The sequence below is a fragment of the Benincasa hispida genome, chromosome 1, assembly GCF_009727055.1.
Source record: "Benincasa hispida cultivar B227 chromosome 1, ASM972705v1, whole genome shotgun sequence".
Taxonomy (NCBI): Eukaryota; Viridiplantae; Streptophyta; class Magnoliopsida; order Cucurbitales; family Cucurbitaceae; genus Benincasa; species Benincasa hispida.
The window spans coordinates 71,154,508-71,226,596 of record NC_052349.1 but is presented as its reverse complement, the minus strand read 5'-3'; the positions used below and the strand labels follow the sequence as shown (position 1 = coordinate 71,226,596).

General features: G+C 35.0%; 3 protein-coding genes and 1 long non-coding RNA gene across 10 annotated transcripts in view; 2 read left to right on the top strand and 2 right to left on the bottom strand.

Annotated features, from left to right (window-relative positions):
• The first annotated feature begins 25,996 nt into the window (after positions 1 to 25,996).
• Positions 25,997 to 29,851, top strand: LOC120085484 (probable plastid-lipid-associated protein 10, chloroplastic). 6 transcript variants are annotated; one of them, XR_005483968.1, is made up of 10 exons: positions 25,997 to 26,178; positions 26,452 to 26,600; positions 26,691 to 26,804; positions 26,933 to 27,067; positions 27,961 to 28,056; positions 28,365 to 28,445; positions 28,589 to 28,698; positions 29,138 to 29,224; positions 29,313 to 29,368; positions 29,489 to 29,573. XR_005483968.1 is itself a non-coding variant. In XM_039041470.1 (9 exons), the coding sequence occupies exons 2-9, from the start codon at positions 26,454 to 26,456 to the stop codon at positions 29,607 to 29,609; spliced, it is 837 nt and encodes a 278-aa protein (XP_038897398.1). In that variant the 5' UTR covers positions 26,000 to 26,178; positions 26,452 to 26,453; the 3' UTR covers positions 29,610 to 29,851. The 6 variants fall into 6 exon arrangements, 2 of the variants coding, with proteins under 2 accessions (XP_038897398.1, XP_038897407.1); XR_005483971.1 differs by lacking the exon at positions 29,489 to 29,573 and having other exon boundaries at positions 28,593 to 28,698; positions 29,313 to 29,343; XM_039041470.1 differs by lacking the exon at positions 28,589 to 28,698 and having other exon boundaries at positions 26,000 to 26,178; positions 29,489 to 29,851.
• A 4,492-nt stretch (positions 29,852 to 34,343) lies between these two features.
• Positions 34,344 to 44,511, top strand: LOC120074612 (pumilio homolog 5). The gene is made up of 10 exons (XM_039027783.1): positions 34,344 to 34,561; positions 36,336 to 37,008; positions 37,481 to 38,916; positions 39,019 to 39,160; positions 39,414 to 39,521; positions 41,486 to 41,698; positions 41,840 to 41,950; positions 42,301 to 42,495; positions 43,640 to 43,811; positions 44,100 to 44,511. The coding sequence occupies exons 2-10, from the start codon at positions 36,361 to 36,363 to the stop codon at positions 44,120 to 44,122; spliced, it is 3,048 nt and encodes a 1,015-aa protein (XP_038883711.1). The 5' UTR covers positions 34,344 to 34,561; positions 36,336 to 36,360; the 3' UTR covers positions 44,123 to 44,511.
• On the bottom strand, positions 44,199 to 45,254 carry LOC120074619. Its single transcript, XR_005481027.1, has 2 exons — positions 45,080 to 45,254; positions 44,199 to 45,007 (listed from the first exon to the last, which is right to left on the bottom strand). It is a non-coding gene; the product is annotated as an uncharacterized LOC120074619 (long non-coding RNA).
• A 15,400-nt stretch (positions 45,255 to 60,654) lies between these two features.
• The window catches only part of LOC120072738, a 66,744-nt gene continuing 55,309 nt past the window's right edge, over positions 60,655 to 72,089 (bottom strand). The window contains exons 12-14 of one of the 2 annotated variants that reach the window (XR_005480593.1): positions 66,762 to 66,818; positions 61,032 to 61,149; positions 60,655 to 60,926 (exon numbers count right to left, since the gene is read on the bottom strand). Coding sequence is in view for 1 of the 2 variants with exons in the window: in XM_039025214.1 (XP_038881142.1) it covers positions 61,093 to 61,149; positions 66,762 to 66,818 (114 nt within the window). In the remaining variant the exon portion in view is untranslated. Of the gene's footprint in view, positions 61,150 to 66,761; positions 66,819 to 72,089 lie in introns of both variants that reach the window. The other variant, XM_039025214.1, reaches the window with a different exon arrangement.

Below are 72,089 nucleotides of genomic sequence, written 5' to 3'. Positions count from 1 at the left end.
GTCAAAAAAAAAATCGTTGTCAGCGCAAGGAAAAATCCCAACCTGATAAGAGTTAAGTCATGAAAGGAACCTGCTCGTAGTTGGATGTTCGCATGACACTCGTGGGAGCAAGCCAAAACAAAGGTAAGTTTCCAAGATCGACACAATATGAAAAAAAAAAATAAAGATAAAAGAGACAACTCCGTTACCAGCAAAAGTAAAACTTATGATCAAGAGTTGAAGTTGAGCTTGGTACACAACCGAAGTTGGATGCTCGCATGACACCCGTGGGAGCAAGCCAAAATAAAGGGTGTAACCATATCAACATTCTCTATAGAATGACGCAAACTAGGCCACCGCATAAAGATGCACTTCATTGTTTTTGCAAGAAGAGGTAAAACATTCTTCTCAAAACTAGAAGGGAACTTATGGCAAAGGTTTTTCTTAGACAAGAATAAAGTAGAGCATGTGAAGAAATGTTAAAGGATAGAAGGAACTTGTAGGTTGAGAAATTATGTAGAGGTGGAGCATTCGGAGTAGCCGATCGACGCAAAGTTAGTATAGGAGTTGAGCTGAATTGCCTTAGTCGAGGATATGCTTGAGGACAAGCATATATCTAAATTTGGGGGTGTGATAACTTGTAGAAATACAAGTTATTTATACTATTTTTATTTAGATTATGTGGCAAAAAGAAGGAAAAGTTGCATCGACAGTATAGACATTGGCTTAGAAATACGAAAATTGTAAAGTGTCATAAGCACACCTGTTAACCCCATTGCGATGGCAAAATGGAATGTCCAAGTCTTTGTTTTGCAGGAAACGGGTCACCGGATGCGAAAATCGCTCGAGGACAAAAATGAACAACGCATCCACATTGCATGCGGCAATCGACAGAAGATCAAAACAATTACACCATATGCAGCGATCGATCGAAGATGTAAAGAGCAACGCATTCACAAGGATTTCTAATAGTGTACAACTTTTCTATTGTACGATTCTAAAAAATCAATCGTGGAGCAGAGCGGACGTTTCCTCCAAGCCATGGCAGGAATTATCAGATTTTCAAAGTGGGACCATTAATACAGAAGGAGCCAAGGTCTATAAATAGCTTCCTCAAATTCAATGAAAAAAAGGCTGGTCTGAAGAGACAATTTAGAGAAAATCCGGGAGAACGATAAGACAAGACTGAGAGGTAAGTCTCTGAGCAAGCAATTATTTCCATTCCCGAAGAAGAACCTCTGTGCAAGAGGTCACTTCTACATCGAAAGCAAGCTTGAGAGGGAAGCTTTCCACTCCATTTCTTCCACACGTCGGCAAGCACATCGTCTCCGATCGGGATCTGTGTCAAGACATCGACACTCTTTCTGTATTTGTTCTTATTTTCCATTCATCTACTGTGTTCATCTCTAATCTTTCATTCACTATCCGTAACGAACACTTATCCTTAGATTTAATATCATTATCATAATCATTATCATTTCTCTGTTCTTCTCCATACATTCATCGTCCATTTTCTTCATCACGTGTAACTAATCCCCTAGATAAAGGGGAAGGATTAAGCGAGTGAGTTAATCCTTGTTAAGGAAATCGACTGAGTTTAGCTAAAGCATGCTCGACGGCATTTTCACCTATGAGAGCAGAAGTGAAGATGTTATTCTGCCTATCGAAAGAAGGTTGGAAGAATGCGTTTACTTCATCACGTTCATCCCTGTTTCACCATAGACATATAGGAACGCGGCCGATCACTGAAAGGTGTAAGCCAAGGGAAAGCGGAACCTTAGTTGCGTCCTTAACAAGATTGACGAACTTGCGATGTCCTTTCCCTCAATCCATTCTCTTTCTGATTCATTTCATAAGACTTGCCACCGCATTCACCAGACACTTTTGCACATCTTCACAGCCAGTCCTCAACCTGTATTATTAATAGTTTATTCATTTATTTTACAACACTTTATTTTATCACCACAATTTACGTTACTGCAAGTTATTTACCATCGCATTTTATTCTTTACCGCAATTTACTTTTTTGCATACCCAATTCATTATTTTTTAGGTTTAACCGGTCACATATACCACAATAGTATCGCATTAATTCTCACAATCCCCGGTTCGACCTCAGATCACTCTGAAAATTTTGCATTGGAATTATACTTGGTTCCAGCGTAAGAAAACTTGTGACACACACTACACGAACGCATACTACAAAGCATTTAAGCATCATCGCATACATTAAGAACGTAGTATCGCAATATCATAAGTCATAGCGCATCATCATCATCATTTCAATTTTTATCTTTAGAAGTTTTTGGCGCCATTGTCAGGGACAAGAACTTGATTCATCACATCATAAATCATCAGCGCATAACCATAAATTTTATTATTACAGGAATTCATGAGGAAATGAGTTTGCGGCGTTTAGCATTGAGAATCTTGGATAACCCATTGTTATGCGTTAATTATGCGTTTAAACGCGGAAGCCAGGCTACCGCATAGACGACCGCATGAGGAGAAACTCTCCATCGCAAAGACGAACGCATATGATCAATGCATGGGTGTTGCAGTGATCAGCCGCATGCGTCCATCGCATAGGAATTGCGATCATCAAGCAATTGCGGCTGCACAAAAACGCATGATAGAGGGATCAATGCAAGATTGGTGGAATGAACGCATCAACGCATATCTCAGGAAAATCAAAAGATGATTTTGACATTTCACCTACCACGCCGTTAGCAGCAGAGATTCAGTAAAGGACTAACGCGTCGTGAATGTCAAAATTAAAGCAGTCCATTAATGTTGTCAGCGATCAAGCTCTATAAATAGAAGCCAATGAGCAGAACTTCAAGGCATCCAGGGTTTTTCGCCTGAGGCTTGCCTTAGGACGGATCCCTGTGATTCCAGACTAACGCGTGAGAAAGAAGCTTGAGAGTTCTTCATCTCCTTCATCCATTCTGAGTGACGATCGGAGCCTTCGCCGGAGTTAGATCTCAAGAGAGTCAGCTCCACCACCCACCCATGGCACCACCGGCAGCCTTGACACACATCCGCTGGAAGCAAGACATTGCTTCCAACTGGTCTTTTCATTTTCTCTTCTTTTCCTATATTGTATTGTATTACATTTTGGATTAAGGAATTAATACATTATGTGTTCAATGCATTTCTATGTTTCCTTCGATTCCACCTCCATCTTTCTTTACTTAGTATCCTTAACTTTCATTGCATCACTTAGTGAGATTGCTAGAGTATCGCATACTTAGTCATGTGGATTAGAGATATGAAACATGTAGCAAACTACCGAGAGGTGTGCATTGCATGAGTGTGTGAGAAAACCTTATTTGCTTATTGTGAAGCTGTAGCAACGTCTGTCTATAGGCAGATGCAATGCTTGTCTATCAGTAAAGTCAGCAACAACTAACTACCCGGAAGGGTAAGTGGTTCGTCACATCAAGCAATGTAAGTTATTATTCACTAAAGATAGGAATAATCTTGTGTCAGCCAAGCTTATGTGGTTACCTTGTCTTATGTATACGTCCATCACACCTTTTGAGCTACTCAAGAGAGAGTCTAAAGAAAGAACCTAAGACTTGAGAGAGTTAGGTTAGATTCGATGCTCGATAGATCTAGATTAGGTTTGCATAAGCAAGAATGGAGACTTAGGCTATTACACAACGTATGCACCCTACGGAGAGGACAATGGCAGCGTCCAGGAAGTAGGATACGGTGGCAATATGTGGTCATTTCGACCCTTTTGCATACAAATCACATGCATCCTAGATTTAGGCTCTAGTGTGTGTAGCATGATCGCATAGCTGTCTCTTATACACATCTAGATGTGTATAAGAGACAGACCTATGCACCCTACGGAGAGGACAATGGCAGCGTCCAGGAAGTAGGATACGGTGGCAATATGTGGTCATTTCGACCCTTTTGCATACAAATCACATGCATCCTAGATTTAGGCTCTAGTGTGTGTAGCATGATCGCATAGCTGTCTCTTATACACATCTAGATGTGTATAAGAGACAGCTCATTGCATTGTCTGTTAGTTAGAAGTAGAAGTAGTGTTAGCATAAAATCCATCATTCTTTTATTCAACCGTCGCATACACATTACCGCATACGTCTAGCTACAAGTCCTTGAGTTCAACCTCGGATCACCCGAGAAACTTGTGTTTGCGTTATACTTAGCGTGAGCACAAGAAAACTTGTGACAGGAACGCATGGTAATTGCATACATTCGTTAATGTATAGTTTCATTCCAACTCATGACCACCGACGCATGATAATCAACGCATACTTTAAGACATGCATCGCATATTGCATTCACTTAATTTTAGTCTCCAAGTCCTTGACAACTTAGTAATTAATTTTTCGTCATCAAGTTCATCATCATCCGATAGCAGATAGCACGTGGGTCAACCCCGTGCAGTGCATGCCGAAAAAATGTGGGATGACGGTAGTCCCCAAGACAAATAACAAGCTGATACCACAAAGAACCATCACCGGATGGCGTATTTGCATGGACTACCGCAAGCTGAATGCGGCAACGAAGAAAGATCATTTCCCTGTACTTTTCATTTTCCAAATGTTGGATCGTCTAGCTGGAAATGACTTCTACTACTTTTTGGATGGGTATGCCGATTATAATCAGATCATGATTGCTCCCGAAGATCAAGACAAGACTACATTCACCTGCCCGTATGGAACTTTCGCTTTTCACCGCATGTCGTTTGGCCTCTGCAATGCGCCGAGCACTTTCCAAAGGTGCATGATGACGATCTTTTCAAAATATCTTGAAGACTCTATAGAAATATTTATGGACGACTTCTCTGTATATGGGTATACATACGAAGTCTATCTTGCCAACTTCGAGAAGATGTTGAAAAGATGTGAGAAGATGAACCTCATACTTAACTGGGAGAAATGCCATTTTATGGTGAAAGAGGGTATTTTGCTGGGGTATAAGGTATCTAGGGACAAGTTGGAGGTGGACAAGGCAAAAATTGAAGCAATTGAAAAACTCCTACCTCCAACAAGTGTAAAGGCTGTAAGAAGTTTCTTGGGGCATGTAGGATTTTACAGACAATTTGTCAAGGAATTTTCAAAAATAGCACGACCACTGACTGCATTGATGGAGGCCAATAGAAAATTTGACTTCGATGACAATTGCCTCAACACATTCAAGATTTTGAAGAATGCATTGACAGCCGCGCCCATGTTGATCGCACCAAATTGGACGCTTCCCTTTGAATTAATGTGCGATGCGAACGGGTATGCAATGGGAGCAATGCTGGCACAGAAGAGAAAAACTATATTACATCCCATCGCATATGCGAGTAAAACTTTGAATCCTGCTCAAACTAACTACACCACCACGGAAAAAGAGCTGCTTGTGGTAATTTTTACGTTGGAAAAATTTAGAGCATATTTGCTGGGAACAAAATATTTGATGACAAAGAAGGATGCGAAGCCGAGGTTGATTAGATGGGTTATCCTCCAAGAATTTGATATAGAAATAATTGATCACAAGGGGACGGAGAATAAAGTTGCGGATCACTTATCCAGATTGGAAAACACAGAGGTTGACCGCAATCAGCCAGAGGTGAATGCGGTGCTCCCAGACGAGCAGTTATTTCATATTGAAGAATTGCCATGGTACGCAGACGTGGTAAATTATCTGGTTTGCAAGCAATTTCCAGAGGATTATACTGACCCTGTCTCTTATACACATCTAGATGTGTATAAGAGACAGACCACATACCATCCGCAGACGAATGGTCACCCGAAGTGTCCAACTGAGAGATCAAGCTGATACTGGAAAAGGTGGTAAGGCCTTCGTGAAAGGATTGGGCAACAAAGTTGGACGATGCGTTGTGAGCCTGTCTCTTATACACATCTAGATGTGTATAAGAGACAGACCTTCTGCAGACGAATGGTCAGGTCGAAGTGTCCAACTGAGAGATCAAGCTGATACTGGAAAAGGTGGTAAAGCCTTCCCGAAAGGATTGGGCAACAAAGTTGGACGATGCATTGTGGGCATACCAGACTGCCTATAAGACACCCATAGGCATGTCTCCGTATGCTGTCTCTTATACACATCTAGATGTGTATAAGAGACAGATCCGCAGATGAATAGTCAGGCCGAAGTGTCCAACTGAGAGATCAAGCTGATACTGGAAAAGGTGGTAAGGCCTTCACAAAAGGATTGGGCAACAAAGTTGGACGATGCGTTGTATGCATACTGGACTGCCTATAAGACACCCATAGGTATGTCCCCGTAGGCGTTGGTATTTGGTAAAACATGTCATTTATGACTAGAGCTGGAGCACAAAGCGCTATGGGTGGTGAAGAAGCTAAACTTTGACTTAAGGACAGCAGGAGAAGCGAGAAAACTTCAATTGCTCAAGCTGGAGGAATGGAGAATTAACGCATATGAGAATGCAAAGATCTACAAGGAGCGTGCACAGCGCTGGCACGACAAACAAATATGCGGCAAGGACCTCCAAGATGGGCAAAAGGTCTTACTATTTAACTCACGACTACGGGTCTTACCTGAGAAATTAAAGTTACGTTGGTCTGGACCATTCACAGTCAAAAAGGTATTCCCGCATGGCGCGGCCAAGTTATCTAATGATGACGGAACCAACATATTCAAAGTTAATAGGCAACAAGTGAAAGTGTATCGCGAAGAAGGCTGGCATCGCAAAGTCGACTCCATGGACCAAAGAATCTATGAATGAGAAAGAAGTGGATCGTCCCTGTGCTATCAGGTGATTTAAATTCATCAGGGATTCAAGTTTTGTGAAGTATCCATTGAAATCCTGAAATCTTAAACTTATCTCTACTCCTTAGTATTATCATTTCAATATCTTTTTGCTTAAAAAAAAAGTTGCGATCATGCTGAACGGTTGCGGTAAGCGATGTTGTTAACTCTATTTTTTTTAATATTATTTGACCCTCTCAATATTTTTCTTGCAACGATCGAGGTGAACGATTGCGGAGGCACTACACGAAGAGGCAACTACTTAATTTCGTCACCGCAATCCAAAGAAAGTAAATCGCTGCAAAGCAGGATGCGTCAACAATAATGCGGGCGACAGGGCAAATTTAAGGGTTGTATTTTTCCTTGACTTTATTCCAAATTCTACACTGTCGTATCGCATTTTAATTTTGAAAATTTTATCACCGCATCCTCTTTGGTTACCGCAATCATTTAACATTGATCAATTTAGTAAGTCGTCGCATGCTTTCTCTTTGCCAATTATGATTTCAATGATGAAACACATGCTTCTATTTTTTTCATATACACTAGAGTCAACTTAATTTTTGGATAGTCACCTCATGAAATATTTCTAGAAGTTAGTGGTCTGCTAGCTTTCTTTCAAACTGACACTTTACGAAGCTTCCTAAGAACATCACATGACTTCTTTCAATCTTTTGGCAATGAGGACATTGCTGCATTTTAAATTTAGGGGTGCGGTATTCATTTTCGAGCTATTTTTAGCTTATACAAAAAAATTCATAACGTTGCGATTAGATCCTACTCGTAGTTGGATGTCCGCATGACACACGTGGGGGCAAGCCAAAATAAAGGTAGGAATCGTGATCAACGCATAAAAAAAATGATCGCAGCTCCGCTGCTAAGTAGGTATGAGTTTAATCTGAGAAAGAGCGCCTTGCTCGTAGTTAGATGTCCGCATGACACGCGTAGGGGCAACCCAAAACGAAGGCAAAGCACTTGGATCAGCGCAAGGTCAGAGAAAAATAATGGCTAAAATACGCAAGGACAAAAAAAATCATTTAACACCCAAGTGAAAAGGTTTTTTTTCTCAAAAAAATCATGCAATTTCCTGGAATCTAGTAAAGTCTTTTTCAAGGTTAAACTTGCGGTCACTAAATTTTAGAAATATTTTAAGAAGAGATCTAAATAAGAATTAAGGAAATTTTGGTGCATAAGATTTGAATGAGGTATCCTTGAGAAATCTAGGAAAAGAGATTGCGTTCGACTTTCTAAAGGAAATCCTTAGTTTATGCTTGAGGACAAGCATTTTTTAAATTTGGGGGTGTGATAACGGGCAGAAATGCACGTTATTACAGTGCTAAGTTATTAAACAATGAAGGTTTGCATTGATAAAATATATATAATTGCGTTCAAAAAGCATTAAGTTCATAATATTGCAGTCGCAGGCGTCCATCGCATGAAAACAATTAACTTATGTATTTTTGTGCAGAATATGCGTTGACGCGAGGCGGAAAATGTGATCACAAGAAATCAACGGTCGAACGCAGCATTACAGCAAGGCTTTATGGTGATTTGCCCTCGCAAATATCTACTTAAGAATGATTGTCGCATACAGTCGGCACAACTTGGTGGGCACATTTGGGTGAAAAGCATGATAAATCATGATGGGACAGAAAGCTGATGATGGTCGATTCCGAATTAAGTTGACAAGCCGCTAATAAACTACTATAGCAAGTACACTAAACTTTTCGGTGTCAAATATTCGGTGCATCAGACAGAGAATTAATGTCATCCCATCAGTGCAATCATAAGAGAGAAGCAGCCTTTCACCCCGAAGCTCTATAAATACCGAAGGCAACCTTCAATGAAGAAGTTCGAACAGTTAGATAATTTTCCCTTAGATAGAAGTAGCTTTGTTCATAGTTTTTCTTTTACTTCGAAGGCGGAGCGAGAGAAGGGAAGAGACGCCGAAAGATCACTCTGGTCAGCTTGAGAGAGAACATAGAGGTGTGGAAAAGTAGAGAGAGGGTCGGCTCTCGTGACAGCGAGACTATCTTTTGAACAGAGTAGAGAAGAATGGTGTAGAAAGCCTTGGGAAGCAAGAGATTGCTACTAGGCTCTTCATTCTCATTTCGCATTGTTATTTTGTATTTCAACTCTTTATCTATAAAATGGAACTTGCTATTCTACATCTGTTCACTCTCTTAAAAGCACGCATGAATAGCTAACTTTATCGAATAGGTTGAGAAGAACTAAGCTAACATGACCTAGGATCTTCATCACATGTGATTATCTTGTCTTATGTTGTGCCCAACACCCCTTTAGAGCTACTAGAGAGAGTCTAAAGAAAGAACCTAAGACTTGAGAGAACTAGGTTAGAATCTAGACACAAGAGAGCAAGATTAAATCTGCATAAGCAAGAGATAGAGACTTAAAGATAAGTTCTGTTTGCCAACATGCATCGCATGCACCCTAGAGATAGGTTATGATATTATGTGATCACCTTATTTGTGTGTGTGTCATGTTGTCATCGCATAAATAAGAATAGAGGCTTATGTGTAGGTCCTATAGACTCATCGCATATATCGAATGCGTTCTAGTACTAGAAGCCGTAGCATTTTCGTTGAGAGATGATTTGCTATTGTATGTGTGTTACATGATCGCATAACATGAACGCATCCTAGGAAGTGTTAGTCGAACCCCTTCTCAACCCGTTCCCCGCATATTCATTGCATCTTCCGTATTATCAACTCTTTTCTTAACTCCGTCGCATATTTTTATTACCGCATACAACAACCCAAAAACAATTGGTTACTGCAAAGTCTTCTTAAAAATTATCACCGCATATTGTTTTCCTTAGTCTCTGAGTTCGACCCTGGACTTACCAGGAAACTCAGTAGGATTTATACTTGGATTCTGCTGAGAAAACTTGTTGCACAACGCATTCTCATCACAACAATTCATTTCATAAAATCACCACATAAAATAATGCATCAGTTATCCGAACATTCCCCACAGGGGCTCCATGATCTCACGCACCGAGACCATAGGCTCATGCTTCTTGGCCAAAATGTCGTTTAAACTGACCAAGATTTAAGCTCAGGCCTTATTATTCGCCCATGTCCATTTCTCATATGCCTTCCAAAGATTTCGAATGGCATTTTGAGTCGGAATAGGAGTACACTCCTCCGTAAGGACGAACCTAAGGACATTGATGATCAGTATAGTATTTATCGTATTTTTCCAACTAGCATAGTTCTCGCTAGTCAGTTTATCGGCGCTTAATAGAGCTAATGTGGTTGTAGCCATTTTATCGTTGCTGGAAAAAAAACATAAACAAACTTAATATGTTTATGCATTACCACTTTTAACACCAATTTTAGTATTAGCAAAATAGTTCCTATGTACCCTAAGTGAAAAGACATCTATTTTGCAGTGATGTCCAGCGAGGCAGGACAAAAGTCATCGGTGGGGTGATCAAGTGCCCTTTCACTAGGATGAGACATTCTCAACCATTAGATAGAAACAACTCTTGTAACTAACTCTAACAGTCACCATTTTTCGGTCCAGAATTATTAACCTTTAACAATTTCACGTAAGTGTAACCCCTCATTTTAGGCCCTAAAGTTTCGCCCTAATATGCCCACCATAGGGAAAAAGCAGAATAGGACAAGAGACTAAAGCAACCTTATCTTATACAGGAGATCAGATAAAGAGTCGTGCAAAACTGCCATCCTTTAGGGGAACTCTCCCAAGGTGCCTCTAGGCGATGCACAAAATGTTATCCAACCTAATGAGAGAGACCGTGCGATATGTTGTCACACGTCCCACTCCCACTTACTATGAACATTCTCTCCATTCACTTTGGTATTGACCTATCCAAACACCATCCTTTATGGGGACACTTCCAGGGTGCCTCAAGGTCGAGGATAGATCTCACGGTGTGAACATTAAGGAGAAACATGAAGAGGTTTAAGTGAAGTATCATATACCCCAAGTATCTCCCACTGAATGTTCTACCTAGGGGTTCATTAACTTAGACAATCCGGCTACTGATTTATCTAAGTGTGTGTTTAATTTTCTCAAAAACAAGCATTGTCTTTGATAATTAAACAAGTTCGAATCAAATTCCATTAAACACTTTAACGGACCATCATCAAATTTGCATGCATGCATCAAATCTATCTAATTCACCTTTCCAGGTAGGTTCCCAGGTAGGGGTGTTCCATTTCCATTAGCTTAAGTACCCAAGCCTAGACAGAACCCGTCTTAGACAAAAGGTCCCTTATAGATAGATTTGGTACATATTTAATCTTTTATTAGTCAATTTAATCCTATTAAACTGATTAAAAGATTAAACCTTATGTTTCTAATCTCATAAGAACCGTGATCTTAGGTCTATCTCCATCAAATTTTAAAACTCTTGTAAAACATGTTCCAAGCCTAAGTTTGCATGCATGTATTTCTTATTGACTTTAGTCCTAATTTCCATTATAAATCTTATAAAAGAAATAACCAAAACCATTCATATAACTAAGCAAAACTAGGTATTTATAACTCTTATAAATTTAACCTATGTGTCATGCTTCATGCAATGTCCATTCATTACTATATATAACTTTTATATACTTAGTAATGAACTAAGCATACATGCTTCCATACACTCTTATACTATAACACTTATAATATAAAGATGATGCATGAATATGCTTAATGCATGCATAAATATAACTCTTATATTATATGATGCATGAGCATGCTCTCAAGTAATTCAATCATGCAAACTACTATTTCATAACTCTTATAATATAAAGATGATGCATGCCTAATGCATAACCTATGGTGAGATTTAAACTATATGGCATACTATATGACATATAATAAAACATACATCTCATGTACATTCACCAAAATTAATGGACCAGGATGATTAGCCTAAAAAACTAGAAATTAAATCTAATTATTACATTAAACCGGTGAGCAAATTGATTCAACAAGCGAATCGGGTCTTGAACTGCCCAGGCGAAGTCTTCTTTCTAATTGTTTAGTAAAAGTGTATGAGTAACCACAATCGTGTAGCAACGATCGAGTACCTTTGACTATGCGTTGAAGCATGAAGGCCACTTGATCGTGCAATGCACCAAGTTTAAACGCAAGTCTAAACGATCGTGTAGACGACTATTATGCTATGAGGCATGATCGCTTAGACAATCGAAGACCAAGCGCTAAGTAACATTTATTGAGTGATCGTGTAGTCAGTGATTATGCGATGAAGCATGCTGACCTACACGATCATTTAGTGCGCGCGTGTCTACCTTGCAATGAGTATCCCATACTCAACGATCGTTTACCCCATCGTTTACACGATCTGACCAACTCTTGGTCTTCTTTTTCCTCGAAGTAATGCGTATCTCCATGCCTTGAAGCTTCATCACGAGCGACTCAAACAGACTCAAACACTTTGATTATAGACTCGATAGCAAGTTAATATGTCCAAAAACACGGGCCCTTAGAATTAACTTTGAAAATGTAAAAATCTATTTGTTCTAAATTTTTTGATGTTGCATATTTTACAATCATAATTTTATGCTTTAAAATTTTCCCTTGTTATTTATTTATTTATTTATTTTGTAGATTAAGTTGCATATTTTACAATCATGGATAAGTCATGGATGAAAATGAATAGAATGTCAGCTGAGTATGGTTTAGGGGTCGAGATGTTTATTAAAAATGGTCTACAACATTCAAATATACCGAATGTCATGAGTTGTCCATATTTGAAGTGTGTTAATGCAAAGACTCTAGATGTGAACAAAATAAGAGAACACTTATTTTTTAATAGTATAAATCAAAGTTATCAGACATGGATTTTTCACGGTGAATCATTACTAATTAAGAGAAACAATGAAAATGTGTCTACTAGTGAAAGAGACGAAGTTGATGAGGATGATGTTGATGTTGATGTTGATGACACAATTGGAATGTTTGAGGCTGCATATAATAAATATTTTAGTGGAAAATCCAATAATTTTGAAGAATTATTAGATGATGCAAAGAAACTATTGTTACCAATTTGTAAAACTTTTTCCAAAATATCTACATTGGTAATGTTATATAATTTAAAAGCTAAATTTGGATGGAGTGATAAAAGTTTCACTGAGTTGTTGGAATTAATTCGTGACATATTACCTAGTCCTAATGAAATTCCAAATTCTACCTATGAAGCAAAAAAGATGTTGGATACTCTTGGAATGAAGTACGAGAAGATTCATGCATACAGAAATGATTGTTGCTTGTTTAGAAAAGAACTCTCTAATGCAAATTTATGCCTCATTTGTGGTACGTCAAGATGGAAGCTTCAAAAAAAATTTAAACGAAAGGGCTAAGAATATCCCAGCAAAAGTCATGTGGTATTTCCCCCCAATTCCAAAATTTGAAAGAATGTTTTGAAGTAAAGAAACAGCAAGTTTATTGACGTGACATGCTAAAAAAAAAAGAAACAGATGGTTTATTAAAACATCCCAAAGATGCCCTATCGTGGAAAAAAATAGACAATTTGTGGCCAGAGTTTGGGTTAGAACCTAGAAATCTTCGTCTTGCTCTTTCGATAGATGTGGTAAATTCACATGAAGATCATAGTAGTAGATATAGTTGTTGGTCAGTGATGTTAGTGACGTACAATCTACCTCCATGGTTGTGCATGAAGCGAAAAATTTTTATGTTGACTGCACTAATATCTGGTTCTAAACAACCGGGAAATGACATAGATGTTTATTTAGCTTCGTTAGTAGATGACTTGAAAAAACTTTGGAAATATGGGGTAGAATGTTACGATGCATATGAAGAACAACGTTTCATGCTTAAAGCCATTTTATTATGGACCATTAATGATTTTCCTGCGTATGGTAACTTGTGTGGTTGTACGGTTAAAGGATATCATGCATGTCCAATTTGTGGAGAGAATACTTCATCCACTTATTTACCAAAAGGGAAGAGGATGGCATATCTCAGGCATCGCAAGTTTCTACCCCACCATCATCCATATAGGAAACAAAAGAAGGCTTTTAATGGCGCACAAGAATTAGAATGTCTAGAACCATTGAGTAGGGAAGAAATTTTTGTAGAAACAAGTAAGTATCAATAATCATTTGGTAAAAAAATATCAAAGAAAACAACAATGGAGATAGCACTTCAACTTATTGGAAGAAAAAATCTATTCTTTTCGAGTTAGAATACTGGAAGTATCTTGACGTGCGACATTGTTTAGACGTGATGCACATTGAAAAGAATGTATGTGCAAATCTTATTGGCACATTGCTTGATATTCCTGGTAAAACAAAGGATGGAATAAAGACTCGATTAGATTTGGTCGAACTGTACATTAGATCAGAGTTAGCCCCTAGAGTAGGAGAGAAAAATGTCTTTTTACCTCCCGCATGTTATACATTAACACGAGCTGAGAAATTGAGCTTTATTAAGGTACTATCAGAAATTAAAGTACCTGAAGGCTATTCATCGAACATTCAAAGTTTAGTGTCGCTCACAGATTTGAAACTTTATGGACTTAAATCGTATGATCATCACGTTGTTATGCAACAATTATTACCGATAACCATCCGTGATATTTTACCCAAACATGTAAGACTTGCAATTACTCGTCTATGCTTCTTCTTTAATGTTATATGTTACAAGGTGATCGATTCATCTCAGTTAAAGAGTATGCAAGAGGATATCATTGTCACTCTATGCCTCTTAGAGAAGTATTTTCCTCCATCATTCTTCACAATAATGGTACACCTTGTAGTGCATCTCGTAAGAGAAGTTGAGTTTTGTGGACCTGTTTATTTGAGGTGGATGTATCCTTTTGAACGATGCATGAAAGTGTTGAAAACTTATGTACGAAATAGGAATCGACCAGAAGGATGTGTTGGAGAAAATTATATTGTTAAGAGACTATAGAGTTTTGTTCTGAATTCGTTTCTTGTGTTAATTCTATTGGGTTAAACTCATCAACAAAGAAAGCGAATTCAAATATTGATAGAGCATTGTCAGCTGCTTCTTTTATCAGATCGAGTAAGGATGAGTTGGATCAAGCTCATCTTTATGTCATTCAAAATGTAAATGATGTGCTTCCTTACGTCGAGTATGTAGATCTCCATCTTATTCTCGTTTTAGGTTACTTGATTATTCAATAATCTACTAACTTTGTCATTTATAATAGGCAACATATAGATATTTGGTCTAAGCTCAATTCTGGTAAAAATAAAAGTAGAAAGTGGCTTCAAGAAGAGAATAATCGTACACTCGGTCTGTGGGTGTCCACATGGGTAACCTTTAGAGACCTACTATTTGATGTATAATTAAATGTTAACTACTAAAATATTATGAAATATATCGTAGGTTGCACTAGCTCTCAAAGTTCCCGAAAATTCCACATCGCCTTCTTTGAGATGGATAGCTAATGGACCTTGTCCAACTGTGGCAAAATATTCTAGTTTTGTGGTCAATGGTTACTACTATCACACAAAGAATCGCGATGATGTTAGAAGGGTTCAAAATAGTGGAGTTAGTATAACGGCTACCACAATGCAAGTCTCTAGTGCTAAGGATAAAAGGCATGTCATGTCAAATATGACCTTTTATGGTGTAATACAAGAAATATGGGAGCTTGACTATCATGGATTATCATTTATTTTATTCAAATGTAATTGGGTTGAGAATAAAACTAGAGTCAAAACAGACGAGTTTGGGTTTACTATTGTGGACCTTAATCGTATTGGACATAAATCAGACTCATTTATTTTAGCCTCTCAAGCAAAACAAGTGTTCTATGTAAAAGACCCCGCAAATTCGGTTGGTCAATTGTTTTAACATCTCCACAACGAACAATTGAGGATAATTTTTATGAAGATGAAATAGGAGATATGCTACAAGAGTTTGGTTATAGAGGTATGCAAATAATGCCCAATGTTGATACATTTACTGAGATTGATGATACGTCCACATACATTAGACATGATTATGAGGGTCGATGGGTTGATAAATAATGTATTAAACATGGTATGTCATTTACTAATTTAAATATTAAGATTATTTTTTTTTTTTTTTTTTTTTTTTTTGCAGATTGACATGGAAACTTCAACAAATAGCAGCGAGGATGATAGAAATATAATCCCACAAAAGCATAGCAGAATAAGTATACCACGTGGCCCAACTACAATGTCTGAGTTGGCATAATAAGGACATCTGGGCAACGGTTGACCATCGATTATAATGAACATGGACAACCGATTGGATCTAGAGCAAAGAAGATGCAAAGTTATATAAGAGTTTGTGTTCGACAACAAATTCCTATAATGTATGATTCTTGGAAAAAAGTTCCAAACCATTTAAAAGACAAACTTTTTTATTATGTGGCGGTATGTTTTCTAAACTTTTAATTTATGTGCATAGTAGTTTATTAGTTTATTGTTTAACTACTTTTTTCATTGTGCAGATGTCGTTCAATGTGAACTCTAAGTCCAAACATTGTATACTAATGTCTGCATCTAGGAAGTTTCGGACTTTCAAGACAACGTTGACTCAAAAGTTCATACGTCCATTTAAAGATGAACCCTCGGTCTTGCAATTTCCACTCTAACAATATTCTCATATAGAGCAAGATCATTGGACATCGTTCTTCAATGAACGATTGAGTGAAGAATGGGAGGTAAGTCATTCACAATAAATTATATGTTACATTATCAATGTTTTGATAGGTAACTTCAACTAGATTTGTTGTACAGAAAATCAGTCGTGTTAAAAAAGAAAGACGTGCGAAATGTGTATATAATCACCACATTTCTCGGAAGGGCTATGTGAATCTTTCCCAAGAAGTAGTGAGTTATTCGACTTAAATTAAATCTTTTATTCTAATATGTTTATGTTAATTAAATATGTATGTTCATGTAGAACCTATCGAATGACCCTTCTTATCAGGCGACTTTATGGAAAGAAGCAAGAAAAGGAAAGAATAATGAATACTTTGATGAAGTTACTCGAGAATATGCCAATCGGATTGTAAATATATATTATGCAAAATTTAAGATGACATATATATAAGTTTAAGATGATATAGAAATTGTGTGAAAATTGTAATGTGTTTTACAGGATAAATTGGCTGAAGTTTATGAAGGTGAAGATGTTCTCACTGAAGCATTGTTTACGGAAGAACATTAGGGTCGTGTTAGAGGAATGAGTGATTTTGTTTCCCATTCTCAATATTTCAAATTAGTAAAACCAAAGTCCTCTATGATCCAAGAAATTGAAGGAGGCTCTAGTCAAAAAAATGTTCGACATGGTAAAGTGTCAAGAGAAAGAACTCACAGCAGACAATCTCATCAATCCAAATCATCTATTGGAAGTGTTGCGCTAAGTGCATCAGAATAAGATACTGAGAAGATGTCTAAAGAAGAAGATACTGAGAAGATGTCTGAAGAAGATTTGGAGGTAATTTATTTATTGTGACTTTTAAATTTTAATCATATTGTACGTGCTTAACCATGCATGACATAAGTTCTTTCAAATTTGTTAAGAGGACGTCATGCCACTTGGCTATAGGAACTATAGATAATATTGTTGCAGTAGCCACAACATTTGATGATGATGTATCATGCTTATTTGTTAAAGTTCTAATTGACATTGTCATTGGAGAAGATTTGCCTATACAAATTTCTGCGAAGGATAAAATAGAGTTCTTAAAGCAAGCAATGGCCAACTTCATAAAATGACATCGTGAACTTGTAGTTATGGTTGACGAGAAAAAAGTATGTTTCCTTTTCAGTATATGAGTTTGGTTATTTATTATTTTTCCTACTTTGAATTTTTGTAACTTTGGTTATGGTAGGATCATTCACCAATTAAGAGCTTCAGCCAATCCTCCAAATATACTAACACTAATGGTACTATCAAACTATTGAACGGACATGCCATGCATAACATGAACGATGTAGAATGATCCGTTAATCTCTTTGACGAGCATATATTGAAGAGACAAATTTATTTATTTAGGCCACAATGATCTGCTCCAATATTACAATATGAATTGAAAAAGGCTACATGTATATTTTGACATACATTGCGTAAGTATTACTCATCTAGATTCACTCATGTATACTTTGTTTCATGTTGATAAATAATAACTTTTACTTTGTTAGGTTTCTTTGGCATGAATGTGGTCGTGATATTACGAAGAAGTTTTTTATAATTGATCGAGCAAGACTATCGGCCACACATGAAGTCTCAAGATATCCGATCCAGAAATTTAAGCCAATCAACTAGAATTTGGCTAATTTAGACCAATTAGTCCTCATTCCATATAACACAGGGTAAGTAGATACAAGTTCTTAAGTTATTTTTAATTTGCATTATACACGTACTAATATTTCAAAATTGTTGCTTATTATAGTTATCATTGGATATTGATTGTAATCAATCTACAAGAAAAATGTATTTATGTTTTGGACTCTCTTCGAAGTAAGGTTCAAGAGGATTTTCGTGGAGTTATAAATATGTAAGTGTAATTCAACTTTCTTAGCTCTTAATTGAAGTATTTATGTTTAACTAATGTTTTTAAACTATTTAATGGATTGAAAACATGGCAAGCCAAGCAGATCTCCAACACTATCGGTCTTCTCCAAAATAGAAACCTGTAAAGATAAATTTGTATTCATTTTTTAACAATTTATGTTCATTTAACTTCTTTATAACAATTTAACAATTGTTTTCAACTTCTTTATATGCAGTGCCCTCGTCAATTAGATTCTGTAGGATGCGGGTACTATGTGCAAAAGTATATACACGAAATAGTGCATAATCCTACTACTCCCATTACTAGCCTCGTACTACAATTATTTATTTTTTATATAGTACTAGTTTTAATTTAATAAATGGACGTAAACTTATGTTGAATTTATCTTCTTTTTTTTCCTTTTTGTAGTTCAATACAAAAGATGTATATACGCAAGGAGAGATCGACGTAATTCGGACCCAATGGGCAAGTTTTGTTGGCCAATTTGTGTAAGGATGTAATTCTTGTTTTTTGTCTCAATAGAATGTAAATACTAGCTTAGAATGAATGTAAATTTATCTAACCATGATCTTTGTTGGAATTAGTACTAATATGATATTTGTGAATGAGAGAAATGATGGCTTGGTGTAAGTATTCTATGAAAGTCTGGTTCTGATATTGTGATTCTTGTTTGTGGATAAATTCATAGGTGGAAGACATGATCTGTTGATTATTGGAAGCTGTATTCATGATATTGTGATTCTGGTATTGTGATTCTTGTTTATTCATGGAATTAGTACTAATAGATATTTGTGAATGAGAGAAATGATGGCTTTGGTGTAAGCTGTATTCTATGAAAGTCTGGTTCTGGTATTGTGATTTTTGTTTATTCATGGAATTAGTACTAATTGATATTTGTGAATGAGAGAAATGATGGCTTTGGTGTAAGCTGTATTCTATGAAAGTCTGGTTCTAGTATTGTTTTGCAAATTTTGATGGATAAATTCATAGGTGAAAGACAAATATTGATGAGTATATGTAATGAATTGGAAATATTGATTCTTGTTTGTAGATAAATTCATAGGTGGAAGATAAATATTGATGGGCTCGCATGCAATTTTTTTTATACTTTTTAATATAAAACAATGATGGACATTTTCAGACTCAATACGAGACATATAATTTCGTTTTTAACTTATTTAACCAAAAAAAAATGGATTCGACAACAAAATTTTAAAAAACGGACAGATTCGGGCTTCAATGTCGGTTAAGAATTTTTTTTTAAAAAAAAGGCTTTAATGTCAGTTGCAACCAACAGGCTTTAATCACTAAAAACCTTTAATGTTGGTTCTTTAATGTTTGTTGCAACCGACATTGAAAGCTGTGTTATTGGTGTTATTGAAGCCCTTTAATGTCGGTTGCCAACCAACATTAAAGCCCTTTAATGTTAGTTTAAAACCGACATTAAAGCCCGAATTTCTTTTAGTGGGACTGCCTTCATGGATAGGAGTTCACAACTCACTTAGGATTCAAGTCATGTCACCTATAGCCATCTTGGTGAAATGTAAGTCTCTACTATTAATGGTGTTATATAATGAGACTAACTATTTTATGGTCCAGTCTTATACAAACTCTTTGTATAGGATACCTCCGCTCACATGTCTTCACATGAATGATCAGAATCATATTATTTGTAGCACTTAACAACACTTGTAACATCTACAATGCGGGTCGTATCCGTAGTGTCACCAGGATAAGGTACTCAACCTTATCCATTTACTACAGATCGTTTAGGTTATTATTTAAACATGATTCATCTGTATGTCTCTACATACTTGTTTAAATTACATAAAATAACATAGGATCTTAGTTTATTGGAGAGAGTGTATGCTTATAAAATAACAATTATTTTATTAATAACAATTATTTTATTAATAACAATTTGTTTATACAATGTTTACAAACTACGAGAATACAAGATATTTAGGATACCAATCCCAACAATTTTGTGAATCATGAATAATAATAATAATAAATAGTCCATTATGATTTGTTGCAATTTTGATTACAGAGCAACAAACATGATCTAAAATGAACAAAATCAACAGGAACCAAAGTAATATTTAAATCCATATTAAATGGGTGAAATTCTCTATAAATCACGTGTCTCATATATTGTAATGCATAACTGGCTAAGCCTCAAACAGCATTTCGGAAGACTTTTGTATAGATGACCCAAATTTAGTTGTGCTAATGTCAAATGATTCAAACTAACATTTTTCTTATGACATAAAGCATTGCCCAAAAAATTGTTCATTTATGGTCGCTAGTCTCACCCATCATGAATTGATGAGTCTTAGACGTGATCCTGTTTGAGAAATGTCATACGATCGCTAAATTTTAATAATTTGTGAGAATCTGTATTTTTATACAAATCACAATGTACCTTGAAGTCACATTCAAGGTCTCAACAATTTACCATAGGTGGGTCTATGACCACAAAAAGCCTCTAAGGAGAATTTAACGTGCTTTGTAAGAAATATTAGTTTTTATTGTTTTCAGAATTTGGAGACATTTGAGATTAGCGTTGCTAAATTCGAGTTATCTGTGTTGGAATTTTTGTATGGATGACCTCTTTCAATAGCTTGTTTGATTCGTAACCCACCTCCTTGTTGGGTTGTATGTCCTTAAACTCGCAGTTTGTAATATTCATTAAACATATTCTATTTGAAATAAAGATATTATTGAAGTTTATACAATAAATATTTAAATTGCACTTTTAAAGTCCTAAATCCAATAAACTAAGATCTACAGCTATTACATGAGTACTTGGACTTTATGTGGAGACATAAAGATGAATCAAGTTCGAGTAAATTGCTAAAATGATCTATAGTATATGAATAAGGTTGGGTACCTTATTCTGGTAACACTATAGGATGCAATCTACTTTGTATTTAGTACAAACAATATGATCCTAAATCATTCATGTGGTGACATGAAATGGGGGCGTCCTATGCAAAGAGTTTGTATAAGATCGGACCAAGAAACGAGTCACTCTTACTTTACAACTGTTTATGGTTAAGACTGACTGTTTCAAATCAATGACCTAGGTAACTCGATCTTAATCCTGAACTAACCATGAACTCTTGTTTATTCGGGATTATCCTTAGATTTGCATAGGTGAGAGTTAGTACTACAGTACCGGCTCAATAAACCTTCCATTTCAGGGATAAGATCGAATAGATATTTGGGGACATAGAGTGCAAGATGGAATTCACTCCTACCCATTTTTAGGGATAGTAGAGAAGTTGTTCCTTTAAGTGCTGACTCTGGGTCTTGAACAAGGGGCCCCTTCCTCTCATTGACCCGAGAGGGACTCGGTTTGGTGATTGGATCATAAACTAATTATTCATTAGAGGATCAATAGAACTTAAGGAGCTAGATGTAATCTCGAGGGTAAAACAACATTTGACATAGTTATTATTACGAACAACCTATGAAAGGTTAACTTACTAATTATGGTTATATCGAGCGGACACAATTATATCTACAATGAGGGGAGTGCAACTACTAGACTTTAGTGGAGTGATCTGGAAGTTAACGAATGTTGATTAGTTCAGTTTAAAGAGTTTAACCGATTAATCTCGGATTGTCAGAGCGCATGATCTGTAGGTCCATTAGGTCCTCCTACTAGCTTACAAATGGAATCAACCTTAAAATAGAGTGATGAATTTAATTTGAAACGTTCAAATTCAAATTAAGGGAATTAGTAATTATATGTGATATACTAACACGTTTAGTCACCAAATTAAATGAAATTGGAGAATTGGTTAATATTTAAATTCAATTTAAATATTAATTTTATGAATAGAGATTCATATTTGTGGAATTGGTGGTGTAAATAATTTAATATTGGATATTAAATTATTTAAATTAATTAAATGGTTTAATTATTTATTTAAATTAATTTTATATAAAATAATAATTTGAATTAATATTATTTAAATTGGATATTTGAATTTTATGAAAATTCAAGAAAAAAATCAATTTTGATTTAATTTAAGTTTTAGAAATTTAAATTAAATTTTGAAAATTGATTTTCAATGAAATTTTTGTTTTTTTAAATAAATTTCTTCTTTTAAGTGGGTTTATTCTACATTTGAATTTGGGACAACACAAAATTCCACCATTTGCACAAGTATGTGATGTCTTCATTTGATGAATCACTTGGCATGCTGAAGAAGATAAAAACTCAGCTGGATAAGTTGAAAAATGGCCATGTAAAAGTTGGATTGCTGAGTTTTTAGTTAAAGAAGTGTTCTTCAATTTGAGAGGAAAAACCAATGAGCTTCTCCTCTCAAAACTCCCTCAATTAAGTTCATTTTGAGTCACACAACTCAATCTAAGGTCCAAAAAGAATAGTAGAGAAGATCTATTGGTGGTCTACACCTTGTTGCTGAGAAGATTGAAGTTCAATTTGAAGTTTGAAGTCTTCAAAGGTGAGTTATTATGAAACCCTCTTTTTTATTTGACGAACATGCTTAATTTGACTCTAAAACTAATGAATTAAAATGCTTACTGAATTTCTTCTATAATTGCATGCTAACTCTATCACTCATGCAAAAGCATGTTGTATAACCTTCTGGTGACATCATATGACCTTTTTCACATTGAAGATGACCTCGCATTCGGGCTGATATGCCCAGCCCGATGGTGGATCGTCTCTAACTCGATGACACTTCCAATCGCGAACATCACATCTTAACGGATGTTGCCACCAACTGCCACTTGTGATAGAAATTATTATGCGAGCCCAACGTATTTTATGAAGCCTTGGTCTGATTCTCTAACGCAACCTAATGTTTTAATTTGTTCGTTGTTGAAGCCTAAAACTTCTTCTGATCGCTGATAACGGGTAGAAATGCACGTTATTACAGTGCTAAGTTATTAAACAATGCAGGTTTGCGTTGATAAAATATATAAGATTGCATCCAAAAAGCATTAAGTTTATAACATTGCAGTCGCATGCGTTCATCGCATAAAAACAATTAACTATTGTATTTTTGTGTAGAATATATGTTGACACAAAGCATAAAATGCGATCACAAGAAAGCAACGGTCGAGCGCAGCGTTACCGCAAGGCTTTGCGGTGATTTATGCTCATAAATATCTGTTCAAGAAGGATTGTCACATGGAGCTGCCGCAACTTGGTGGGGGCATCTGGGTGAAAAGCATAATAACTCACGATGAGACATAAAGCTGATGACGGTCGATTCCGAATTAAGTCGACAGCCGATAATGAACTACTATAGCAAGTACACTTAACTTTTCGGTGACAAATATTTGGCACATCAGACAGAGAATTAATGTCATCCCATCAGTGAAATCATAAGAGAGAAGCAGCCTTTCACCCCGAAGCTGTATAAATACTGAAAGCAACCTTCAGTAAAGGAGTTCAGACAGTTAGAGAATTTTCCCTTAGATAGAATAGCCTTGCTCATAGTTTTCCTTTTTATTTAGAAGGTGGAACGAGAGAAGAGAATGGAGGCTGGAAGATCGCTCTGGTCAGTTCAAGAAATAACCCAGAGGCATGAAAAGCAGAGAGAGGGTTGACTCTCGCGAGAGCGAGACTATCTTTTAAACAGAGTAGAAAAGACAGTATAAAAGCCTTGGGAAGCAAGAGATTACTACTAGGCTCTTTATTCTCTTCTTGCATTGTTATTTTGTATTCAACTCTTTATTTATAAAATAGAACTTGTTATTCTACATCTGTTCACTCTCTTAAAAGCACGCATGAGTAGCTAACTTTATCGAATGGGTTGAGAAGAACTAAGCTAACATGACCTAGGATCTTCATCGCATGTGATTATCTTGTCTTATGTTGCGCCCAACACCCCTTTAGAGCTACTCGAGAGAGAGTCTAAAGAAAGAACCTAAGACTTGAGAGAGCTAGGTTAGAATCTAGACTCGAGAGAGCAAGATTAGATCTGCATAAGCAAGAGATAGAGACTTAGAGATAAGCTCTGTTTGCCAACATACATCGCATGCACCCTAGAGATAGGTTATGATATTATGTGATCGCCTTATTTATGTGTGTGTCATGTTGTCATCGCATAAATAAGAATAGAGGTTTATGTGTAGGTCCTATAGACTCATCGCATATATCGTATGCGTTCTAGTACTAGAAGCCGTATCATTTTCGTTGAAAGATGATTTGATATTGTATGTGTGTCGCATGATCGCATAACATGAACACATCCTAGGAAGTGTTAGTCGAACCCTTTCTCAACCTGTTCCCCATATATTCATCACATCTTTCGTATTATCAACTCTTTTCGTAACTCTGCCGCATACATTTATTTTTTACCGTAAACAACAATCCAAAACAACTATGTGATTTACTGGTTATCGCAAAGTCTTTTTGAAAATTATCACCACATACCGTTTTCCTTAGTCCCTGAGTTCGACTCTGGACTTGTCAGGAAACTCAGTAGGGTTTACACTTGGATTCTGCTAAGAAAACTTGTTGCTCAACACATTCCCATCGCCGCAATTAATTCCATAATTTCACCACATAAAATAACGTATCAATCGCAATAGGAATACCCCACTTAGCCCAATGAAACCTGCAAAGTCCTGACCCGAATTCAAAAAGATATTTCAACATGAGATTTTGGGCCTTATACAATAAAATACATTCGAATAACGATTAGTAACCCCTCACTTTCCAGTCACGATAAGGGCACCCAATCCAGCCCAATCAAACCTGCAAATCCCTACTCCGATTTTAAGCAAAAATGCAATTTTAAGAAATTTGAATATACTATTGTATGATTATTACCTATATCATCGTTGGTCGGTATTTTTATTATAAGTTAAAGGCTGGGTGCATGTTGATCTGTTGTGTCCTAGCTGCCCACACCTACTACACTTTTGGGTTGGGTAGTGTTCTTTAGGGGATGGAATCCTATTTATACGTGGCCTACCAACACATATTGCTATCTTTGATAGTAGGATCACACACTCTACGTATCCTGGTGGTTTCTTCACACGTGTCCACCCGAGAATATTGGTTTTGCGTAGGATGAGATCGGGGACTCCACGTTGTACGCTCGAGTATATGGGTTAACGTTCCTTGACCTTTCGGTGACTATTGCATGTTTTACATGTGCATTGACAAGCGTTAATATTGACTATCTCGTCCGATTGATCCTTCACGGTGAATGTATGATAGTCAACTGGGTTTATTTGAATCGCACTTTTGCTTAAAATCAGGATAGGGATTTGAAGGTTTGATCGAGTTAGATTGAGCATCCCTATCATGGCTAGGAGATGAAGGGTTACCGATCCTTATTTGAACGTATCTTATTGTATAGTGGTCAAAATCTCATATCGCGATATCTTTTTGAATTCAGGTAAGAGGATTATAGGTTTCATCGGGTTAAATGGGAGATCCCCATCACGATCGGAAAGAAGTTTCAGGCTTCAACAGTAAATAAATTTATTAGAGAATCGGGCCCAGATAATCATCTCTATCGTGAGTGACGGTTGGTGATAACATTCATAAAAATGTGAAATTTGCAATTGAAAGTGTCATTGAGCTAAAGAAGACCCACCGTTTGGCTGGGTATATCAACTAAAAAAAAAAAAAAAAAAAAAAAAAAAAAAAAAAAAAAAAAAAAAAAAAAAAACTCCCATCGACAAAAGGAGAAAAAATGTGATTCATAAATCATAATATGTGGATTGGGCTTAATCCAAGCCGTACTCTGATAGCTCGTCCAGAAGTCAAAGTAGAACTATAGAAGCCTAAGGAGGTTATGGAATAATGCGGTGATGAGATTGAGAACTAAACCCAGAATATCATCGTGATCCAAAGCCGACCAAGGAATCCGGTTAAGAAATAATCTCTCTCGGTAACTTCGATTCATCTTCTTTTCTGTGTTTTGTTTTGGTTTGTCAATTTTCTGCTTCTCCGATCAGATTCCCGATTATATGACCAAATTCTTCACTTCGATTTTCTACTCTTGTACCGTCGAATTATCCCTCGAATCATGATTGTTCATAAACTGCTTCACGATTACAACCACGTATTTCTCTGCTTCAATAACAAGCATTTCTGTTTTTGAATTCTCTTATGATCATTGCCTTTTGAAATTTGAAAGACTTTTCTGTTCCCCAATCGTTAGGGATGGATTTGCCGTTCGTCTCCCCATTGTATCCATCGACTCAAAAGAAAGCCTTCAGTGGACATAGCCGATTTTGCGGAGTGCGTAGAGAAGAATCTTATAGAAGAATGTTTCAATGTTTGGCAACCGTTGCCACCCAAACAACTCAGGTTTCTTTCTTCTTCTTATGATAATTTTCCCATTTCATTTTAATCTTATGCTTTTTACTTCATCTTGTTCGTGGTATGCCATTTTATCAGACATATAATTACGGGTTGGAAACCAAGAAGAACAATCTTCTGGTTGCAGTTCAAGAAACTCAACGGGGGCTTGTCGCATCATCTGATCAACGTTGTGTCATTGAGGAGGCTCTGGTCTGCTTTACTTCTCTCTCCCTTTCTATTCTATTCATAAATCATAATCCTTCGGCTTAGCCAGTGCAATTTTTCCGAAGAAGGGGTTTTGAGTCTGATTCCATGCGGGTTCCAAGTAATGGCTGTAGGTCAATGTAGAGGCGTATAACATGGGTCTCCCTATTGACCTGATGAAGTTGGATGGCACATGGCGGCTACAGTATACGTCGGCTCCTGATGTTCTTATTCTTCTAGAAGCTGCAGCCAGACTCCCTTTCTTTCAGGTTCTAATCTCTCCTACTTCTCAATCGCCGCAAAATACATTTATTTTTGTTAAAAAACTAGGGCATGTTTGTTTATTTAGTTTATTTCATATTATTTCTTTTAAAGAACCGCTCAATGAAAGAATATAATTCAAGGACATCCAAATAAAATAGTCCACAGACAGACTCCAATCAAGCACAATGAAATCTAACTTATAATTACAAAATGATTTTGTCACCAACGCTGAAAGAGAAACATAGAACATAGTGAGGGATGAAACATCACAAGGACTTCTCTCCAAACCTCTTAAAATTCTATTCTTTCTTCCCCCAAAGACCCCATAAAATAGTACAAACCTCCCTTTATCACAAAAAGGAGGGTGATAGAGGAAATTCTCGATCATCTCCCTATAATCTCTGTTGTTTAGTAGACTGGACACAAAACGATAATTCCAAACTGTCTTTGCAAACTCACAGCTCCACAGCTTGTGATTTAGGTCATGTTCAAACTTACTCCGAAACATGCTTTTAATCATTCGATATCAATTTGATCTTGACCCAACAAAAGTGATTTTAACTCTTTGAAAATCACTCCAAAACATATATTCAATCTATTTCCCCTCAATTTCTCTGCAATAATCATTTAAGTCGTCTGTGAGGAGAGGTTTACTGATATCCGGCCTGGTGAGCCACTATCTCTTTGTTGATCTAGGGATTTGTGTTTAGTGTAATCTTGTTTTCTTTCCTTTACCTGAAATTTTGTACTCCCAAGACATCAATGTTGACGTTTTTGTTATAGTTTTCATTTCCTATTGTTAAGAGGAAAAATAACACTGTTATTCTTAGTATTTTTTTTTTAATCGTGTTTCTGTTTTTGTCATTTGGCTACACCTGACTCATGGCTGCACTGGTAGATTGGGCAAATCTTCCAGAAATTTGAATGTCGTGACAGTTCAAATGAAGGAATTGTTCGAAATGTTGTTCGCTGGAGTATCCCATCACTGTTAGAGGTATACCATAAACAAAGTATAGCAATCATGAATTGTAGTTATAAGCTGGACTGATGCTCTTTGGCATCCGCTCATTTTCATTTTCTTGCAGTTCAAACCACTGTTATCAAAGAAATCTAATAATATGTTCTCTTACCCTCCTAATTGGAATTAAAAAGACTAGAACTTTCTCTTCTCTTTTGAGCTTTTTGGTTCCTGGCTCTACTTTTAACTCCTCACCCCAGTGAGAAAAAATGGTGAGAATGTAGTTGGTATTTGGTGGATGCCTTGGGATTCTGTAAAGCAATACTTTATTTTTGGCTTTTCAGGAACATGAAGGAGCAACTCTGCTTGTATCTGCAAAATTTTCTGTTGTTTCTTTGCGTAATATCTACCTCGAATTTGAGGAGGTCAGTTTCTGCATCTGGTGCTCTTTTGCTTTCCATTTGGTTTGTATCACCCTGTGAGTATGGATATGTGAGAATTGATGGCCTGCAGAGAAATATGTATTTCTTTGTATATTTACTTGTGCTCGCTTTATGTTGTCTATTAGCTAGATATATTCTTTGCTGGTTTTCTGGAGTTCAAGTATTTTCGTTTGCCCATGTTTCAACTTCCACTGCCTTCCATATTCAATAGATGTGCTGAATTGCCCTTAATCAGGTGCTCTGTACAAGAATTGTTCTTTTTATCAGCAGTATTGAAACTCTGATCACCAAGTTCATTTTATGATTACTTGAAATGACATGAGTAGCAAGAAAATTTAAACCCAAACTTTTCAACTGGTTATTTTGGAACTTTTTGTAATATAATATTTATTTAGAACGTGTGAGAAACATTGAAGGGAAGGTAATTAGAGACATTTTTTGCATCTTTCAACTGTAATGTCCTGGCCAAGGAATTTTGAACGTCTCGTAGAGCAATTTATCTACATCTTTAAATTCTTTGGATACACTTCAAAAGGTATTCTAGTTATGAGAAATCTGAGGAACTTTATAATGTCTCCTTACCAAGAGAGATTCATGAGCATCTTTAAATGCTATGGAAACACTTTTAAAGTATTGTAATTGTGAGATATGTGGATGCAAGCTGTTTTTGGCAGATCAGTCTCCAGAATATAAAGATTAGCGAAGAGTTGCAGGCTTTAATTGCTCCAGCAATACTCCCACGGTCATTTGTAAGTCTTCAGGTAAACAACAGCTGACAAAAATAGTGTTGGTCGAAGCTTGATCTATTTGGCTGAAAATGAAATGATGATTTAAATGTTTAATGCTCAGATCTTGCAATTTCTTCGGGGTTTTCAAGCTGGGGTTCCTGTGAGAAATTCAGGGAGGTAAATTAAATCTATGAAAATGAGTAGCCCATGTATTATGTAATGGAATTGTAAAAATTGGTGCCTTGGGGACTAAAATTAGATGATAATGCTAAGTATGGTTGGGTTTGAACTTTGCAGAAGGCGAGGAGTAGGAGGACTCTATTACCTTTCATATTTGGACGGGAACATGCTATTGGGTCGTGCAGTAGGTGGCGGCGGAGTTTTTGTGTTCACCAAAGCTCAACCTCTCCAATGTTAAACCCAAGAAACAGATTACAGCTACTCGCCTCTCAACTTGCCGCCGACTTCACCATTTTTTCCCCCTCTCGCATCAGTTTCAGTATCTGTATGAGAAACTAAAGCTTATTTGGTTAGGCCAATAAATTTGATTAGTTAATTAATATTGGTATCGCCATTATTCTCATGGTTATGGATTAAGATTGTTTGTGCATTGATGCACTATAAATATTGTACAGTATGTTGATTATGTTTTTTTTTTTCTTTCTTTGGGTTAACATATTATTTTGTTTCTATGGGATTGATTGAATTTTAGTCTTCGTAGTTTTCAATAAATCTGAAAAATAGTTGTCATTATTTAGTTTATTATTGATATTGTTTCCCAATGAAACTTAGTATCTAATAGTCGTCTTTTCCCCTTTTTATATAAATTTAGAAACGCATTATCTAATACCTTTTCTAGCATGAAATTACTTTTGGAGGATTAAACTTAGATCACGTTTATCTCATAAGAAACATAATAAAAATCAACATTAATTTGAAAAGTTGATCTCATTTGATTACATCTGATGTTGTGTTATTTGTGTTTTATATTCGTACTAATATTTAGGGTCCACTTTCAAATCTATAATAGAAAAATGCAAGTTGATTGATGAGCGGTGGGTGTTAAATCTATTGCGTTTGAAAATTCTGTCGGTTACATAATGAGAATTATGAATTATTATATTTACTGTTATCATTTGGTCCTAAATGATAACAATAACAATGAATGTGATAAATTCATAAATTTAAATAAGCATGATAAAAAAAAAATTGATTATTATAATTAATCTATCAATAAAATTTTATTATAATTAAAATATTTTTTATTATGAATCGATAAATGAGGCTTTAGAACGTATTGAAAGTATGTAATGAAAATGATATTTTACCCATAACTTTTTTTAAAAAAAGTTAAGCTCAGTTATCGTGGATTGTTGATGTGGGGTTGACTAGTAATGAGTAAGAAAGAGAAGAGAAGCAAATGCAGCGGATTACAACGTTGGCTCTTGGTTGACCGAGATGTGAATGTTCCAAACGCAGCCTTCATGTGGCGGACACGTGTTGTTAAACGTGTCGTTTAGTTGACGCGTGGTGGGACATCCACCGAATTTACGTAGGATGCCACTTTTGTCTCTCCTCTCATCTCTAACTTTTAACTTTAGTTGTTGCTGCCTTCTCAAGTTTCTATTATATTTCCGTCATTTCACTCCCTGCTTCCCTTCCCTTCCCTTCCACCAGGTTAAAATAACATTCTCCTTCCGTACTTTCAATTTTATTCAATTTTAATATTTATATTTTTAACTATTCAATTCTAGTATGTATATATTTAATAAAAGAATTGCGATGAATAATATTTTTAAGAATAATAATTAAGTATATAATAATATTTTTAAAAAAATTAAAAATATAAAAAAGTCTATCAACCATAAAAACTCTTACCAATAATATGAGATATGCTCTATCATTGATAGACTATCTAAATTTTATTCTACTTGTAATTTTCTTACATTATACTATATCGGCTAATATTTTGAGTTTGATTGTTATATTTATAATTATCCTTATTTAATAAGTCTTAAAATTAATCCCAAATGTTAATTTGTTATTGGTTTTTAAATTCCTTTTGTTATCAATTAATATTTTTACTATACATTAAACATACTCACATATTATATTTATTCGCATGAAATTATTATTATTATTATATCATTATTTAATCAATTTTGGTGAAAATTAACTTTATGAGATTAAATTTAAGATCTAATACAGATATATGGTCTGACATTAGATAGTTGATAGTACAATAATTAAAATTGAACAAACTTCTAAATATAATGACTGAAATGATAGGTTTAAGTCTTAACCCATATTATATCATATCATTGTGATTGAGAAATTCAAATTCATGCCCTTTGCCCTCTCTCCCTTCATCTTTCTCATTTTTCGAATTTCAAAAGGAAGATTCAAACCTTTAATTTTAATGAAAGTAACCTTATCTTTAGCTTTGAAAAAAGTAATGATATTCTTTTTATTAAGTTATATTCGTATTCGTACTCACTCTATTTATTTTGATCTATAAGTTTACTCTCTTTTTCTTTTCTTTTAGTCTTATATGAAATCATTCAAATGTGAAGTTAATACTTTCTTTAAAAAATGATATTATATTATTTCAGATAGTACATTTGATCAACAATATTTAAGAACATCACACTTTCATCTTTTAGTTTCAAGTTTAATTTTTATTTGCTCTATATGTTTTAGTAGTTTATACTTTTAACCTTGTGTTTTCACTAAAATTCACTCTCGTTTTTTATATCAACTTTCAATTAATTAATTTAAAATAATTATGATGTGTAAATTTTTTTTTATTAATTTTAATATTAATGAAAAATTAGTAAAAACTAATTTAACTATTATAAATTTATAAAGTTACAGTTAAATGTGGAAATTTGGAAGTCCATGGACTAATGGAAACAAAACAGAATAAAAATAAAAATGCTGCATTTTCAAAAATCGAACTAAATAAGAATCAAACTTAAAATTTAAGAAGAAAAGTGTAGGATTTTAAAATATCAAATAGAAATTAAATCTAAAATTTAAAAACTAAAAAATAATTTTATCATTTTTAAAGTTAAATTCTCCTTCCTCCACTCATGGCTGCTTTTAGATTGCATCCATCATCTCCACTTTGGGTATAATTTAATTTGATCATAGTTATTTACACTGTCTAATTAATCGTAACAAACAGTTAGAACATCTTTTAATCTCGAAGGTTGTATGTTTTTTCTTTTTACTATAACATGGGTGAAAAGATTTGATCTACGGTACACATTTTATGCCAATTAATTTATGCTGACTTTGACATTGACATAATTATTAAAGTTGAAAAATCTTATTATTCTATTTTTATAAGAACCTAATTCATTGTTCCCTACTTATGGCTCAATTTGTACTCCATAATTTTAGAAGCACAATTAAATTGATTTTTTTTAAGATTTTTAAAAATAGAAAAATAAGAGAAGTTATTTACCAAAAATAAATTTTTTTTATTTTATTTGAAAGTGGCTGACAGAAGCCTACCAGTATCTATCAATTATAAAAACTGATAGAAGTCTATCACTGATAGATGTAGATAGAAGTCTATCAATGTCTATTAATATTTTTTTTACTATTTTTGTAAATAGTTTGACATTTTTTCTATCCGTAAAAATTTTCCAATTTTTTAGTTTAACTCAATTTTTCTCGTAACGAAGAACATCCATTTTAAGGGGGAAAAAAGGAAAAGGAAAAAAGAGTGCTTTAACCACAAATTATTTATATTAGCTTAACTTATCTTGGTTTGTATTTTTCAGAAAAAATTTAACAAACATATATTTCTTTTCCATCCATTAAGATAAATGTTGCCTATGAAATTAATATTAATATACAACACAAACAAAGAGTAGTTGGCGTCGATTATAAGTGATTATTTACACAAAAATAAATAATAAATAATAAATAAAAGAAATCAGTTCAATGTTTTATCGTTCATTTCTTTATGAAAAAAAATTACTTCAACTTTAGTTAACAAATTAAGAGTCTGTTTATATGAACTTTTTCAGGCTTAATTTTGATATAGAGCTTTCAATTTTATCTATTCAAATACTTCAGAAGAAGTAAGGTAACTAGTAACTTTAATTAGATAAATTTTCATTTAACAAAAAACGATTTGTTATTAAACGCTCTTCGAAGTTAGATTTCCACGATTAGTTGGATATTTTTGTGACATTATGTATTTTTGTTTTAAAGGGAAGAACGATTAGAAAATATTTTCAAATATAACTAAATATTATTGTCTATTTGTGATAAACAATGATAGATATTGTTAATGTCTATCATTGATAGACATTAACATTTTGCTATATTTGTAAATAAGTTGATTCATCTTCTTAGATTCGAAAACAATCATACTATTTTTGAAACATTAATTAAATTTTATTCTGTTAATTGGTTTTTTTTAGAGAAAGTATATTGGTTGATTTATAATCAGACTACATATAAAATTTCAAACCCATTTGGATTGACTTTGAAAAAAAAACATGAAAATTTATTTTTATTTAATTTTTTTTGATAAAAATAGTTAAAAATACTCTTCAAAAGCTATTTTTTTAATAGTTATCAAACACTAATTTTTTTATAAAATGACTTAGGCTCTATTTAGTAATAATTTTGTTTTTTGTTTTTGTTTTTGAAAATTAAGCCTACGAACAATACTCCCACCTCCAAATTTCTTACTTTGTTATATTTTTTTTTATTAATGGTTTAAAAAACTAATCAAATTTTGAAAACTAAAAACAAGTAGATTATCAAAAGTTATATTGTTTTTGGAATTTGACTAAGAATTCTACCATGATAATTAAGAAATATGCAAATTAATATAAGAAAGGTAGAAAAAATAGACTTAATATTTAAAAAATAAAAAAAAATGAAGTATTGATTTTTGAATTAAATAATTAATTAAATATTTGAAAATACATTTCAATCCGACAGTATTAATTAACACATTTATCTTTTTTTCTAAAAAACAAAAATTACCGCATTTGCATCTGTACAAGAATATAATTGAGTCCATATAAAAACTTGGGTAAAAATTGGTTTTATCGGCAGAAAGTATAGAAAATTGGGAGTCAGAAAAATATTTAATATGAATAATAAAAATAAAATCATAATATTATTTTATTTTACCAACTCTCTCTCCCAAGTTGAAGTTCCCAACCCTTGCGCCTCCGTGCCTGCACTGTGTTATGGGTTTTGGTAGCAAACCATTAATTTTGTCTTTGAAAACAGCTAAAATCTTTCCTTCTCTCCAAAGCTTTTCATTCTTAGTTTATCCTCTGCCTCTGCAGAAATTCTGATAGACTTGGGAGTCTCAAATTCCTTCTTCTAATACTGGTAACCCTCCTCTGCTTCATCTTTTACTGCTTTGTTTATCAATAACTCCATATTTGTTTATGTTGCGTTAGTGTCTGAATTCATCGATAGTTGTGAACTTGTTTATTGCCCAAACTGTTGGAAGTTTCTTACTCCGGCTACTTCTTCTTTTATCATCCTTTTCTATTTCATTTTGACCTTTTTTTTTTGTTTGATTGAATTACTTTAGACTGTTTCTTTTTGGTTCAATTTCTAAGGAATTTGTTGAATTCAAGAATTAGAGGGAATATGTAGGTGTTGAATAATCTGCTCTGTTTATTTTAGCTGCACTTAGCTTCGGTTTTGATTCTTACGAGTTCAATTATGGTCAAACTCTGTGCTATCGATAAGTTGGCCATGATCTTGGGATTCTCATGTCTTGTTTCTATTTCCTCTTTTGAAGGATACAGAAAAAAAAATGTTTGATAAATTTGGTAACGAAGAAAAATGAAAATAGAAATGTGTTTATTACATATTCTTTCAAATTTTTAATTAAAAAAATTCAAAATTTTACATTACAATTCATTGTTAAAAAAACAAAATGTTCAAACCTATCCTCTGTATTTATTTTTCAATATTTATTATGTTTTTTTAATAATTAACAATGATAAATTTCTGCTTTTTTGTTAAACAACGAAATGAGAAACTGCATACTTGTTTTTATAAACTTCATAAACAGTTAAACAACAAACTAGGAGTAGGAACAAATGATAAATACTGAAGTCTTATGTTTCTAACAGACTGGAAACAAGAATCTGAAAACCCCTCACCTATTTGTTCCAAGTACTCAGTCACTGTTGTGGAGATTCGAATGATTGTTCCTGTTTGTAGGATCAAATATCTAAGCATTGCTTAGTTGACTATCGCTTTGAGCATGAAAACGAGAATGTTCTTCTTGTTCCTTTTATATATTAGATATATTTGTTGATGATGAACTAAACTTTCATTGAGAATAAATGAAAGAAGACATACAAAAGAGATAGAGGAGGTGCCAAGCAACAAACTACTAGAAGGGGCTCCAGTCTAGTATAATATGACCTACAAGTAGTTACAAAAAGACTTAGTCACTTATGCCTAAAGAGAAGCGTAAAATATAACAAGGGACCAACATGGCGATAAGACCTCTCTTGCCCTCTAAAGATTCTATTATTTTTCTCACCCCAAAGACCCCCACAAAATGGAACAAACTCCATCTTTCCACAAAAACAACCTTTTTCATGAAACTCTTATATATGTTTAGATGTTTGATTCTTCTTCTTCTATGATCACCTTTTCTTTTCGGCTCAGTTTCTGGACCCATCATCTCTACCTCCACATAAATGTATACGTTTTACTTAAGAGTTTTCTTTATTTGGCCTAGTTCAAAGGTAACTGTAAACATTTAAAGATATTTGTACTTTATTATTATTATTTTTATTTGTAGAATTGGGTATTGAGCTTCATTGCATTTACGTGCGTGCATGTGAGTGTGTTTGTGCTTTGGTCAGTGAAATAATGCACTCTCTTTTTTCCTGTAACTTATCTTTATTCACAGAAAGTTTTGCCCCCTGTCAGGAAAAACTTTTGTCAGGCATTTGCTAGAAAATTAGGAAGCTTAAGATATCAAGTGCAGTGTTTACCTTTACCATGATTTATTATCATCCTGCCATGAACTGATAAGCTGATGATATAAACTGTTTCATTTGGCATCGTGTTATCATATATGAACACTGCTGATGAAGTGATTGTCCTAAAGAGATCTTTCTTCTGATTGAAGGATTTCATATCATTCTAATAGTAGGATGGCAACTGAGAGCCCTACCAGAATAGTGGACAGGATGGGTGATAGAAACTGGCCCTCTACTAAAGATGTTGCAACCTTTGGATCTCCATTTAAAAACATTGCGTCTGAGGAGTTGGGATCAATCTTAGAGAGGCATAATTTTCATAGAAATACATCAGATTCAATTCCCAATCGAAGTGGCAGTGCACCACCAAGTATGGAGGGTTCTTTTGCAGCTATCGGCAACCTGTTAACTCAGCAGGACACTAGTCTAGTCACAAGCTTGTCTACTTTATGTGATGCTTTAGAAAATTGTGTGTCAGAAGAACAGCTACGCTCACATCCAGCTTATTTTAAATACTACTGGGCCAATGTTAACTTGAATCCAAGGCTTCCTCCTCCTCTTATATCACGAGAGAATCGTAGATTAGTGCGGCATATTGGTGGATTAGGCAAAAATCGGAGATTGAGCTCTGCAGATGATACTGCCGATGAATTTTTACATGTTTCCCAAGGCTCCCTTTCTACTCATCAGGAGGAGACTTCAGAAGATAGATCGTCTGAGCAAGTTTCAGAAAACTTTATAGAGAAGAATGGCGCTGCTTTGCCTGCAAAGAACAAATCTTTTACCACAAGTCAACGTAAGAGCTTGGTTGATTTGATACAGGTATTGTGTACCATTTTTAGCTCAGACCATTGTGATGCTTTTTTTGAGTTGAGATTGAGACTAACAACCTTACTTGAACAGGATTTGTTCTATAGGTTGTACAACTATGTCCTTGAGTTCTAAGTTGAGATTGAGACTATTGTGATGTTAGGGAAAAATGACATTCCCAACTTTAATATTTGTTTTTCAGACTGCAATAGTTCTTTATTATTTCCTTTTATTTAATTGTTTTAAAACTAAATCTTCCAAAACTATCTTTATTTTCTGGTTTTACCGTCTGGTACTCAAAGTTATCTTTGTAATATGCTAATATCATTTATATCGGTACCTGTTATATAAAAAAGAAATCTCCTGTATAATTCTGAACTTCCAACCTATTCAGGTAGTTACATTTGGATATTTATTATATTAGATTCCGCACCAACCCTGTAATCCTCTCTCTTATAGACAAAAAAACTTCGGGTATGTGCAGGAAGACTTTCCTCGGACCCCTTCTCCTGTGTACAATCAATCACTTTTAGCAAGCAGTTCAACAACAGAACAAGCAGTTGAGGATGATTTGGACGCTATTGCCTTGGGTGTTTCATCTATAAGCATTTCGAAAGTACTGGAGTCAAATTCATGCTCTCCCAGCCTGGAGCCAAGCAATGTGATTATGGATCCAGTGGGGTTAATAGCCGATGATGCTCCTCTGAAGAAGTCTCAAAATGCAGAGAAATCCAACAGAGAAAGTAGCCCACAACAAGAGGGATCAAGGGTGAAAAATGCTAGTCTGGAGAACGCTGCAGAAAAATCTGGGACAATTGGGCATGAGATTCCAAAATTAGAATCTAGAGCGAAAGCATCCAGTCTTGAGAGTAATAGGAACAAACTAGATCATCAATCTTATGGGAGAAATCATCCACATAATTTTTTGTCAAAGCAACAAGGGTTTCCATGTCCGGCTCCAGATATTCAGTCCCAGATGGTTCCTCAAGGAATTAGCCATCTAGAAGTTGGACTTGAAAACTATTCACATGGACAGCATAGTTTTTCAACTGCTGAGGTGCAAACAGTATTTCATTCATCACCGCTCACTCCTCCCTTGTATGCTACGGCAGCAGCATTTGTGGCTCCAGGAAATCCATTTTATCATAATTATCAGCCATCAGGTTTATTTAGTCCTCAGTTCAATATGGGAGGCTATGCTCTGGCTTCCCCACTTTTTCCTCCGTTCATGTCTGGGTATCCTACACACGGTGCAGTTCCATTGCCAGAGCCTTCTGTTTCAAACTTCAGTGGTCGAACTGCTGGTGTTTCAATAGGGGAAAGTATTCCACCTGTGGGTGACTTACAACACATGAGCAAGCTTTATGCCCAACCTGGATTTGTTTACCCACCTTTTGTGGATCCTATTCATGTACAATATGGTCAACGTCCAATAGAAGATACTTATGGTGGTTCAGCTCATCATGGTCAATTGGGCTCTAGAAGTTTTAGTCATATGCAGATTAATTCTTTTGGTTCGCAACAAGATTCAAACGTTGATGCTTATTTGAATGATAATAAAATTCAGTCACCAACAAATGGGAATTTTAGCCTCTTGAGTCCCAGAAAAGGGATTACTGGTGGTAATTATGGAAATCCTTCTAACATGAGCGGCATCATTCAATTTTCAGCCCCATCTCTTGCAAGCCCTGATTCACCCTCATCTCCGGTAGGTGGGGTGAATCATCTAGGCCGACGGAATGAAATGTGGTTTCCTTCAGGTTTAGTTCGGAATGCAGGGGAATATTCTGGATGGCAGGGGCAGAGGGGCTCCAACATCTTTGATGACTCCAAGAGGCACTCTTTTCTTGAAGAACTGAAGTCAAGCAATGCACGAAAGTTTGAACTTTCTGATATTGCCGGGCGTATTGTTGAATTCAGGCAATGTTCTTGAGCATCTTTCTCAATAAGTTTGCAATGTACAATAAGAATAATAACTTACTTTCATATGGATCATGATTTTCCACACCTATTTTACTTCAGTGTTGATCAACATGGGAGTCGCTTTATTCAACAGAAGCTCGAGCACTGCAGTCCTGAAGAGAAAGCATCTGTGTTTAAGGAAGTTCTTCCACATGCCTCTAAATTAATTACTGATGTTTTTGGAAATTATGTTATCCAAAAGGTATATTCTAATCCTAAAAATTTGCACCTTGTTTACTCTCTCTCTCTCTCTCTCTCTCTCCCCTTCTTCTTCTTCTTCTTCTTCTTCTTCTTTTTTGTTTTTTTGTTTTGTTTTGTTATGTTTTGTTTTTTTTTTTTTTTTGTGTGTGTGTGTGTGATATGTGTGTTTTTTCATTTTCCACTCCTAATATTTTATCCCGACTTTGCATTCAATGATGAATGTGCAACGACTAATTTTCATATGCCTTGCACAGTTCTTTGAACATGGAACTCATGAGCAGAGGAAGGAACTTGCCGATCAACTTGCTGGACAGATATTGCCTCTAAGCTTGCAGATGTATGGTTGTCGTGTGATTCAGAAGGTAGATAGTCATAAACCACATGGCAAAGCGTGATAAGTTTTTATCGCTTTTCATATTTGCATTTTCCATTTGAGAAGACTCATTGGTTATCAATGCATCAACTTTGGACATTGGAGGGATTTATAGTTTCAATCGTTGCTGGAGATTTTGGGCAGGTGGTGTTGTATGACGGTTAGCTGCTTTTTAATATTGAGGCTTTGGGTTCTAACTTCCAAAATTTCTTTATGACTTGATAATTTTAATTCTCTACACTGTGAGAGAATAACAGATGGATTGAATTAGGTGGTGTTCTGGCATTATGAATAACTTTTATTGGTAATTGACATTAGACCCTTAATTAAGGGGGTCAACTAAGGTAGAGCCAGAGTGTATTCACATGCCTGGAAAGGGAGACTAAAGAATCAATCTTGTTAGGAATAGCACCAATATGGGAATATATGGCAAATTAGAGGCTGCGTTAGAACTTAGAAGACATTATTTAACATTGAAGGGGCGTTTGGGGTGCTAAGTGGAGTTGTGAAATATGGAGTTAATATGTTGGAGTTAGGAAGCCTTTGTTTAGGGTGTAGAGTTGTGAAAATGGAGATTTTCAATAAATGTGCAAAAAAGAAAGAGGGGAAGATTGAGTTCCTTGATAAATGTGCAAACTTCAATAGTGAATACTATTGAAGTTAGTGAGTTGAGTTATTTAACACCGACTTATGAAGTCGGTGGGCCAAACACCCACTTATCATTGTTTGTAAACTTTTTTCCCCGAGTTTGACACTGTTTGATGATTTGTGCTATATCTTTTGGAGTTGCCAATTTGCTGTTTGATTAGAAATTTCTTGTTTGAGAATTTTGGGGTTTTTTTTTTGCCCGTAATAGGAATTGTTTTCCTATGGTGGTTGAGATTCTGTTTCATCATCCTTTCTCTAGGGAGAATAGTAGTGTTCTCCAAAGGGCTGGTTTATTTATTTATTACTTTGTTGGTTTTATGGAGCATCAAAATTGAGAGGTATTAGAATCTTTGGTAGTGTGGAGAGTTTTTGCGAGGAGGTTTAATTCCTTTTTAGGTTTAATGCCTCATAAAGGGCATTTGATGTTACTGAGTATTTTAGAGTGTGAGGATTTGAACTATATCCTTTGTAAGCTCTTCTTTCTAGAGTTTGGGGATTTGGGCTATGTCCTTTGGAGTTGCCAATTTGCTTATCTGATTAGGAATTACTTGTTCGTGTTTATTGGGGTTATTTTTTCTTTTTCCTTTTTTTGGGTCTGTTATAGGAATTATTTTTGTACAATGGACAAGATTCTATTTCATCCTTCCATAAGGAGGGAAGGTAGTGTTGTCTTGAGGGCTGATTTTTTCCCTTGTTTTATGTTGCACTGGATTGAGAGGAACAATAGAAACTATAGGGATCTGGAGAAGTTTTTCGAGGAAGTTTGATTTATTTTTAGGTTTAATGCCTTGCATTGGGCATCTGATGTTACAAAGACTTACAAAAGACACAAGACCTTTTTGAGCATCAGCTCCTAAAAGCTTGAATTTGTAATGACCATTTATTTTTAGAGACATATGTAACTATTCATCAGGCCTTATTCTTTTGACTTTGAATTTGAGCCCTTGGTTGTTTCCTGTTTGGCTCCTGTTTAGGGCTTACCATTTTTGAAGCTTGCCTCTTAGTTGGTCTGTGTTTGCTGGTCCCCTGTTGCCCTTTATGAGAGTCTAACTATTCTGGTAGAAACTATCTAGCGAATGTGATTTAAAGAGACTAACAAATAGAGCTTATTTTGAATAAAGAGGGAATGAAAATTGTTGGTTAACTTTGTGTTTGATCAGCTGTTTTCTCAAGATGCTTCAAATGAATTTTGTATAGTCTACCGTGGTATAATGAATTTTGCCAGACTCATATCATCTACTGTTGTATGGTGAATTAATGGTAATAATTCCCTAAGTTCTTCACGTATGCTTGATGCTTCTTTAGGCACTCGAAGTTATTGAACTGGATCAGAAGACACATCTCGTACGAGAACTTGATGGTCATGTTATGAGATGCGTGCGTGATCAAAATGGGAATCACGTTATACAGAAGTGTATAGAATGTGTTCCTTCAGAAGAAATTGGTTTTATCATTTCTTCTTTTGAAGGTCAAGTTGCCACACTTTCCACTCATCCGTATGGCTGCCGTGTTATCCAGGTAACAATGAACATGAAGTGGATGTGACATATGATAAACTTAATGTTATGTCTCTTCTTTCTTTTGTCTTTTCTTTTTAATTGAGAAGTAAAAAGTTTGATTTTCTTTTGGTTTTGTTTTTCATTTTCAATGCGGCAACAGAGAATTTTGGAGCATTGTTCAGATGAGGCCCAGAGTCGGTGTATAGTGGACGAAATATTGGACTCTGTTTATGGTCTTGCTCAAGACCAATATGGGAACTATGTCATTCAGGTTTTAGTTTATGCTCACCTAATGCAATCCTCTTCCCTAGATTTGATATCCTATTAAACCCTTTCATTGTCTTTCATCTAATTTCCATTTGTGTTATATTCATAAAGAAATATTTGATTTTCAGGGACGGAAATCTAAGAATCAGATATTTTACGAACAAACTATTTAATAATATGCCAATTTATAAGTTGCATATTTCTTTGTGATGAAATATTAGATAGCATGTTTGTTATATAGCCCAAACTGAAGATTTCCTAGCAAGCTCGCATTGGAACTTGATTTAATTAAAAATTGCTCTTAAGACCTTATAAACAATATGTGCGTGTGTAATCTATGTTTTGTTGCAACAGCATGTTCTTGAGAGGGGGATGTGCCATGAAAGAAGCCAAATTATCAGTAAGTTGACTGGAAAGTTTGTGCGGATGAGCCAGCATAAATATGCATCAAATGTCGTTGAAAAGTGCTTGGAGCATGGTGATACGATTGAAAGAGAGCTGATAGTTGAGGAAATTATGGGGCATTCTGAAGAAAATGATACATTGTTGGTATGTCTGTAAATCTTTCAAGATACTAAGGATAATATGATAGTAATTTGGTTCTGTTCCTCGACCATCAATAGAGCATTATGCATTTGTATGGTCAGATGCCTGATCCATTAGACTTCTAAAACCTGTCTCTGCCAATTAATTTCAAGGTCTCAAATACTTCTGTGAGCGTCCCAATAGTTTCCCATTAAGTCTCAACTCTTACAGTCGAATCCTATCAAATATTTCGAATGGCCTTGCTCTGTACTCAACTCTATCTTGTATGCGGTTACTGGCACGCTCTTGAATGGTGCCTTGCATGTAAGAACTTTAGTTTTCATGGGGGTTTTCGTGGGATTTGGTTTTTGGTATGTCATTGTATTCTTTTCATTTTCCTTTTTGGTTAAAATACCATTTTGGTCCCTGTACTTTGAGATTTCTTCAATTTTAGTCCATATACTTTCACATGTCCACTTTATCTTCGTACTAAATCTTAAATTTAGTCCCTAAAAGTTATTTTTTATTAAAATTGGCTAAATAATAATAATTATTTACTTGCAAAGAAATATGATATGATGTTTTCATGATTTAGAGTAAAAATGCTAATACATAACAAATAGTTTTAGAAAAAATTAATAATGAACAAGTAGTATGGACTAAACTTAATATTTCATATAAATACAAGGACTAAAATTGAATAAATTTTTAAAAAAAATTTGGGGATGTTTGTTTATGATTTTAGTGTTCACACGGCCATGAAAGTCTGATCTGATTCATCTGAATATAATACTAGTTATATGTCTAGCCGTGACTGTCCATGAGAGTAAATCTTTGTACAACTAATTTCTTGGTATTTTTGGTTATATTCTTGCCAGAAAATGATTCTTATCAGTTGGTGCAGGAATTTAATAGCTGCACTCTTAATATTTTTGAAGTTTATTTTCCATGTGATATGTAAAATAGCCTAAAAGCGTATTGTTATTTGTGTTTTTTAAGTAGGTAGTAAAATGTAATCTTAGACCTAGTTTCCATCCCAAAAGTAGTTTGTTTATTTCAAAGTTTATATAGCTTCCAATACTACAATATCCATTCATTCTTTAAGCTTCCTAATGTGTGCAAGTTGATACTCGGTTGTGACTGACTTTTTCCTTGTTCACTGTCATAGGCAATGATGAAAGACCAGTTCGCAAATTATGTTGTTCAGAAGATCATTGAAATATGCACCAATGAACAACGAGAGAGGCTGTTGAGTCGTATCAGAGGTCATCTTCAAGCTTTGAAGAAGTATACTTACGGGAAACACATAGTTGCTCGATTAGAACAGTTGTCGGGTGAAGGTGCGTTTATATCTTACCCTAACAAACTGCTTGCAACTCAACACCACAGAATAGATCATCAACCTCACTAACTACACACGGAAACTGACCAAAATTGTGAAAAATGCACGTCTTGAATTCTATGAATTCTGTTAAATGCAACACTCATTAGTATTCTACCAGAAATTGGCAATTAAATTTTCATCTGTACATTGTTATAGGAGATTACTGAGTCTCCAATCAGCTTGTGGTGTTTCTTTTTTATATATTTTATTTTACAACCACTAAAGATAAGTCTGTTGGGTGCAGAAAGCCAAGCGTCAGCAGCTTGAGGAGTTTGGAAGTTGCGAGTGAATGCAAATGAAACAAAACAAAGAGATAGAGGCGAGTTCCATTCTTTGGTTGAAGTAGTAGTCCTGTTGTTAACTCAACTGCTTGATTCTTAGTTAATGGTATATGAGTTGTATGTATGTATATTAATGTGTATATAAATGGTTAATGATGTTAACTGTGAAGATCAGTAGGAATGGAATGAATGGCTGTCCAGGCTAGAGTTGCTTGCTTATCTGGTGCGTGTAGAGTTTCATTTGATCAACTCTCACCACCTCACCTAAACAACCGGTAGATAGGACAGCCATAATTCTACTGCCAATCGCTGCTGCTCGGCTATGCCCAAATCCTAATGCATGCAAGAGTAGGACTTTTCCAGCGGACTTATTTTCTTTCACAAAATCTCTAAATGCTAATGCGTAAGTTCTTGTTCTTGTTTTTACTTATAGACAACAATAGTTCTTGTTCATGTTACTGAATAATATAACAATATTAAATAATGCAGAAACTATAAGAAATGCTATTTAAATTCATTGCCACTAGTAGTTTGCATGAGGTTTTAAAGTTATTCAAATTTGCAGTTTAATATATATATATATACACTTATACACATATATAGAGAAACAGAAATAAAACAGAGCATTAAACAAATTGTTGAGGTTGAAAGAGTGAGTCAGCATATCCCGATCGGTTGCCCAAGGACTCCATGGACTCTCCATGGATTGCTAAAGCATGAATAATTTTGTTTTCCTTTCATGGGTTTCATTAATCAAGTCCTATTGCTGGTTTCCGGAGAGAAGATTCCTTATGATGAGACAAACAGTTTCTATGGAGGGGTGATCTTTTATCGTTAGCTTTTGAGGACCTCCATGGTAATTCTTTTCAACCTGCACACCAAATCAGGATAATCAGAAAATTGAGATATAAAAATGTTGACAACGAACCCAGTGTCTTCTTACCGCCTCAAACGATGACAGTGCATGGATTTCATTTTCAACATCCATGTCGCATTTTGGACAAATATGGGACTACACAATCTTCTTTTGAAGAAAAATTCCTCTGGTTGGAAGTATATAATTGCACAATCCCCACAAAGATTTCCACCAACGGTAGATGTTAAGCAGAGGCCTTGTATAGGAGTGTGTAAAAGTTATACAAAACAACCAATCTTGCTTTTTCCTTTTTTGTTTTTTTTTTTTTCCTTCTTTAAATAAACTTGAAACTGGTTGGTTCGGTTCGGTCCAAAAAATCAATAAAGATCAAACGGAAGCGAGGTCTAGTCTACTAATTTTAATCACCCCTGAATATTAAGCCCAATCTCACTTAGGCCCAGCCCAATCAAACTTCTCCTAAATAATTAGAAAAAAAAAGGGGCTTCTACACAAATGGCTTAAGATGGGCCCATTTTACACTAATGTCTCTAACATTCTATATTTTAAAAAAAAAAAAAAAAAAAAAAAAAATCCTATTTACCCTATTTTTTTTAACACAAATGTAATAGGCTATTTACAAATAAACCCTTGTAATATATATACATAGAAACCGTTGGTAAAATTGGATTTATATTGTAATTTTTAAAAGTATTTATGAAAATGTGGTACTTTTAAAAATATTTTAAAAAACATTGTAGTTTTGCAATAATTACATTCTTCTCTTCTCTCCTAATTTCCAATAATCTCCACTCATGACTCACATTTTATTCTCTTTCTTCTTTTCCTTTCTCTTTCTTAAACTTCAAAAAATTTAAATTGAAATAATTCATTTATATATCTTTTCTTAGATAAAGATGACTTATATATTTTTAAATATAATGTGAACACAATTAAAAATTGTAGCAAAATCTAAAATTAATCAAATGTTGTAAATAAAACAAACTTTATGGTTTAATGCAATTAGAAATAAAAGCTAATATATAATTTAATAATTACTAACTACTAAATTAAATTGATAACAAATTAGTAATATTGCAATTTTACACTTAAGATTTGAGTTTTGTTTCAATTTGGTCCCTAGATTAAATGATTTACATTTTTAATCACAATTAATCTAAAATAATTATTATGTGAAATTTTAAATTCAATTTTAAAAGTGATAATAAACAGTGAAACTCAATTAATTATAGTACGTTTAATTAAATTAAATTTATTAACATACATTAACATACATTAACATTAAAGACAAAAAATGGATATTCAATAAAAAATCAATGTTAAAAATATAAATTTTGAAATCTAGAGACCAAATTGAAAGAAAACTCAAATGTCAAGAGTGAAATTGTAATATTTTGAAACTTATGAACTTATTTATTTATTTTGATTTCAATAAATTTTCAAACTTTAATTTTAACCAAAATATCATTATTTACTTTCAATGATAAAACAAAATATTTAATATGGTATTTTTTTAAAAACAATTTATTTAATAGTTTAAATGTGAAATTACCTATGATCTTCCTATATCCACCGTCAACTAAAAGGGGTAAAAGGGAAAATCAAATGAATGGTACCCTTACAATCAATCACTAAAATAGGCTAAAAGGGAAATCAAATATTTCTTCTCCATAGTCCCTTTTAGATAGCATAGATAGATAAAATAGATGATGATTATTATTATTATAATTATTTTTTATAGAATTAGAAAATAAATACAATGTTAATTAAAATGTATTGTCAATACAATAACTTTATTATCAATATAATAACTTAATGTTTCCCATTGGTTCGGATTGGTTTGGGTTATTTGAACTAAACCCATCAAGTTTTCATCTAATTTAATTAATAATTTTATTTAAATCATATTTAGATGAACATCTCTCACATAATCTATAGTTTTAATTCAATTAAATCAAATCAAATTAATTATTAATTAATCTTTCAATTAATTAATTACTAAATTAAATATCATAATTTAATTTAACCTACATGTGAGTCATATTCAATTGTATTTATCTTTGTATTCTTAAGTACTAGTGCTTATCTCATGAGCAACCTTTTATGGTCCAACTATTAAAGAGAACCCCTCTTGGACTAGTGGGTAGGGACCCTTTGTTCAAATCTTAGAAACACCGGAAACAATCATCTACTTACCCTAAAATCAGGAATGAGCAAAATCCATATTGTATTATTATGTTCCCAGCTCCCACTCGGTCTTATCCCCAAAATGGTATACATATAGACTCTTTAGGCTCCCTCATATGATAAATATAGATGTAAAAAATATTGAGTGAAATCCAAAATGATAAACCCAAATGTGTATACATAAAAAATATTACATATATTTTTAAACACAAAAAAAAAAAAAAACTTATTAAACACAAAAGTGAAATTGTATAAATTCTTAGTGTAACGCCCCATTCCTAGGATTCGGAATCCGGATTCGACCCCTGATGGCCCCGACATTTTCTTACATCCCCTGCGACCTGGTTATGTCATCATCCCTTGCCTTGAATGCTTTTTTTAGAAACCAACACGGGTCCTTTTAGCATAGGATTGCTCCAAGCTAAGCACACTCAACTTTGGAGTTCCTATGATTGAGTCACCAAAAAGGAAGGTGCACCTTGTTGGTATAGGTAGTAACTTTCAATTCTTTTAAGCCTTTTTAAACCATACTTTCATGTCCTCAGGTTCTCTCTCATTCAGATGTGATATCAGTTTATTCATGTACCCTCCTGAACTCGGGTCGTTACATGCCCACCAGCTTCCGCTCGAACCAACATCTTACTGGGAGAGGTTCCACTCTGATATCATCTGTAACGACCTAAATTTCTAATATATTTCTAGGACGATACTTTATGCATGCATATGCTTGACAATACATTTTCTCAAAGAATAATAAAACAAAAGGATAAGAAAAAAATTATTTAATTTAAATAATGCTCCAATAAGCAATTTAAGTGGTTGGGGAGTGGGACCCTGACTTGCAAGAACCCGAGATGCAGAGCCAAGAGGTGTGGGACCCGCCACCTCGTGACCCTTCTGGGTCAACTTGGCAGAAGGTTAGACCAAGAAGCAGGCCTCGAGCTTCGATTGTGCCCTCGCCAGGACCGTCATCCTCAGAAATTCCAGTAGAATATATGGCTATGGCTGCAACTATTGGGACTGTCATCCTCAGATATTGTGATTCGGGCCACACCCTATGCTTATGTACGGTGTCCCTTTTTGGGACTACCACCTATGTTTATGTTAGTGCCCACGGAGGTCACTATTTATGAAAGAGTGCCTTCGGGTTCGCCCCTTATGCCTATGATGCCCTTGTGCACTTTGGCCCAATGGGAAGACTAACAGATCACTGAGTGGGCCCAGTAGTGGGTCACTTATTGAGTATATTTATATACTCATCCTTTTCTTTTCATCCTTTTCAGGTAGGGGTAACGATAGACCGGCGCATGACAAGAGGGATCCGTGACCTGGCCATTTGGACGTTTTACTGCTTCTGCATTTAGGATTTAAGTATTGGAGTCTGGTTTAGAAGTTAAGTGTTTTTTAGAGAATTTTCTGAAATATTCAGTGATTTTATTTATTGATTATTTACTTGTTATTCATTTTAAAGTTAGGTTAGGGGTACCCGAACGGTAATTTTTTTTTTTTTAATGATTTTTCACCTTTTCTTATTGGAGCATTATTTGAATTAAATAATTTTTTTCTTATCCTTTTATTTTATTATTCTTTGAGAAAATGTATTGTCAAGCCTATGCATGTAGCGTCCTAGAAACATATTAGAAATTTGGGTCGTTACACTTAGATACTTTACAAAAGGTTAAAAAACACTTTTGGTCCATAAACTTTCATAAAAGTAACAATTTATTCCATAAACTTTGGTTTATAATGATTGGGTCCTATACTTTTAATTTTATAACAATTTAACCCTTTGACTTAATATGTTATAATTTGATAATTGTACTTTCAAATTTGTAACAACGTAGTCCCTAACATAGAAAAATTCATCAAAACTAGATGGCAAATTTTATTAATTTATTATGTAGATATTTTAGTATATAAAAACATTGAGTCTCTAATTTGTTCATCGGTTTATTTATGCAAAAAAAAAAAAATCTCATTAAATCTTAACACTAATTTCTACAATAGGGACTAAATTATTACAAAATTTAATATACAAGAAACTAAATTTTTACATAGTAAAGTTTAGGACCAAAATCGTTACAAACCAAAATTTATTGACTAAATTATTACTTTTACGAGAGTTTAAAAACTAAAAGTGATTTTTAATCTTTATAAAATTTGGAGATCTATTAAATATAAACTTAACTGTTTTATATATTTATTTGATACAAATATAAAAGTTGAGTATAAGATATATTGCTTGAAACCAAAAATTAAATAAAGTTTTTTTTATGGTTGATATTAAGTTAGAATATAGTTATCATAAACGACAAAGAAAATCAAACAAAGAAAATAAGTATTTAATCCATTTTGTTCATCAAAATTGCCCCACATGGACATCCAATAATCCAAACAGGGAAAGAAAAAAAAAGGGTAGGTCGCAAGTTCAACATGCGATCCACCTTCCACAAAAACGCCAGTTGTGACACTGACAACAGCAACCATTGTTTTTATTTTTATTTTTATTTTTATTTTTATTTTTTATTTTTTTTTTTTCATTCAGATCTCATCAAGAAAAATAGCCATATTTCCATAAATATTTTGTAAACAATTATACTTTTCTAAATAGTTTTTTGAAGTATAGTATTTAAAAAAAAAGATCCGAAACCGTTCAGCTGTCAAAATTATTATTATTATTATTATTATTATTATTTTAAAATGTTCCTATTTCACATAAATCATAAAACCACGTCTTTTCAACTCCTCCCACTTCCTTCCAGTTCCCCCCACCTCCCACCTCTTTTCAATCGACAGGGTTCCAACGACAAGGGTTTCAACTTCTCCGACCGGCGACCAACGATCGACGACAAAGGCCAACGGACTGTAAGCGAACGTTGGACAGAATTTATCGTCGTCGAACGGTCTGAAGGCTAACATTGGACGAAACCCACGGCGGACATTGGACGGAAACCCATGGCGGACAAAGGCTACCGGAATATAAACAGCGAACGGACTGAGGTGAATGTTTGACGAAACATCGATGGCGGAAAGTAGGCGGACGGATTGAAGGCGGGCTAAGGTTTTTCTTCGTTCGGCGAGCGTTCTTCTTCGTTCTTCTTGTATCGGCGAACGATGGCCAACGACGACGAATATACCTACGACAATCGACGTCAAAATTGAAAAATTCATAGTATTTCCCTAATACCTACGACAATCAACGACGACATTGGAGAAGGTATACCCCTCTATGATACTACTATAGACAAATGCTATGTACCAGGGTTTATTGAAACATCATTCTTGGGACACAAAACAATACACGAGTAATAATAAAAGTGTAACAATAAAAGAAGGCTCAATTAATGATTATACACCACCCAATAAGGAAAAACAAAAGTAAATAAAAAAAAAGGGATTAATTGTACAAAAAAATAATAATGCACAAAAATAAAAAAAGGGTAAAGTTGTCCAAAAAAATTACAAAAAACCTTTATTGGAAAAATAGAAAAGAAAAGACATTTTTGAAAATAATGATGAAAAGATGACTATTTACGTAAAGATCTAAATAAAAAAAAAAAAAAAAAAGCTAAAAACTTTCTTGGTCTTCTCTTGGGAAAATTTCACAAAATGACCCGAAACCCAAAAAATTTTCTACCAATGACCTCTTCTTAAAATTTTTTCTACACTGACCTTTTGTCCATGCGAAATTCAAAAATTACCCCCAGTTTTTAAAAAGCTCTCAGACCGTTTGGTGAACGCACGTCTATACGAATACTTTATAACGATAGGATCTCCCTCCATTTCGTTCATTTCCTAATCGTTGAGAGAATACTAATCGATCAGATAGAAAATACTAAGCGAGCATTCAGAGAATATTAAACGAACGTTTAGATATTACAAAGCGATCATATAGAAATTACTAAGCGATCATATAGAAAATATTAAGCCATCGTTTAGCTAATTGTTACGTGATCATTTAGCTAATTGTTACGCAATCGTTTAGACATCTGTTATGCGATCGTTTAGCTAATTGTTACGCAGTCGTTTAGATATCCATTATGGGATCGTTTGGCTAACTATTATGCGATCGTTTAGATATCTATTTACGCGATCGTTTAGATATCTGTTTATGCGATCGTTTAGTTTTTGTTATGTGATCATTTAGTTTTTATTACGCGATCTTTTAGATATCTGTTATGTGATCGTTTAGGTTTTGTTATAAGATCGTTTAGGTTTTGTTATGCAATTGTTTAGATTTTGTTATGCGATCGTTTAGGTTTTGTTATGCGATCGTTTAGGTTTTGTTATGCGATCGTTTAGATTTTCTTATGCGATCGTTGAGGTTTTGTTTTGCGATCGTTTAGATAAATTTGTGCTAAATTTGTATAATATAATTGGTGTTGTACATTTAACTAAGCAAATAAATAGCTAAGGGAATAAATAATTAAGTGATCGTTTAGATAAATTTGTGCTAAATTTGTACAATATAATTGGTGTTGTACATTTAACTAAGTAAATAAATAGCTAAGCGATCGTATAGAAAAGTTAAGCGATCACCCAAGAAAATTACATATTGTTTAGTCTAGATGGACCAGTGCCAGGCGTTATCAATATTTGTCTGCACATTTTGTTATGCGATCGTTTGGCTAAATGTTATGCGATCGTTTGGTTAACAATTGTGCGATCGTTTAGATATATATTTATGCGATCGTTTAGTTTTTGTTACGCGATCATTTAGATATCTATTATGTGATCGTTTAGATATCTGTTATGCGATCATTTAGATTTTGTTATGCGATCGTTTAGTTTTTGTTACGCGATCATTTAGTTTTTGTTATGCGATCGTTAAGATAAATTTGTGCTAAATTTGTAGAATATAATTGGTGTTGTACATTTAGCTAAGCAAATAAATAACTAAGCGATCGTTTAGATAAATTTGTGCTAAATTTGTATAGTATAATTGGTGTTGCATAGAAAAAAAACGAAGCGAAAATTACATATTATTTAGTCTAAATGGGCCAGTGCCAAGTGTTATCAATGTTTGTCTGCATGTTTTCTTGTTATGTCCTCTTTGACCACATCGTGTACACCTGTGTATTTATCGTCGTCCCTCTCCAATTGAAGATATCCTGATAGTTTGACGTCGACCTACACTTACTACCTTTTGCGATAGTAGAATTGGTTCAAAATCTCCAACATATGGTCTTCGAACCCATTCTTGTCTGTGTCCGACTGGGAAGGCTGATTCGGTGTAAGCAGCAAGCACACACTCAACTATAAACCATTTTGCACATAATGTTTGAACATTAATGTTTCTCAGGGTCGCTGTAGATATTGCATGGGAGCATGGGATCTCGAGGCAATTAAACTCCATACACATACCTGCCCGTGAACGAAGATACCAACCCCCCTAAATATCCAACGTCCACATTAATTATATACATATCCACCAGGGAAACACAATATGTTCTAGACATTAATTCTGATTCCTTAAGAATACTTATTGCGTAATTAATTACAATGTTTGTGCATGCCATTGCATGTGTACGTTGGATATAGAATCAACCTTGTAGCCACTCGTGGATATGCTCTAATAGCTTTGTAATTGGTAGTTTTCGTGCATCTTTCAACACTCCATTGAGGCATTCTACTATATTTGTTGTCATCTTGTCATACCTACAATGGACTTGATAAACCTTTCCTCACCGTTGTAATCCAACCTCCTCAAGATAGGCTGTCACACCAGGATACTGATGGAGTTTAGCCCAATACATCTAAAAGTCAGACATTCTATAAGCTTCCACCGCTAGGTAGAAGTGTGGGATTATGTCCTTATTATTGAATTTGTCAACAAAATTGTTCCGAATATGATATATACATAGAACATGAAATGTATCAGGAAATATACTTGCAACAACCTTTGCAATTGAGATGTGACGATCTAATATAATCACTAAATTGGGAACGTCTTCTATCGTTCTCACCATCTACAATATTGAAGGCAATAGGATATATATTGTTATTGCCATCGATACACATTACTATTAACAACATACCTGTATTTCTCATGCAAATGGGTTCCATCAACAACGATTACTGGGCGGATGCAGTTTAGAAAACCCTTGATACACAGACCAAGTGCCATGAAGACGTACTTAAAGTATTGTCCATCCTCTACTTCAACCTCAAATATCGTACCTGGATTTGTAAGCTTAAGTGCCTCGCCATATGCCCTAACAATAGCATATGATCCTTCTAGTGACCCTCGTGCATATTCCAATCCGCACTCTCTAGCGTGATAAGCCTGCCCGTAACTTATGTTCACTCCATAATCTCGTCGAACGTCCTCAATTATATCCCTTGGGCAGTAGGTTCAACCAACTTGTTCGTATTTGGGCTTGATTAAGTGTCCAATAACCCAAATTTTTTCTCGTCGATGATTACCAGTTCTCATTTCAAGAGAACATACATGTTCGCTGGGATATTTTTTCATTTTGACAGAATCACTTTCTTTCAATTTTTTTTGCATGGACCCTCTGCTTGCATTCCTCCACTGAACATCGGATAGTTAGCAAGATCTTTGTTGAATTTTTTACACAATAGTCAAAGTTTTTTCTTATTACAAGCATCGATAATTTAACTGACAAATCATATTCCGAAAAGAAAATTTGACTGACCTTTATATCCTCGTCATTCAGATAGTCATGAAGTAGTCATACGATGGGCCCTCTGATGGTCTGGGTATATCAAAAAATGGTTCGGTTGGAACGGTGGAATGCATTAGAACCGAAGGCATCACAACTGGTGGAATGGGAGCAAGTGGGGTTGGAACATGGATGTTAGGTGTTGGAGAAAATTGTAGTCCTGAAGATTATCTATATCCATGTTCAGTATCGAATTGTGAAGTACATCTGAGTTCACTGTTTTGACCAAACCAAGCTTCACTTCGGTCATCCCCCAAGTTACATGGCTCAATATGATCATCAAGTGAAGACATGGTATGAATATTGCGTGTCGGAATGGTTGCAAACCCATAATTTTGACTAATTGAAATGGGTTGATCAGTTGGATTGCAATGCTGGTACATATTGTCCGTATGTTCTCCATGACTTTCACAAGGTATAACAGATACAAATAACGGCATCTAGATGCATCACTGCCTTCTAAAAAGAAGCTACGATCTTCATCGTTGACTATGTCAATTGGGGAAGCCGGGACCAATAGATTGTAGCAACATTTGATGTATATATCAAACATATCCGGATCGATATTCAGTTGTTGGTGCATCATACTCACTAATTCACTGACTGTTATATCATTTCTGACCTTCAGACCTTTCATATGACCACCAATATAATTTCTTCCGGACTCATCCCAATCCCCACGAAATCGTATAAAGATGCGAAGTACTGTCATTGATCTACAACGAGATAAACAAATCATTGATAAGTGAACAATCGTTTATACATTACTATGCGATCGTTTATAAATGTTTACACATTACTATGCGATCGTTTACTATGTGATCGTGTATAAATTACTATGCGATCGTGTATAAATTACCACGATCGTTTATAATTTACTATACGATCGTGTAGTACTTTATACACGATCGTTTATAATTTACTATACAATCGTATTGTAATCTATGAACGATCGTGTAGTACTTTATATACGATCGCATTGTAATATATAAACGATCATATTGTAATTTAATGCTAAACGATACTTAAAAGCAATATGGGACAAGAAATCGTATCTTAAACGAAGGGTTGAAGAAATCGTTGAAGGAAGAAGAAATGTGGTGTGGTTTGAATGCTTTTTAAAAACTGAGAATAACTTTGGAATTTCACACTCACCTGTAGAAAAGTTTTTAAGAAGAGATTATTGATAGAAATATTTTTGGATTTTGGGTGATTATGTGAAATTTTCCCTTCTCCTGTAGTCGCCTTTTACATCGCCGCCTCTCTAGTCTCTACTCCTCTCGCAGTCGCTCTCAGCCTCCCCTCCACGCCTTCATCTTCTACGCTTCTCCTATCGCAGCCTTCATCTTCGGCGCGCGCCTACACGACCTGGCCTTCAGCTATCGCAACCTTCGTCTTCGACCGCCTACATGACCAAGCCTTCAGCTTCTCTTCATCTTCAGTACGCGCACGACGCGGTTTAGTTCACGCCTCCACGACCACATCCTCATCTTCACTTCTTCAGTTAACCCCGGTTCGCCCAGACCTTCGTTTTCATCACTTAGCCATCCGAAGCTCCATTCACCACCGCTTCGGATCGAGTTCAGTCCACCTAACGAAAAGGTTTTGTTTTTTGTTTTTTCTTTTTCCGTTTTAAGTATTGTATCATTATTCTTTTATTATTCTACAATGAAATTCTCTTTTTAGATTGAATTCAGTCCATTGTATTTATTATTTTCTTATTAAAAAAGACAAAAAAAGAGTTTAAAATCGACGTTAGCCGAATAAGGTTGGTTTGGTTCGCAAACCGAAAATGAGACTTTTCGGTTTTTGATAGTTCTTACTTCTTATAAACCAAACTAGACCTGTACACCGTCCTACCGTGTAGAGTACATCCATATCTATCTGTATCTATTACGGATATAAATTTATAAAAGTTTATCATTGATATAAAATAATAGAATATCATTATTGATATAAATTGATAGAAATCTATCGATGTTATTTCTATAAATACTTTGACAATTTTTTTGTTTGTGAAAATTTTCCATTTTTTAAAAAAACATCACATGTTTTTAATAGTAATCACAAATTAGTAACAAAAATTTTAAAATAAATTAAGTAATAATATTTTTAGGGATTATATATATATCTATATAAACAAAATTAAACAAAATTAAATGAGATGGAATGAGGAATATAATCTCCACCCCTTTTTTTGTAAGCTGATAGAGAGAAAATTTTCCCTGCTTTCTCCATTTTCCATGTAATTGAAAATGTTCTCTCTAGACTTCAACTTGTACAAGTAAATTTTATAAAAAATTTGGCAAAAATTTCTTTGGAAAACAGTAAATAATCACACATGCAGAGGAATTTAGTATTCATCCCTAGAAATTTGAAACAACTCCAACCAAACAACCACCATCTATGGCAAACATGTACCTCTTAACTTACAACCTAGCAACTCAACAAGATTCTATACTAACAAACCCGTGAAACTATATTCTAAGTATAACAATATTTGGATGTATTTCAAGATATATCTATTTTTATGTATTCCACTCTCATCATATACACAAAAAAGATTAAAATATTTAAAAAAAGATGTAAAAAAAGTTGCCACATGACTAATTTTGATTTGACAATTTGGTGGGATGCACCAAGAGATGTAGCTTAAGATGTACATAAGTATTTTTCTTTTACAAATATGTACGTGAGGGATAGCATTAAATTTCTATCAACATGTTGATATTTTCATGTTTCCATGAGTTGATATCGACACTAGGGGTGAATCGAAATTTCTATTATATCGTAGAAAAATCCAAGAAAAATAAGAAATAAACAATAAAATGTTACTAATATAAATATAATATAATTAATAGACATGTTAACTTGTTTAAAACCATTAAGAGGACATTTGGCACGCGAAGTTGAGTGAGTTGATAATTATTATAGGAGAGTAATTGGAAGAGTTGATGCGAATAATGAGGTGTGAAATGTGAGTTAACGCGAATAACGAGATAATAAACCTTTTTAATAATTGGTGAACTAAATAGTGGGTGAGTTTTTTTACCCACCCAATCCAACTCAATTTGAGGGCCAAACACCTCCTAAATGTTTAGTTTTACTAATTCAAGTTTATTTTTTGATTTTTTGTTTTTATATTTTTTTAAAAAATATCTATCGAAATTGATATTTCATCAATATTTTAATTAAATTTTTTATAAAATTAAGATCTCGATATTTTTGTCAACATCAACATTCTAAACCACCTTGATATGAAGTAATGTACATTCAAAATGGTGTATCATCTATGGAGATAGGTGTGACAGATCTCTGGGTTGACACAATTGAAACCCTAATGCAGCTAGAAAAAGTTGAAGAATAGATGAGCACCAAGGCTAGTGAATAATATGTTTATAGGAAAATAATTTATTCTCATGATAAATAAAATTAAACTCTTGTAAATTAAAGTAAATTATGAACAAATTAAAATCAAGATGGGATAGTTAAAACATTGATTTTTTTTTTGAAATAATGTTTTTTTAATAAATAATGATAAAAATAGGGTTGGAGGGAAACAATTTCTAAGAATATGTATTTTGGAAAAGTATTGACAAAATTAAGGTAGTGGAATCGTGTACCGGGTACACAATTTCCATGTGGCATACTCGTGTACCCGGTACACGAGTACCATTTAACCCAATCAGTTGACCACGTCGGCTGACTGGTTGATCGGTCAAGCGAACTCGTTTACCCGGTACACGATTCGCTTATAATTTTTTTTTAAAAAGTTAATTGTTAAATTTAATTATATAACTTAATTCCTTCATTATTGCTTATAATTGTTTTTTTAGTTGTTAAACTTAATTCCTTCGTTATTAAACTTAATTATATATTTAATCTACAATGAAAACATCTTGCACTCATATTAAAAAAAAAAAAAAATGATATTAAAGAATATTTTCAATTAGTTCTTTAATTTACAATTTGAAAATGATACAATGTGGGATTTAAAAACGACCCCCCTGGTCCTTACTCCTCATGGGGTTGTCTTCGTGTCCCTCTAAATTAGGTTCAGCCCGTTGTCGCTGTCGTCTACGACGAATACGTCTTCGATCGGTGTCAGCAATATTAAGTCGTCTTGTTTGTTGAATAATACCTTCTACATTGATCAATGTTTGCTGACACATTAATCCCAATTCTGGTAAGTTGTTCTGCACTGAATATTGTTGAACATCGTTGATAAAATTATTCTGTACAATAAAAAAAATAAATGTTAAAACAATATCATATATATGAAAAATGTCTGATTTTAAATCTCTTACCATGCAGTAATAGTAAACATCGTCAGGTGAGATAAATCACCTCGTGATCGAATTGTACCAAGGAAAGTAGTCGTCTGATACAGCTGGCCCATTTGTTAATTCTCCCTATGCACAACGATCACATCGTCCATGCCAGTAGGATAAATATTCCACATGGATTCGACGTCAGTCTTGGTTGTGCTTACCTCTTAAATTGATATGGTGTAGTGCTGGACAACGGTATCGTTTGTCGCATATCAAACTGTCTCAGCACATGATTTGGATGATGCCACACTACTATATGAAAGCAGATAAGAGAGCTAACAGTCAATCAGATATCTTCACCATCACGACAATAATTAGGTAAAGATGACCAAATTTGTGTGTATGGCGTCTAAATAACCTGACAAAAAAAAAAAATAATAATAATAAGTATACATATAAAATGTTTTAATTCATTTATATACATATTTACTACATGATTGTGCGTCAACATGTCAAATATTTTTCTGTACACGAGCAACATATTTGCTGACTGTTTAGAGGCAGCTAATATACCACTCCATCTAAAATTATAAAAAATACAACTAATTTATATTCTTACATAAAATGGTAATGAAATAAATATATAAATAAAATAATACCTGACACTAAGTGGACGATGATCCGGGGCCTGGACTTGTGGTGCTATAATTGGAAATCAATCATAAGCTCAAATATGTAATAGTATCAGTGACCCCGCTATTTCCAACGCTTGTGCATTGGAAGCCCGACAAAATTCTTTGTACAACCATGCAAGACATGCACCACCCCACGAGTACGTACTAGCGTGCTCGAAATCAGACAATAATGGGAGGAACATGAGATGCACTAGAGTATTTGACTTGTCGGCAAATAAAAATCCTCCAATTAGCTGCAGGATGTATGCTCGTGCGTACCTACATACACTGATGTCGTCAACATTGGGAGGTAATTCGGGAAACTGGGACGCCAACCAAGGTATACTCAATCTTGATCCCTTCAGATCCTCTGGTAGAACGCCTAAGAGCTCTTCACAAATGTTCTTCTAGTCATACTGTAGTGAGCCTGTTAGTGGTTGTCGTCCACTCGTAACCCAAATTGTATGGCAACATCCTGCAGCGTAATCGTACATTCCCCATAGGGCAGGTGAAATGTGTGGGTATCTGGTCTCCAACGCTCAACTAGAGCAGTAATAAGGTGTCAATCAAATTGGATGAAACCAATCTGTGCAACACCAAGAAAACCTGCCTCCTGAACATATGGAATAATACGGTGATCAAATGGGATAGTATGTTGTGCAGTCGCTTCATTCTCCGAAAACTCAACACTATAGTAGAAGAACTATCCCATACTGTTTGTGAACGATGCGTGTGTACAATTGTACAGGATTAGAAGGACTAGACTCTATTACCTAAAAAGTTCAAATTATATTACATAATAAAATCCATGACATAAAAGATACATAAAAAGTACATAAAAAAAATACAATTACATAAAATAAATTTATTACATAAATTCATTATAAATACACAAAGAAATAAATTATATATTTAAATCAGACCAAATCTAAGATTTATAAATTATATATTTAAATCAACCCAAACAAATAAACAAATATAAGATATAAGATTTAAGATCTACAAACATACATAAACTAGATCAGCCCAAAAACATACATAAACTAAATCGGCCCAAAAACATACAAATAAAAAAAATATAAGAATTTCATTGATCAGCCAAAAAACATACATAAACTCAGTCCAAAAACAAGCAAAAACATACATATAAATATAGATCAGCCCAAAAGCATACATAAACTAGAGAAAGAACTCCAAAAAAACATACATATATTTCTAGTTTAAAATATATTGAAAAACAACTAGAGAAAGAAAAATACCATAGAAACGAGCAAAAATTGGCAGCCAAAAAGGTATGAAAATCGAGCAACACGACAACTACAATGGAGGATTCGATGAGGATCAAATGGAGGACTAAAAATCAAGCAAAATCGAAATTTTGGAAGATTTCGGTGAAATAGAGGCCTCGGTGAGGAAAATCAACGAGATTTTGGAAAGTAGAAAGCAAAATAAAAGAAGAAATCGAAAGAAAAAATTGGTAAGAGGAATAAATCGTTCATGCAAAAACAATCTAAAACGATTTCAGTGAGGAAGAAGTGGCAGTTTCGGTGAGGAAGAAGAAGGGGCCGTTTCGGTAAGGAAGAAAGGACGGGCGAAGTTTTTAATGCGAGGAAGTCGTGTACTGGGTATACGACTTCGGGTAATCGTGTACCTGGTACACGATTCCCTCAGTCAAACCTGCATGACTGCCACGCCAGACTGGGTGTGTCAGATGGCCAGGTACTCGTGTACCCGGTACACGATTTAAACACTTATTTTTTGGAGTACTTTCCCTCAAATCCTATTTTTCCCTCTAACCCTATTTTTGTCATTATTGATTAAAAAAAAATTATAAAACATTGGTAATTAATATATATACACAGCAAAGCAAATACACCTGCTGTACATCAAGTAACCTTAAGACACGTAGCAGGAATTTTATCACGTGTACACTCCGCCATACATGCATTAACCAACAAAACCTTTTTGAGCATGTTGGGGCTGAATGGGTAAATTTTTATGTGATTGACGCAACCATAAGACCATTTTAGCGGAAGGAAATGGCCCAAGCAACCCGCTCACTGGAGAATTGTTTTTTGCTTCCATTTAGAGATGAGCACTGTGTATAACCAAATAATGATAATAATAACAACATGAAATACAACTGGCTTTTCTATTCAATATATTGTTATCGAATTTCTATTTGTACATGATCACAACGCACCCTTTTATCTTCTCCAGTTGTGCTTCAGATTTTCATAAATGGAATGTAGGCGATGCTAAGGTCATCTAGAATACCGGTCTACAAGCATCTTGGCATTCTCCGGAGCAAAGAATCGGGCCTGCACATAGCCATTATTAACCTGTTATTATATTATTCCCTTCAAAATTTATAATTGACCCTGCGTCTTACATTTCGAAATTCAAACATCTTGTTTTAATGTAATCTTTAATTAATGGCAGCTGTCCAAATTATCAAAATCACAAATTGTGTGGGAGGGCAAAGAAAAATAAACCTAGTAAACTACCAAAAGAAAAAAAAAAGCCTAGTTTGATGATTAATGGCCTATAGTGATTCTTTTTCCTCTTTTAATCGTTTTATGGAACTGGTTTTGTCTACCACTTTTTTGGGTAAAACAAAGCACATTTTCACTCATTTTAATTTATCTTTTTTAGTCATTAATTGGCGCTCCTTTCCGTAATACCTTGTAATGTTTGGGATTCTCTCTTGATTTCATGTTAATGAATTGTTTCTTTCACCAAAAGAAATAGAAAATTTGACATAAACATTAGGAGAAAATACAGTTTTAGCCTCTGAGGTCGGGGTTGGTGTTTGAGATTTTAAAATGGACTTTTGTCTTTGAGATTTGAAAAATAACTCTAAATGATTCCTGAGCTTCTAGAACCGTTAGTAGACTGACTATATGTGTTGATTTATCAAAGTATATCGATTTAGTATTTTCTTGTTCTGATTAGACATTCTCTCTTGAGTCTCGTCCCCTCTACTTCCTTTCTTCATCTCTCCTCTCCTTTAGATCAAATAGACACCAAACTTCAAACTTCAAGGATTAAAATTGTATTTTTTCTTTGAATATTATACAAGTTGACATATTCATTGTTGATTATTTCCTTTATTGTGAAATTTTATATTGTACTTATTGTATTATATTTGCTGTATTTTATTCTTTCCTTATTTGTAATTATTTTATTTTTTTCTTATTAGTAATTGGGTATTTCTTCTATTTAAAAAACCCTTTCCTCCTAAGATTAATAAGAGAAAACATAATGTTTTTTTAGCATGGTATCAAAGCTGGAAAATCAAAGTTATGTCTCAAATCCTAAAAACCTACCGCCATAGCCAGAATCCTAGCCTATCATTGTCAAAACCCTACCTGCTGTCTTAAATAGCACACCTTACTTCCGATCGCAGGTCGTCTTCTCAAGTTGGGGATTCTGATCTAGCTTGAACAAGTACAAACCAACGAGGCAAGCCATAGTTGCACGACACCATCACATTGTCCCTGTCTTTTGGATTTTGTTTTTAAGTGTTGTAGCTTCAACCCCACCTTATGAAGAGCTTGCGCACCTCAGAAGAGTTTGTGCACCTTTATTGATCCGGTGAATGGTGATTGTTCCAATGGAACCATCGGTGGAATCCTCTTAATCTCAACGGAATCGGGTAACCCCCCTGCTTCTTGTTCTAATGGATTCCTCTTCATGAGTTTGCATCGTGGAGTTTTGTTGTTTTGTGTTCGTAGAGGCCATATAAAATCAGTGTAAACTGGTTCAGTTTTGTTTCAACCGGTCTGGTCTGATTTTTTTTTTTTTCAGCTTGGTCTTAGCTGGTTCAGCTCATTACTTGGTTTGGTTCACTATTTGGGGTTGTTCACTGGTTCAGTTCACTACTCATTGTTGGTTCAATAATTTTGGTTTGGTTTTCGACTTACTTGGTTTGGTAGATTTACTATTTCCCATTATTAATTACTACCATGTTGCCCATGTTGCAAGAGCAAATTCATCAAACCCTACCAATTCGTCATCTAATAATTCATACGTTTCCTTGACTTAAATAGGTATCCTAAGACATTCTCATGTGGTAATTCATCTCCATGGATTATAAACTATGGAGCTTTTGATCATATGGCCAATTCCTCTTATTTATTTGAATCATATTCTCCTGTGTATTGCAATGAAAAAATTCGCATTGCCGATGACAACTTCACCTCTATTGCAGGAAAAGGAACTATTCCTTTGACTACAAAACTTATATTACGTTCTGTCCTTCATGTTCCAAAATTAGCTTGTAACTTGTTGTCTGTTAGTAAACTCTCTAAGAATGCTAATTGTCGTGTTATCTTTTGTGAAATTCCTTGTATCTTTCAGGATCAGGAATCGGGGAGGACGATTGGACGTGCTAGGATGATTGATGGACTCTATTACTTTGATGAAGTTTATGTCAATCATAAAAAAGTTCAAGGCTTGAGTAGTGTTTGTTTTCCTTCTGTTAAAGAAACTATCATGCTTTGACATCGTAGATTAGAGCATCCAAATTTCTTTTATTTAAAGTATTTGTTTCCCGATTTATTTAAAGGATTTGATTGTTCAGTTTTTCAACGTGAAAGTTGCATTTTTGCCAAACATCATCAATTCACCTATTTGCCTAAACCGTACAAGGCTTCATCACCTTTTTCCTTATTTCATACTGATGTTTGGGGTCCGTCTAAAGTCTTAACTCATAGTGGTAAGCGTTGGTTTGTTACCTTTATAGACGACCACACTCGTTTAACTTGGTTTTATTTGTTACCAAAAAAGTCAGAGATAAAAGAGGTTTTTGTTCGATTTTACAATATGATAGAGACTCAATTTCAAACAAAAATTCGAATTTTTCACTCTGATAACGGCACTGAATATTTCAATGAACAATTAACCATTTTTTTTTTGCAAGAAAAGGGCATTTTTCATCAAGCTACGTGTCGTGACACGCCTCAACAGAATGACATTGCTGAGCGAAAGAATAGACACTTACTTGAAGTTGCTCGTGCCTTTATGTTCTCTATGAATGTTCCAAAATATTTGTGGGGTGATGCTGTTCTTACAGCTGCATATCTGATCAATCGAATGTCGTCTAAGGTTTTGAATTTTAAAACTCATCTTAATCACATCAATGAGTTTTTTTCCCTAATAATCGGTTGTCTTCTGATTTACCGATTAAATTGTTTGGGTGTACTACTTATGTCCACACTTCTCCTTTTTCTCGAACTAAGCTTGATCCTCGAGCCACTAAATGCATTTTTGTAGGCTATGTTTCTCATAAGAAAGCTTACAGATGTTTTGATCCTTTGAGCCACAAGTATTTTGAGAGTATGGATGTGTCTTTTTTTGGAAAATCATTATTTTTTTGCCCAAATTTTCTTTAGATGGAGATATCTAACCTTGAAGATAATTTTTGGGATACTTTATCTCTCCCAAACATTAGTGGTCCTGCAATTATGAGCACTAGTCCTTTGATACCAAGTATGGAGAGTTCTTCTTCAGGGGAGAAACACTATAAAATGACTCAACAAGTAGAAATTCTGAGCTTTAGGTTTATACTAGAAGAAACTTGATTCAAAGAGTCCGAGATCGGACAATTGACTTATCACAGGACCAATCAAATACTTCGATGAATGATCCTGAAGATCCAGGTATTAAACACTTTACTCCTATTTCTCCTAGTTCTTATCTCCTTCTAATCCTTTACCTGATGTCTTTGATCTTGATATTCTAATTGCCCATAGGAAAGGTACTCGTAAATGCACCAAATATCCATTGAAAACTATTTTCCTTATCATAGATTGTCCGATTGTCATAAAGCCTTCACATCCAAATAACCAAGCTATTTGTTCCAAGGAATATACAGGAAGCCCTAAATGATTTGAATTGAAAATTAGCAGTGATGGAAGAGTTCAATGCAATGAAACAAAATTGCACATGGGACATAGTCGAACTACCAAAAGATAAAAAAACGATGGGATGCAAATGGGTGTTCACTGTAAAATATAAAGTTGATGGTAGTATTGAAAGGTACAAGGCCAAATTAGTTGCCAAGGGGTTCACTCAGACCTATGACATTGATTATCAAGAAACATTTGCTCCAGTAACTAAAATTAATTCTATTAGAATCTTATTGTTTGTGGTAGTTAATTTTGATTGGCCTGTTTATCAACTTGATGTGAAGAATGCCTTTCTCAATGGGGATCTTGAAGAAGAGGTTTTTATGGACTTACCACCTGGTTTTGAGGTGGATCTTGGGATTAACAAAGTGTGCAAGTTAAAGAAATCATTATATGGGCTTAAACAATCTCCTAGAGCATGGTTTGAACGGTTTGGAAAGGCAGCCACAAACTATGGATTTAGTCAAAGTTAAGCTGATCATATTATGTTCTATAAACATACTGGAAGTGGTAAGTTGGTTGTTTTGATGGTGTATGTTGATGATATCATTCTTACAGGTAATGATGAGAGAGGACTGAATATCTTGAAGAAAAACCTTGCTAATGATTTTCAAATCAAGGACCTGGGAACCTTAAAGTATTTCCTAGGAATGGAGTTTGCCAGATCTAAAAATGGCATTCTTGTAAACCAGAGGAAGTATATTCTTGACCTACTGAATGAGACAGGTTTACTTGGTTGCAAGATAGTAGAAACTCCTATTGAGCAAAATTTAAAATTGGTTGCTACAACTGAAAAAGAAGTAAAAGAAAAGGAAAAGTACCAGAGGCTTGTAGGGAGACTCATATACCTCTCACACACACGTTCTGACATTGCTTTCGCAGTTGGTGTAGTAAGTCAGTTCATGCATGCTCCCTGGTCAGTTCACTTTGAAGCAGTTTATAGAATTTTGAGATATTTGAAAGGTACTCCAGGAAAAGGTATATTATTCACGAAGCATGACCACCTAAACATTGAGGTTTACACTGATGCTAATTGGGCAGGAAGCACGACTGATAGAAGATCTACTTCGAGGTATTGCTCTTTTGTTGGAGGAATTCTGGTTACTTGGCGAAGTAAAAAACAATGTGTGGTTGCAAGAAGTAGTGCTGAAGCAGAATTTAGGGCATTAGCCCATGGTATTTGTGAGGACATATGGATAAGAAGACTATTAGAAGAATTGAATTTCTCTCAGACAATGTCCATACACATCTATTATGATAACAAGTCAGCAATTTCCATTGTCCACAATCCGCAAATGTGTTAACCAAAGGTCTTCCAAAGTGGCAATTCAACAAGTTGATTGACAAGCTAGCTATGAGTGATATCTTCAAACCAGCTTGAGGGGGAGTGTTGATTATTTCCTTTATTGTGAAATTTTATATTGTACTTATTGTATTATATTTGCTGTATTTTATTCTTTTTTTATTTGTAATTGGGTATTTCTTCTATTTAAGAAACTCTTTCCTCATAAGAATAATAAGAGAAAAAATAATGTTTTTTTAGCATTCATCAACTGTGTATACACCATGTAACATCTTAAGAGAAATATCAATTGACCCTGATTGGGTTGGGGTTTCAAAGCTTACATGTAGGAAACTCTTTCACTCGTTTCTTATACAAGAGCCAAATGGGAGAAACTATTCACTTCTCGTTTTGCAAGAAGATAGAACAGTAGCATCCTACTTGATTAGACCCCTTGGTTCAGGATCTAGAACTCATTAGTACATATACCACTTATTAACCAACATCAAGAACCTAGTAAGCCTAAAATGAGAAGCCATGCTCAAATACTTGTTTTGTTTTTTTCAATAAGATGTTTATATACTTGTTAAGTATTACATGTACTATGTAAAATAGCACCTATGACTGACAATTAGAACTGTGCATATAATGTCACTTTAGCTATGCAAGAATTTGGTATCGGATGAATATTATCATGTGTGGTAAAAAAAAATCACCACATAGATACTCTTATACTCACTTGGATGAACATCCGCTCAGCATCTCCAGACCTACCATTTTCCTTCAGAATAATTCCCTGTTGAAGCATTCATTAAAGAAAGCTAATAAACCTCTTTGTTGTAAATTCATAATACAAGACATGCCACCATTATCAAGCAAGTGAACTTGAAGATGACATTTTAAAAAAAGAGGGTTTATATACAAACCATATGGTGCGTTCACCTTCAAATATTAAATGCCTAAACACATAACATCAACCAACAAAGGTACACGGGGATGGAAATGAGATCATTAGAAACAAGTAATTGTATTCTAATGATTCATTGTCATACGGCATCAATGTGTTCTATACTCTTAAAGCCAAAATTGATTCTACATCCCATTTTCTACGTGCAAACATGACCCATCTCAACCCTGATCTCCCCTCTTAAAATATACCACGTTAACGAAACAGATTAAGCAGCATTGTAGTAGTACATTGTTCCTAAGAAGACAGAAGCATTGGAATTTTTTTTAACAAGCCCACAATAATAATTTTAGCAAGCAATGAAGCAGTAAGATCATAATGTCAGTTACTTTATACTTAACAGGAATTTAGTATTTAAAAAAAAGAAAAAAATGAAATTCTCCTTTTCTCATGAAATCGTATGTTTGCCAGTTTGCCTGTTACTTGTGAGTGTGTGTGATGTAGAAACATAATCTTTTGTTAGTTATTTTAAAGTCTAACTGTATTTTCCTTTAAGTTTGTTTTATAACCGGTTACCTACTAAACCGGTCATCTCTAGTGTATAGTAACTGGCTGGCACCCTATATAAAGGGCTGCTTTGTATCATTTGGGGAATTGAATAAGACTTGAGGTATTTTTTCTTCACTTGTGTGTTGTGTGTGCATCAAGTGGTATCAGAGCCCCAATCTAGGCCGACTTTTGTCAAATTCGGATCCTTTTTCCCTTCAATCATCATGATTATGGAAGCTTTCATCCACTCTCTAAGGCCACTTGAATGATGTTGAACTAGCAGTCGTGGACATCAATAAACAACTCACTACCATCGCCAAAGCCATAGAGAACCTTACACTTCAGATTATTTCCTTCACTTCCACCCACTCGGCTCCAAGAATTCCCACCGAAGGTAGAGCCCATCTTCAAGATAGCTCTCAAGAACTTAGGTTGATGAGGTCTAATGACCTTTCTTTACCCAGTTTTATGGGAGATGATTCTGGCTCCTCGGAAGATGATGAAGTACTAGTGCAAGAAATGCATCAAAGATTTTCAAGAACGCAGGTGGGAGACCAAGAATTCCAAGAACACCCGATTACAAGATCAAGATGGATCTACCACCTTTTAATGGTCGTATGGACATTGAAAGGTTCCTCGATTGGGTCAAGAACGTAGAAAACTTCTTTGCTTATACTAACATTGCCGAGAAAAAGAAGGTTCGATTGGTTGCATACAAGCTTCAAAGTGGTGCTTCCGCATGGTGGGAGCAAATTGAGAACAATTGGAGGTACTATGGCATATCTCCCATTCGAAGTTGGCCTAAAATGTAACATTTAATGAAAAAGCAGTTCCTTCCCATGAATTATCAGCAAGTACTTTATAGTAAATACCAACAATGTTGTCAAAGGGAATGCTCCATTGCTGATTATACCGAGGAATTTTATCGCCTTGGTGCAAGAAATAACTTGCCTGAAACTGAGCAATAACAAATTGCAAGATTTGTGTCTGAACTTCGAGAAGACATCAAGAAAATCGTTAATCTACATCCTTTAGCCTATCTTGCAGATGCCATTGCTTTAGCTACCAAGATTGAAAAAGAAGAAAGAAGCAACTTCAGTCAAGAACTCCAATCGTTTCCCATGGGGTAAGCAATAGAATGCCTAAAAGAAACCCAATCTTGAACCCAACAAATCTTCTACTCCTCATGACAGAAATTCCATGGCCCGAAAGGAAGACCAATCCAAGAAGGGAGCATCCACAAGCAAAGGTAATTATGGTACTACTCTTAGAAAAAATTCTAACCCCTATAACTATCCTACTTTAGGTAAATGCTTTCGGTGTGGACTGCAAGGACATCTTTCAAACAAGTGCCCACAAAGAACTCTAACCATTCAAGAAGAGGAAGATTCGACCCAAGAACACCAAGAGTCGGATGAAGATGCCAAATTTTTACAAGTAGATGATGGGGACCAGTTTTCTTGTATCATTCAAAAGATCCTCCTCACACCTAAAAAGGAAAGTCATCCATAAAGAAATACCCTTTTCCAGACTCGATGCATGGTAAATGGTAAGGTATGCCAAGTAATAATAGATAGTGGTCACTGTGAAACTGTTGTGTCTAAAAAACTTGTAAATGCCCTCAACCTCAAAACTGAAGCTCATTCGAATCCATATAAGATAAGCTGGATTAAAAAAGATGGAGAAGCTTCAGCCTATGAACTATGCTCTGTCCCTTTATCTATAGGAAATTAATATAAGGACCAAGTAGTTTGTGACGTTATAAACATGGACGTTTGCCATATACTTTTAGGAAGACCATGGCAGTACGATAATCAAACAATCCATAAGGGAAGAAGCAACACCTATGAGTTCATGTGGCTAGATAAGAAAATTGTCCTCCTACCTTTGGAAAAAGGGGAAGATAAGAAACCTACAAAGCATCAGTCACAACTTTTTACATTAACTACCAAAGCTGATTTCTTGAAAATAAAAAGACCCCTGGTTGCCTTTAAAAACAAGATGTCTTTAAAGAATCACCTGCCCCTATACCTTTGGAAGTGCAATCTTTAATGGACAAGTTTCCTATTTTAACCGAGGAGCCTTCTTCATTGCCACCTTTATGCAACATTCAACACCAAATAGATCTCATTCCTGGTAGTACTTTACCTAATTTTCCCCACTATAGAATAAGCCCTAAAGAATACACCATTTACACGAACACATTCAAGAGTTACTAAATAAAGGTCTTATTCAACCTAGTTTGAGTCCTTGTGTAGTCCCAGCCTTGTTCGCTCCTAAAAACGATTGGTCTTGGAGATTATGTGTTGATAGTAGGGCCGTTAATAAGATCACAATAAAATATTGATTCCCTATACCTTGGCTTAGTGACGTTCTAGATCAATTAAGAGGAGCTTCCCTATTTTCGAAAGTAGATCTAAAGAGTGGATATCACCAAATCCAAATTAAACTAGGAGATGAGTGGAAAATAGCCTTTAAAACTAATGATGGTTTATTTGAGTGGCTTGTTATGCTGTTCAGACTATCTAATGCACCAAGTACATTTATGAGATTAATGAATCAACTCTTACAACCATTTATAAAAAGATTTGTAGTTGTTTATTTTGATGATATTCTTATTTATAGTTGCTATGATGATCATTTATTACATTTAAATTCTGTTGAAATTATATTTTAGCCCGGTGTTTTTGTCTTTTATTAGTCTAGGGTTTCTCATTGTTTGGTTATTTATACATGTTCTTGTATTGTGTACTGTGTATCTGAATTAAAAATAAAAACTCTTATCGTGGTTTTTTCTCCCTGGTCTAGGGTTTTCCACGTAACTCTGGTGTTTTTTCTTTTTCCCCTAACTTTTCAAGATGGTATCAGAGATTGGTGATGAGAACGTACTGGAATAGAAGAGATTCAGTCATCGACTCTAGTAGAGGATGGAACTCCAAGAGAAAACTCTAACAGTGCTGAAATTAGGGTTACTGTCGATCAATACCTACGGTCATTACTTGGACCGATTCAGATTCAACCAGCCCTAATCGATCCAGCCGTTACTGCCGTCGGAGGATCCCCGCCACTGCCGACGACGACTTCAACCACACTGCCGCCGCTGCCGTCGAGACTCGACCATCCGCCGTCAGCCCAGCCCAGATACGAGCGTCCATTGTCGACTTCCTATGTTTTCCAGCCGCCGGGTTTTACAGCCGCTGATTCTGCTCCAGATCCCGCCGACGGAAGGGTTTCAGGTCAGTCGTTCTCCCTTCCGACATTACCTAGTTCTGTCTACCCATCGAATCTTCCATCTTCGAGTCTTCCTTCATCATCGAGTTTTCCATATTCGAATCTTCCAAGCCCTCTGAATGTGCCCGATATATCGGTCTACTAGAACCCACAACGTCATTTGAACCACCCGGTCTAACCGAACCCAATCCAGCCGAACCCGGTCCAATCGAACCCTTTACAGCAACTTCTTGTCTCCCACTATTTTTCCTCTGGTCAGCCAGCTCCTCCTGTTGGTTTTCCCACACCGACAGAAACGATATCTTCAGGGGTTTATGGGCAGAAACAACCTACAACGATTCATGGTGGGACTGTTAGTGTTCAACAGCAACTGGCAAACCTTCAACACCAAATTTCTGCACGTGGAGCAGCTGTTAGATCTTTGGCCAATCCTTCAACAGATTTTCTACCAGATACATACCCGGGGGTTGCGTTATGTTCAGAAACTCCGGTAACTACTTACCCTATTTTGCCTTTCACAAACATTATGTCTGGGTCTGTAGGCAATTCTGCAGGAATTTCCATTGGCGAAAAACTTAATGGACAAAATTATTTTTCTTGGTCACAATCTGTGAGGATGGTTCTCGAGGGGCGGCACAAGTTCGGGTATCTAATAGGGGAAATACCCAGACCAAACCCCGGATATCCTCAGAACGAATATGGAAGGGGAGGATTCTCTCCTTCGCTCAATTTTATTAAATAGTATGGAGCCTCAGATCGGTAAGCCTCTTCTTTACTCAGCTTCTGCTTGGATATCTTGGGAAGCTGTCCAGAAACTTACTCGAAGAGGCAGAATGCTTCACGCTTTATACCTTGAGAAACAGGTGCATGAGTGCAAGCAAGGGACACTCGACGTAACATCCTATTTCAATAAATTATCACTGTTGTGGCAGAGATGGATCTATGTCGGGAAATAGTTTGGAATTGCCCAGTTGACGGGGTTCAGTATTCGAAGATTGAGGAGGCTCACCATGTCTATGATTTCTGGCTGGCTTAAACTCGAAGTTTGATGGTGTTCGAAGCCGAATTTTGGGACAAAAGACCAATGCTGTCCCTGATGGAAGTTTGCTCTGAGGTCAGATTGGAAGAAGATCGAACTAGCGCTATGAATGGTACAATGCCTAATACCCTGGACTCTGTTGCATTTGGAGTCAAGTCATCGGGTTCAGAAAATGACAAACAGAATGGAAAGAACCCTCCAATTTGTGAGCATTGCAAGAAACCATGGCATACGAAAGATCAATGTTGGAAATTACATGGCCGACCTCCAAATAGCAAGCGGCGTCCTCCGAACGACAAATCTAAGTCCGGTCGCGCCTTCGTTAGTGAAGCTGTGATGGT

Bases quoted from the DNA above. Each gene is read 5' to 3' on its own strand.
- LOC120074612 (XM_039027783.1), top strand. From the start codon at position 36,361: ATGGCAACTGAGAGCCCTACCAGAATAGTGGACAGGATGGGTGATAGA. The intron at 37,009-37,480 runs GTATTGTGTACC...GGGTATGTGCAG, and splicing joins GCTTGGTTGATTTGATACAG to GAAGACTTTCCTCGGACCCC. The intron at 43,812-44,099 runs GTGCGTTTATAT...TGTTGGGTGCAG, and splicing joins AGAACAGTTGTCGGGTGAAG to AAAGCCAAGCGTCAGCAGCT.
- LOC120085484 (XM_039041470.1), top strand. From the start codon at position 26,454: ATGGATTTGCCGTTCGTCTCCCCATTGTATCCATCGACTCAAAAGAAA. The intron at 27,068-27,960 runs GTTCTAATCTCT...CTGCACTGGTAG, and splicing joins CCAGACTCCCTTTCTTTCAG to ATTGGGCAAATCTTCCAGAA. The intron at 28,446-29,137 runs GTCAGTTTCTGC...TGTTTTTGGCAG, and splicing joins TCTACCTCGAATTTGAGGAG to ATCAGTCTCCAGAATATAAA.